Source organism: Rhipicephalus microplus, chromosome 8 (assembly GCF_043290135.1).
Source record: "Rhipicephalus microplus isolate Deutch F79 chromosome 8, USDA_Rmic, whole genome shotgun sequence".
Taxonomy (NCBI): Eukaryota; Metazoa; Arthropoda; class Arachnida; order Ixodida; family Ixodidae; genus Rhipicephalus; species Rhipicephalus microplus.
This window is the reverse complement of record NC_134707.1, coordinates 75,804,819-75,876,907: the sequence shown is the minus strand read 5'-3', so window position 1 is coordinate 75,876,907 and position 72,089 is coordinate 75,804,819. Positions and strand designations below refer to the sequence as shown.

The 72,089-nt window shown below is 44.8% G+C and overlaps 1 protein-coding gene and 1 long non-coding RNA gene across 2 annotated transcripts in view; both read right to left on the bottom strand.

The window, feature by feature from the left end:
- Positions 1–21,397: 21,397 nt before the first annotated feature.
- Positions 21,398–53,286, bottom strand: LOC142768284 (uncharacterized). Its single transcript, XM_075870241.1, has 10 exons — positions 53,261–53,286; positions 50,079–50,161; positions 46,647–46,817; positions 41,576–41,843; positions 39,032–39,188; positions 35,171–35,298; positions 32,418–32,529; positions 29,867–30,028; positions 25,241–25,357; positions 21,398–21,600 (listed from the first exon to the last, which is right to left on the bottom strand). The coding sequence occupies exons 1-10, from the start codon at positions 53,284–53,286 to the stop codon at positions 21,460–21,462; spliced, it is 1,365 nt and encodes a 454-aa protein (XP_075726356.1). The 3' UTR covers positions 21,398–21,459.
- A 12,617-nt stretch (positions 53,287–65,903) lies between these two features.
- LOC142768621 (uncharacterized) overlaps positions 65,904–72,089 on the bottom strand; it is an 8,231-nt gene continuing 2,045 nt past the window's right edge. Inside the window, exons 2-4 of the long non-coding RNA XR_012885364.1 lie at positions 70,614–70,768; positions 67,232–67,252; positions 65,904–65,955 (exon numbers count right to left, since the gene is read on the bottom strand). This is a non-coding gene — a long non-coding RNA (uncharacterized LOC142768621). The remainder of the gene's footprint in view (positions 65,956–67,231; positions 67,253–70,613; positions 70,769–72,089) is intronic.

Sequence of the window (72,089 nt, the reverse complement as noted above, 5' to 3'; positions counted from 1 at the left end):
CAGCAGTAGACGTCGCGTAGGTGGCGCAAGAGCGAACGGAGACGCCCACCGAAGAAACAGGAAATGAAGAAGGGAGGATTTGAGCCTCCAGCCAGGCAAGCCAACGAGCAAGCAGTGTCGAACCGAACTCCTTGGTTGCTTGAGAGCTGCTAAGTGGTATGAATGGTTATATGGTAGACGCAGCGCACGTCTTTCAACACCAGCTTGGTTTAGCGGAGGGTGTGTGATGCTTCGCTCAGTTGGGGTTGCTCGCCAGGCACTGGAGTGTGTGAAATTCGGTGACGGACCGCTGATATTCAGGAGGTGCTCAGGCGGAACAATTTACGTGGCGATGGTGGTCGTGGTGTTACAACACTGTAACCACCACCGCCACCTGATGCACCGAACAAATAACCACTGGTCTTTTGTCATCAAGAAGTAATTTTTTTCCGAAACCAAACCAAACCAAGCTAGTATTAGGCTGTATTTCGACCTGTGAAGGCTACAGTACTTTTCCAGCGAGTGATTTTCAACGTCAAAGTCACGCACGACATGAGACTTACCGAGATGTTCGGGGTTTGGTTTCCGGTAGTTTTTAACCGAGGCGCGCTTGTTTGGTGGGCTCGCTGATGAAGTTAGCACTGGTAACGGAATTGCGAGTGCTGGAACCTACCGAGGGCTGTGAGGTTTTTGACCACGGGTTAAGCCGACACCAGAAAGTTTGAATTGCGCTGATAAACGCTTTATCACAACCCTCTCCTTCCTTCGTAGTTCTAAATTAAACACAAAACAAAGCAAGATAGGCTATAGGTTAAGCCATGTATGTTAATAATGCAAAAATTGCGATGCCTCAGTCATATTGCCCGGGAAACCTGTAATTTTAGCTTCATATTGAGAGGTTTTGTGGAAAAGTAATCTCAGTGGTTTTAGTGCGAAATGATAGCACATTGCGGTGCGCACGAGGGCCGGTTGGCATTGGTGGACGGTGAAGCCTGATTATGCAAGCACAATCGCTCAATAATCTGCGACCATCTGAAGCTTAACCATGAAGCTCATTTTCGTTTGTCGTACAATGCGTAGTGTAGCAGTTCTTGAAAGAAAGGGCCGATAGGATTGATTGATATGCGGCGTTTAACGATCCAAAACCGCCATATGATTATGAGATATGCCGTAGTGGAGGGCTCTGGAAATTTCGACCACCTGGGGTTCTTTAACGTGCACCCAAATCTGAACACATGGGTTTACAACATTTCCGTCTCTATCGAAAATGCTGCCGCCACAGCCGGGATTTGATCCCGCGACCTGCGGGTCAGCAGCCGAGTACCTTAGCCACTAGGCCACCGCGGCAGGGCGGGGTGATAGGATTACCACCCAATTTTGTGTGGCACTCGGCAAGTTCCTAATACAAGGAAGTCCTCTGGTAATATTGATATGTATCCACAAAAGCAACCCCCCCCCCCAAAAAAAAAGAAGATAACAAGAAATCATCATTTAAGTTCAGTTAACTGAGCAAAAGATGTTTGCAACAAAGCTGTAAGGGGCCTACCATAACGCTTCGATACCTTGAAATCTAGCTGAAAGCATTGCATCTACGGCGGAGGAGTTTATTTCAAATATTTTTAATCTGCTTGATTTATCTTATGAATCATTTGTTGTCAATTGACACTCCAACATTGATTTTTTTCACATAACGTGTATCTATAATACGTGTGACGAAGGCGCTTAGTACACATATTTACGCTGTTCGTAGTAAGTATCAAAAACCATAAATTAAACAGAGGAATTATGAAACAGAGGATGTATTTTGTTCAAGATTAGTCGTCTGAGATATTGCAAGTTGAACAATGAGCGAAGAAGACCCGGTGAAGTGGTGATGAGTCTGATACTCACGTGAAAATTGAAGCTTGAGATATGAAAGTTCACATTACGGAAACTCGTAATCAAAGCAATTACATTAGGAGACGCGCGTCACTCCCAGTACTTCATGTAACTGATATTCCCGACTAGCACTGCGAAACAAATATTTGGAGTTTGTTATAACGCCCACCCTGGCGTCACCCAGCCGCTTCACCTATAGGCCATCAGTGGAAAAGCAATAGTCGAAATGCTAAAAGATCTTTGTACTTATCCTAGTCATGTCTGTGATGAAATAGATTGGGATATTGCTAGAATTTGCAATAAATGCTACTTAAAGAAGAATTTCCTGGCAGAGAAGACGTCGTTGATGTGTGAAGCCAACTTTGAGGCTATTCCTGCGGTTAACTGTCGCGGTGTTTCGTTCTACACATAAGCAGAAGGCGTACATTCAAGTAATATGGTCAAAGCTAATATTGTAGCCTTTTTGTGAACGTCTACTTGACTTGTTTCAAGCTGAAAATATGTGTTATTGGTAGAAAGTACTAGTATCACGTATTAATCAGTGTCATTTACTCTGGAGCACGATCACACACTCGAAACTGCCAATATTACTAGACTTTGTAAAAAAAAATGTCTTATTGCGATCGTTTCAAGAGGTAGCCACACGAGATATTTCAACTAAAATCCGCGAATCCTTGTTTTCCAGTTCACCTTGCTTTTCTAGCTATTTTGTATATCTATAAAACAATTTGCCTGTGCTGTTTTTATAATGCATAGGTGATTTTCGAGGTACCTCCCACACAATATTTTTGCCAAAAAAATACGAAATTGCCTGTGAGTTTAAAGCAGCAAATTCGCTAGAATATGTCTATGATAAATTTATTGGCAGAATATAAACACTGGTAAGAACTTTAGGCGTATATTGTGGCTTAGAAGTCACATATATCTCATATAAAGGTCACATACATTTCACATATATAGTCACATAAAAATTGCTACTATGGAACTAGACATTTTTCGATGTTTCTATTTTGTTACGTGGATCACACTTCGTATATAATGTACCATCCTTACATAACGCACTTGTTGAATGAATGAACGCGCCATGATAGTCTGTTGATTATAATATCTCGCTGCTGAAACGAAACTCGTGAGATTGAATCCCGGCCGTGGCTGCCGAGTTTTCCATGGAAGCGAAAATGCTAGAGGCCCCTTCACTTTGGGTTAGGTGCACGTTGAAGAACCACACGGGGCCTAAATTTTGAGACCCCTCCACTACGGCCTCCTTCGTACTCCTACTCTGTTTCAAGGAACGCACAACTCCAACCATAATTATACTATCCATGCGTCGTTGAGCCTCCATTTTCTGGTGTGTTTATATTATACCGGAAGTCTCGCGTGGAACTCGGGCAGTTTTCTGAGGAAAGTTGCATATTTTCGCGATGGCGTAGAGTAACCACTCAATATACAGCGGCTCAACTGGCGCCCCATTTGAAATCGTGCTTGTTCTTGCTGTTTCTCACATTTAGAGCCGGCTTTAATTCACTGGGGCTGTGCCTGTTTGCTTTATTGGAATTGCAGTCATCTTTTTCCAGAGTCAGCCATATAATACAGGAACTATGTGACCCAACCACATTTGTTCCATCTAATTTACTAATACGCCTCGAGGTATTTTCGGCACACACCCAGCTGGCAGTCTATTCAATAGGGAACACTGAATGCGTGAATGTACCCAGAACATAGGCTGTTCGCTTGCAGCTGTTCAGTCCGCATTCAGCCAACTTCTATTTTTGGTTCTCACCAAACAGACCGCTGCACGGAAGCTCGTTTCAGCGGTGAGCACGTATGCAATGATTTCCGCTTTTAGCGGTGTGGGCAATAGACGGAAACTGTCTGCCCAAGAAGAGGTAAGCGTCTCGTATAGGTTTACTGATTCTGAATCGGGAAAACAGTTGAACTTTTTCAGTGGGGTTCCAGGCTCAATTATTTGCATCGCTGACAGCAGCCTCTCATGGTCATTTCAGTGGAGTGAGATTTGAGCACGTCGCGTTGCCAAGTTGCGTATTTAAGGTAGTGGACAATCTAAATCGAAAGTATATATAAATAAATTATTAAATATAAAATAATTATATATATATATATATATATATATATATATATATATATATATATATATATATATATATAGCTTTATACAATCTCAAATAAGAGGGCAAGGAAAGAGAAAAAAAAACAAAAAGAAAAAGGAAAGAAAAAAAAGAAAAAAGAGAAGAAGAGAAAAATAATATACGGTGGACGCCCCTCGGGTGCCCCCCTTCCACTCTTCCTTCCACTTCCCCCTTCATCTGTCTCCCCCATCTCCCCTCCACCTTTCTGATGTCAGCGGTGAAGGGGAGATGGGGAGATGGGGGAGAGAGATGAAGGGGGAAGTGGAAGGAAGAGTGCAAGGGGGGCACCCGAGGGGCGTCCACCGTATATTATTTTTCTCTTCTTCTCCTCTTTTTTCTTTTTTTCTTTCCTTTTTCTTTTTCCTTTTTTTTCTTTTTTTGTTTTTTTCCTCTTTCCTTGCCCTCTGATTTGAGATTGTATAAAGCTGAGCACCAACAAACTGTATCTTTAATCCTGATGAAGACCAGACTCTAGGCCGAAACGTCGAAATAAACCACGTTGTGACCGCTCACGGAGGATCTGCTGGACTATATGCAACGCTACGGCCACTCAACCACCATGCCTGCTTATATATATATATATATATATATATATATATATATATATATATATATATATATATATATATATATATATATATATATATATATATATATATATATATATTTATTTACGCACCTCTACAAAAATTTTACGGGAGGGTACACAGAGAAACGAGGTTACAGATAAGATATATTTCGCCAAGCCTAAGCCGAGATGGCAAGCCAGAGCGTGCCCCGCATCCCAGAATCACGTCGTCTTTCTCACTGTCTGTCTTGATTCTTCAGCGGGATGTAGTCTGGTAACAATATATATATATATATATATATATATATATATATATATATATATGTGTGTGACGCTAGATGCGGGAGACGTGGCCTGGCTCATACGCCATGTTTATTCTGTTCTGCACTTCTTCCTGCTCAGCTTCTACCAACCATCAGTTCATACGTCACATGATTCCTCCTCCCCCTGAAAGAATGCGCGAGCTACAATCTAGAAAGCATGAACAAACGGAGTCTTATAATAAAAAATAATGCCGGAAAATGCAGTAGTTCCATGCCACACGGCGGTTCCATGCACTTGCACAAAATGTTCACAGGAAAGGCAGTCCGGTGATATCTAGGAGACCTCAGGTGGGCGAGGTTGGCTGTTGCGTTCTGGTGAGCATAACCATGCCTTCAGCGTTAAAAATGATGATAGTACAACCTGGTTAGTATTGAGGAAGGAACAAGGCTGGGAGTCCTTGTAGCGTTGGAAGGTCGGATGTCTCATGCGTTGGATTCTGAGACGTGGCTGCGACAGACGCTTTGTTTCTAAAATGCGTGCTTGTTGACGGATTGTGACGGCGTGATGCCTGCGGGCTGGCGGTATGCAAGAAGTGCTTCCGCATGTTTCTTGGCGTTTTCCGCGGTGTTGCGGTCTGTGTAACTCCAGGCGCAGGGAGCGTCTCTGGTGACTTTCCTCTGTGCGAGAAAATTTGACTTCTTGGAATACTTTTTGGGTTACAGATCTTATTTTCCGCTGTTCTTCAATTGGTGAGTGTGCTTCCGTTGAATTTCGCGTTCGTCGATGCCTTAGTTGCAGTCTATTTTGTTGTCGCATGAGGTTGCGCGCTTGGCTATGCTTGCTTTGCTGATGCTGCTCAGGAGATGGCTGTAGTGGCAAGCCTTCCGGAATGGGACATTCATTTACTTTGAGGTTTGACGCGTCCTGTAGACAGCTGATGCTTGGTGAACAGGTTTCTTGATTATCTGGCATGGTTGGTGGTGCGCCATCATTGCTAGCCTGCTCTTCAGAGGCTTCTGTGACGTGGTTGATTACGGACGCTTCTGAAAAACAACTGCGTACGAGGTTTGATGTATGATTTGCTTCTGAGTTGGTTCGAATCTTGGATTGGTGACCACTGCATGAGAGTACCACATGTGACGTCGCATCACCAGGTTTAAAATGCAAATTTTGGCATGTCTGCGGTGCCGTGGAAATGAACTCTTGCGACAAAAAACATTCAGAGTTGACAGATAGTTCATCAGGGGCTTCTTCTTCGCGGCTCACTATGAGTGGTTCTTGCGCCTAGTAGCATGTGACGTTCGATGCGTCTGAGCCTTCTGTGTTTGGAGTTTCTGGTGGCTGCGCACTGGACGGCAACACCGCAACAGGGGTAGTTCGGTAAGGTTTGAGTTGTGAATGGCCCTCTTTCTGTGCAACTAACGATGCGAGCTGTTCTGGCGCATGAATCTGGGTGGTAAGTCCAGGGCTTGGTGTAGCATCGTCCAAGCTCCGCAGCTCTATCCCGACCATTGTGAGCGTGCTAGATGTGAGATGAACATTGGAAGTCACGAAAGAGCCAAGCGATGGAAAACCAGGAGGCGGGCCAAGTCTGCGAGATGGGGAGTAAGCTGCTCCAATGCGTGAAGACTGACTTTCACTCTTTGAGTCATCTTGGCGTTGTTTGGTATTTTCCCCATGTGTCAGCTGGTCTACCATGAACAAGGCGTCCTTATGACACGAATAGTGACTGTTAGGAGCAGAGCTGCGTCGTAGAAAACCAGATGGTGGACCATGTATGCGAGACGAAGCTTGAAAAGCATCAGTAGGGTGAGCGACGTCTCGTGTCGTATGTTGGTGCCACGACTTTGGAAATGCCGACTTTCGTGCACAAGGGAGCTGCGCTTGACGGTTGGGTTTTTCCGAATATACGCATGGCCTTCTGTAAGTAAACGCATGTGCCACTTTGTCTTGAGGCACTTGTCGATTCGCGCTGGACTTTCGAATGCTTGAGGACTGCTTAGGAAATTGACGATAGTGTGCAGTTGTCTCTAGCTGGTTGGCAATGACTAGGTCTTGGTCATAGTCGTTAAAACGGGTAATCATCTCCTCTTTGATTTTTCGCCATGACTCGTCGTTCTCGAATATGTGAATTAGGTAAAATTTAAATGCCTCACCGGTGACGTAGTCGCTGAAGTTCGTAACCATCTCCCGTTCCGACCAAGATGCAGCGGTAGCGCGGAGCTCGAACAGGTTGAACCAGTCCTGCACGGGTCCGTCGTCCACTGATCCGGTGTACTTGGGGATGTCGAGGTCCGCCGATGGTGCTGTCATGATGCTGGTCTTGGTGTAGAGTTAGGATGTACTTTCGTGGTCCACGTTCGGTCACTGCGTCTTGCTGAGACGTTCGAAGATGGTGGCCGGTTGATGAAGTGGCCGCCAGGTCTTCATCCTGCCGACTTGTGTGACGCTAGATGCGGGAGACGTGGCCTGGCTCATACGCCATGTTTATTCTGTTCTGCACTTCTTCCTCCTCAGCTTCTACCAACCATCAGTTCATACGTCACACACACACACACACACACACACACACACACATATATATATATATATATATATATATATATATATATATATATATATATATATATATATATATATATATATATATATATATATATATATATATATATATATATATATATATATATATATATATTGTGAAGAAGAAAACGCATCGTTGGCAAACAACATCGCCACCGCTTGGGTACTGGGTGCTTGGCTTCGCTCGCTCGGCTCGTGCTGATCTTCGCCGGCATCTGCTCGACCGTTGCTCTTGTCCGATCGTGTTTCATCGTAGGACCACCGTCGCAACAGTCGCCAATAAACCCTTTTTCAATTGGTGGAGGGTGCTGACATTCCCCGTCGCCTGAACCTGGGTGCTGCCATTCCCCGTCGCCTCAACCTGGAGCTGCGCAACCGAACGCTACCTACCATCATGGCTACCAACAACGCGCAACCTGGCTCTTCCACTCCATCCCCCAGCAACCCCGGCGTTCTTCGTTTGCGAGAGCCCAAAGTCTTTAGCGGAGCTGATGAGACTGACGTGGAAGACTGGTTCGCTAACTACGAACTGGTAAGCGCAAACAACAAGTGGGATGACGCGGACAAATTGACTTACGTCATCTTTTACCTCACTGACGTAGCCGAAATGTGGTATAACAACCACAAAAACGACATTACGACGTGGTCCATCTTCAAAACGTTGTTCGCTGACGTTTTTGGCCGACCCGCTGTCCGCAAGTCCAGAGCCGAACAACGCTTGCGGACTCGCGCACAAAAACCAACGGAATCTTTCACAAGCTACATTGAAGACATCATTGGACTTTGCAACCGACTGAACACCACCATGCCCGAGTCGGAGAAGATTCAACACATCCTCAAAGGGATAAATGACGGTGCATATCAGCTGCTCCTCGCCCGTAATCCTGCCACCGTTGCGGAACTTGTTACTTTGTGTCAAAGTTTCGACGAGTTGAGCAAGCAGCGCGCCCTGACTCGGCCATTTTCCTCACACGCCGACTCGCTCTCCAGTCTCACTTCCGTTCCCGACCACGCACCAACCCTGCAAGAGATTAAAGACTTCGTGCGTGAAGAAGTAGCTCGGCAACTGTCGTTGATTCCCTTCACGCAGCAGCCGCCATCCTCTCGTCTGCCCTCACCACTCCGCGACGTTATTGCCGAAGAGGTAGCTCAGGCTGTTCCCGTCGCTGCCCACCAGCAGCCTGTGGCCGTGACTGTTCCCCATGCGCCGGCTATGCAGCCCGTGGCCGCGCCTCTTACTTATGCCCAGGTGGTACGCAGCAGACCCCGCCAGCAGCTTTTGCCACCCATGCCTGCAGTTGCTCCCCACTCTACCCCTCTTTCGACACCTTGGGCTGCACCGCGAGTCAGCAATTCCTGGCGCACTGCTGACAATCGACCAATCTGCTACGCCTGCGGTACTCCAGGACACGTGGCACGATATTGTCGTCGTCGTTTCCAATCGCAACACAACGCTACTTGGCCGTTACCGTATGACCCGCCGCCCACGCACCTACCTGCTCCCTATCCTTCACCGCAGTATGGCTACACTAATCTTCCCGGGTCTCAGTCACCCCAGCGCCCAGCTCCGACTCACTCTTCCCGCTCGCCGTCTCCTCGCAGGCGATCTCTGTCCCCAATGCGTCCCCGACCCGCTTCCTCCAACCGGGAAAACTGAACGCCGCAGTTCCAGAGGCAAGAACTGCGCCGCCATCGAAATGCCCAAGTCCTCGCACTTCACCTGCTAACGTCGTCGCCATATCTGTCGATGGTGTTTCTACATTTGCCCTCATCGACACAGGTGCTGCCGTTTCTGTTATAGCCGCCCAGCTCTGCCGCTCCCTACGCAAAGTGACCACGCCGCTCTCTGGACTATCGCTTCGTACGGCTAGCGCACAGCCAGTCAGACCTCTCGGCACCTGTACGGCCCGCATTTTCATCCAAGGCTCTATGTACGTTGTCGAGTTCATCGTCCTTTCGGTGTGCTCGCATGACGTTATCCTCGGGTGGGACTTCCTGTCACAACATCATGCCGTCATCGACTGCGCACGCGCTGAAGTTCAATTTTCGCACCTGTCTGACGAACCTTTGCACGAAACTCTTGAGCGGTCTCCAAAACTCGTCGTACGTGAAGACACTGAAATTCCGCCAGCCTCTCTTGCCGTTGTCCCTGTTTGCTGCGATGACCATAACGACGCTACAGTAATGTTTACACCTTCCGACATTTTCATGAGCCGCAGAGCCGTTTCCTTGCCTTTCGCTACACTCGACGTCACTGCGGGCCGAAGCAATATTTTCGTCCACAACCCCCTTTCTGCACCACTTACGCTACTTGCCGGCGAATGTCTCGGTCGAGTGGAGTACCTCGATTCCTCTTTATTCCTTAACATGCCAGACGAATCGTGCAGTAGCGCCTCGACCGAACTTCATGCCCTTTCCCCACTGGAATGCTCATCGAGTGACACCTTCTCGAGTTCCATCGCCGACACCTTAAGTGCCCATGAACGCGCCGAGCTTCTTAATCTTCTCCAACACTTCGCGAATTCATTCGACGTTTCTCAGCCGCAATTGGGTCGGACTTCCGCAGTGCACCACTACATTGACACCGGTTCGCACCAGCCATTGCGTCAAAGACCGTACCGTGTCTCTGCAGCAGAACGTCACGTCATCAACGACCAGGTCGAAGAGATGCTACGCCGTCGCGTTATTCAACCATCGCACAGTCCTTGGGCATCTCCTGTCGTTCTAGTTCGAAAGAAGGATGGATCGATTCGATTTTGCGTCGACTACCGGCGATTAAACAAGGTGACGCGGAAAGACGTCTATCCATTACCGCGCATTGACGACGCCCTTGACAGCCTCCAAGGAGCCGAATTCTTCTCCTCCTTAGACTTACGATCTGGATACTGGCAGGTTCCTATGGCAGAAGCTGATCGCCAGAAAACTGCGTTCATTACACCAGATGGCTTGTACGAATTTAACGTAATGCCATTTGGGCTTTGTAATGCTCCTGCCACGTTTGAACGACTCATGGACAACACACTGCGTGGACTGAAGTGGTCTGTGTGTCTATGCTACCTCGACGACATTGTCGTTTTCTCTCCCGATTTTCCTACACATCTGCGTCGGCTCCAACTGGTGCTGACGTGTTTAACCAACGCTGGGCTCCAACTGAACCTTAAAAAGTGCCGCTTCGCCGCGCGAGAGCTGTCCATCTTAGGGCACATCGTGTCCAAGGATGGTGTTCGACCCGACCCTGCAAAACTGCGAGCAGTCGCTGAGTTCCCGAAACCTACTACACTGAAAGAATTACGCAGTTTTGTCGGACTATGCTCGTACTTCCGGCGCTTCGTGCGAAATTTTGCTTCGATCATGTCACCACTGACCAACCTCCTACGCGGTGATGCAGACCTTTCATCCTGGTCTTCTGACTGCGACGTCGCGTTTGCCACGCTCCGTAGTCTGCTAACATCTCCTCCAATTCTTCGGCATTTCGACCCAACAGCTGCGACGGAAGTTCACACAGACGCTAGTGGGGTTGGTCTAGGCGCCGTCCTCGCCCAACGCAAGCCGGGCTACTCAGAATACGTCGTCGCTTATGCGAGTCGCACACTTACTAAAGCTGAGGCCAATTACAGCGTCACTGAAAAAGAGTGCTTGGCGCTAGTGTGGGCGCTTCGCAAGTTCCGCCCTTATTTGTACGGTCGCCCATTCGACCTGGTAACGGACCACCATGCACTTTGTTGGCTCGCCACATTGAAAGATCCTTCTGGCCGCCTAGCTCGGTGGGCACTGCAAATCCAGGAGTACGACATTCGTGTCATCTATCGCAGCGGACGCAAGCATTCTGACGCCGACGCCCTGTCGCGTTCGCCTTTACCTCCCGACTCGGCCTGCGAAACCACTGGTACCAACTCCGTCGCATCTCTCGACCTCGACTCTTTTACCGGTGAACAACACAAGGACCCGTGGATCGCTTCCCTTTTTAACTGTCTCTCTGGATCGTCAACCACTGCGGTACCACGATCTCTCCGACGTCAAGCTGCTCATTTCGCGATTCGTGATCGGCTGCTACACCGACGCAACTACGCCCCCGAAGGTCGTAAGTGGCTCTTGGTTGTCCCGCGCAGCTTGCGATCACAAATCTGCGCCTCCTTTCACGACGATCCCCAATGTGGTCATGGCGGAGTTTTCAAAACTTACGAACGCATTCGCCATCGCTTCTACTGGCGCGGAATGTATAATTTCGTTCGAAAATTCGTTATGGGCTGCCCTGACTGTCAACGCCGCAAATCACCGCCTTTCCACTCGTCCGGTGCGCTTCAACCGCTCCCGTGCCCTGCCAAACCTTTCGATCGGATCGGAATTGATCTCTATGGCCCTCTACCGACAACATCAGATGAAAATCGGTGGATCATAGTCGCTGTGGACCATTTAACACGCTACGCTGAGACCGCCGCCCTTCCAAGTGCCACTGCGCGGGACGTAGCATCCTTCATCCTTCATCGCTTCATACTAAGACATGGTGCACCTCGAGAGCTACTAAGCGACCGAGGTCGAGCCTTCCTATCAGAAGTCGTCACGTCTCTGCTTTCTCAATGCCATGTTGTTCATCGCAAGACCACTGCATACCACCCGCAAACTAACGGGCTCACGGAAAGATTTAACCGCACCCTTGGCGATATGCTCGCCATGTATGTGACATCCGATCATACTAACTGGGATCGCATTCTTCCATTCATCACGTTCGCATATAACACCGCGGCACAGTCTACCACTGGATTTTCACCTTTCTTTCTTCTTTATGGACGCGAACCATCCCACACCATCGACACTCTCCTTCCATACCATCCTGACGCATCCGAATGCCCATCTGTGTCCGAAGCTGCCCGTAATGCGGAAGAGTGCCGTGAACTCGCACGCACCTTTACGTCGCAAGAACAACAGCGCCAGAAAGAAAACAACGCCGACTCTTCACAAAGCCCCAGCTATTCCTCGGGATCACTTGTATGGCTGGCTGTTCCTTACCAAAGCCCCGGCATATCCTCAAAACTCGTTCCAAAGTACGAGGGCCCATACCGCGTTTTGGAGCAAACCTCGCCGGTGAATTTTCTCATCGAGCCACTTTCCCCATCTGACGACATGCGCCGGCGTGGACGTGACATCGTCCACATCGCCCGCCTTAAGCCATATCATAGCCCTCTGCCTCCAGACTCTTAGGTCGCCAGGATGGCTCTTTTTCGGCGGGGGCAAATTGTGAAGAAGAAAACGCATCGTTGGCAAACAACATCGCCACCGCTTGGGTACTGGGTGCTTGGCTTCGCTCGCTCGGCTCGTGCTGATCTTCGCCGGCATCTGCTCGACCGTTGCTCTTGTCCGATCGTGTTTCATCGTAGGACCACCGTCGCAACAGTCGCCAATAAACCCTTTTTCAATATATATATATATATATATATATATATATATATATATATATATATATATATATATATATATAAAAGGGAAAGAAGTGTATACCTAAGGGCTCGTTTTTCCGTGTTTTGACACAATAATAATGAGATCTACCAGACAGTAATGCCAAGGAATGTATAGGGGAAGTTATTAGAACCAATGGAATGTAAATAGGAAGAAAGAAAATGGGGTGAAAAAATAACCAGCCGTGAGCAGGAATCGAACCTACGACCTTCGCATAACGCGTTCGATGCAATATATATATATATATATATATATATATATATATATATATATATATATATATATATATATACGTGAAAATTGAAAACCGATGCAAGAAATATGTTATTGTTCAATGAGTAGCATACGAAGAAAGCTGACGCATCATACAACATATGTACGAGCTCCGGCAAATTAAAGTGATCTACAAAAGTTATTGGGAACTGTAGACTACATATTGTTTACAGAATTTTCAACCTGCGCCCTTTTATCTTACGAAACAAATCAGAGAATAAAACTTGTTACACCAAGTGAAGCGTTCCCTGAAACGCCAGAGTGGAAGTACTGCGGGTACCTAGAAGTAAATTGATGTTAATCATAAAAAATGGGTTATCTAAAGTGGTGATTGTATAAAATGTTATTACGACAGCAATTTACATCGATAAACAATAAACTTTTACAGGAATCAGTGTTGAATAGCTGAAGCAGCGCAAGCTTCCGGCGCTGTCCCTTGAACGTCCTGCCTATGCGCTGTATAACGAATTCGGTGCGCACCACTTTCGACCAGAGAGAGAAGTCGAGTTGCAGGCGACACCTATAAAATTGCGAAAATGGTATCGTTGCTGTTCACGTCTATAGTTGAATGAATATTACGGGTATAGCAGAGGAGGACATGGGGGTGCAAAATGTGGTGAAAATTGATGTTCTGCGCGTGAATCTGTTGTGCCACTACAAGAAAACTCTCATTCTCAACAGACACATTGTTCGTACTGTTCCGAATGTGAACCGTGCACAGTATAGCTATCACTTCGTGAAGGTAGCTGTTATTGCAGGGACCTTTCATACACTGCTGTTCTTGTCTCGTTCCTAACTAACCATGCCCGGTTCTGTCTAATCTGCAGTTCGTTCTACATCTCCGTTTTCTAACGCACTTTTGACCCCTCACTTTTTTTATTGATAATACTGTCGTGTACATGATTAGTGATTCGCCTGAAATTTTCTCTAAGGATACCCGCAAGTTGACCAAGCGTGCCCCACTTAACGCTAACGTTCGGAATACGCCCACTGAAATCGTATAGCGCACAAGTCTCATGCATTGCAGTTCCATTGAAATAAGACCACTGCGGCCTTAGCCATTAGACACCCGCCGTGGTGGTCCATAGTGGCTAAGGTACATGGCTGCTGACCCAGAGGTCGCGGGATCGAACCCCGGCTGCGGCGGCTGCATTTTTGATGGAGGCGGAAATGCTCCAGGCCCGTGTGCTCAGATTTAGGTGCACGTTAAAGAACCACAGGTGGTCGAAATTTCGGGAGCCCTCCACTACGGCGTCTCTCATAACTATATTGTGATTTCGGGCAGTTGAACCCCGTGTAGCGAAAAAGGAGGGCGGGACGGCGGCCAACGTTGTCGTGTAGTTCTTTCGCCACTTTAAGATCAAACCTCATAAGCGCGAAAATGCACGCGACAGCGACGAGCGACGCTATGAGCGACAAAACATGCCGTTCGCGCGACGTGTCGCGTGCTCGTTTTCACGCGATCGCTCGGTTCTCCAGATTTGTAAACCGTCGCTCATCGCCCGGAAGTGCTGGGCTCGAGCAGCCAATAGCGAAAAACCGGAAAATACAAAGACTACATAGGTGCACGTGACCCTGTTCGAGTCACGTGTGCGCAACAAGAAATAACGCAATGATTATTACGCATCTGCATATAAAAAGTGCTGCAAGGCAATAATAAACACTTTATGTTCCATTACACAACAATATATCTTATTTTAAAATTGGAAACCGCTCGCTACGCGGTTTTCTTGTTGCGAGTAGACGGCCTCATGCTAGCAAGAGTGGAATTCGCTCGCCGAAGCCGTCGCGTGAATGAGGTTTGCCTGCGCTTGCGACTGATCGCGCGAAGACGATCTACGTCGGATCGCTCGTCGCTGTCGCGTGCATTTTCGCGCTTATGAGGTTTGGGCTTCATTATACAAGACGATTTGCCGGAGCGGCAGCAGCTGCAGCCTTCAAACCGCCAGGTCAGAAGCTCGTTTTGTGCTCGCGCAGCTCATGCGCTACAAAAGTATGCCACACCAGCATATCAATCAATCTAGGACCTTCGTGCCAGCAGCTCAGCACCATAACATCACAACACTGGACCACGCCGATCAAGTTGCAAGTGTTTCAAAGAAGTATAAGACAAGTTAAATCGTACTGGAGCTACATTTACCCGATGATAAAATTGTGCGAGAACTCCTTAGTGGTTGATACAAAGCCTCGCTTGTTATCGGCTACCACTGAGAAAAATGGCTCACCAATTTTCTCTTCCTTCTTTTCCAAGCAACGTTTATTCGATTACGATACATTTCAGTCAGCAGCCCCACGCTATGACCGTCCGGCTTCCGTCATCTTCGCAAAAAAAACTCTCCGCCGATGCAGAAGAGCTACAGCACCCATAATTTTACTGGAAACTGACAGAAAATCCCTTAATAACTTCATAAATAATGAGGTGACAATTTATGACAAAAAAGTATTTTTGAAATCTACAATCTCAAACGTAATTATCCAAATAGGGGCCCGAATTTAAGCAATACTGAAAGTGAGCGCTCTGGGCATGGAGGAAATGCGACAACGCGGTTACGTCAAAGCAGAAAGAACTTTGCGAAAAACATGTGTCGCAAAATTTTCTTGAGGAAAAAAAAACCACCAAGTAGTCCTTGATGCCAAAATGAATTGCTTATCCTTGTATTAGTGTGGACTGCTTATCCGCTACTTTGTTGACCTCAGATTAAATTCAGAAACCTCTTTCGTTTGTCTACAAGAAGTAGCTTCGTATTAGCTGCAGCCTAGTTCTACGCAGTGCCGTAAAACAAAAAGGCGGAAATTGGAGCTATATTTTGGACACAGCGCCCAAAAAAACTGATTAGCACTGTATACTAAAGCGAAAGAACGCGCGGTACACTTGGGTATTTGGAACGACCGGGTCCCTTTTTGTTATTAACAAAGTCAAAACATTTTGTGCTAAACAAAGTCACATGGGCTTTCTGTTTTGATGGCACCCTAATGACGCACTTCCTGCACACCTCCAGTGTTCAGTTTTGGTATGACCAGGATCAGGTATCTCAATTTCGAATATTATTCTTTTAAACTACGTTTTTTTCAAGACTTCAAGTAAGTGACTGCATGATTATTTGTAACGTTCTGCAAACTTTCACTACAAACTGCTCCTAAGTTATTAATGAAAACGTTAATGATTGCATTTTTGTTTAGTACTTAATATGGTGAGGGTCACGGGCCAGAGTTTTTTATTTTTGCTCAGCGCACAGTACATTTTCGAAGGCGACGGAACTCTATCAATCATACCGTTCCAGTAAAAAAAGCTTTACTGTGTGAAAAATTATTAAAAGCTGCCTGTTTACCATTCGCCTTCCGTATATTAAGTATACATGTGGGCATCTCACATGCATATTCACGTGTCGTACGTTACGAATGTTCTACGTACATCCTACCATCGCTAAAATGCAAGTGAACTCGAACAGTTGTCCTCCGTTAAATTGATCAACAAAACCTGGAGGAACGAAATAGAAGACAAGCATCTCTGAATAAACTATAACCTTGTTTCCGCTGCGTAGTCGGAATTCACTGTCGTAATGCCACCTAGCGAGCCAAGCGCAAGTGTACATAAAAGCACCATATGCATGCCTCTGAAACGGCCGCCGCTACAATTTCTATAGGCGTGGTATGCCGCAGTTTCACGGTATTGCAGTGACACCTGTCGAGCCCGGAGCAAGACAAGCTGTGGTTTAACGGGTCCCCAGAGTTATTCATCGATTTAGCGTCTGCGGCCGTATGAAACCATTTAGGCGCATAGCAAACGAGGACAAAAAAGACTGTTGACATGTCGTGCAGTGGCAAACTCGCGATGTCCCAATTAAACTTGTGTTCTCGTGAAGAGAATAACTTTTCGTGTGTAAAGCAACAAAAAGCAATACTATTTCGATCAGCCTGGCTGAATTCCAACCTTTTGATATACGTTAGCGTATTTAGCGCGGACCGTGCGGTGTCGATATGCCACTCGCGACACTAAGCCAGCATTTCAACTATTTATAGATAAAAGCTGTACGCTGAGTTTTCTCGTGCTGCAAATGTAGCCTTGTCATTCCTTTTTTTAAACTCTTCCTAGAACGTTTTTTTCCTCTTCAAACATGGAAGCCTCGCGTGTCGGCTTCCATACGGCGCATATTTTAAAGCTTTTGGCAATCTGACAGTGATGACGCTATTTGCTTGGGATTCAATGAGACATGCGACGTTTGCTTCCTTCCAGCTGCCGTCGTCTTCAAGGCACGCTATGCGGTGGACCCGAGATAGTTTTCATGGATATAAAAGTACCTTGTGTTCGAATTACGTTGATAGTACAGGTGATCATGTTTCTATAAGTAGCTAACGCTAAGGACTATATACGGAAATGAAGAGGTGTAATTTCACCGAAAGTGACCAGTAGACCATTTATGCGTGGTGGTAACCGCAGGTGACCATTTTTTATTTGTGAAAAAAAATTCAATTTTTTTCTCTTTTACTGGAAATTAATTTTCCGCAACAAACTTCACCATTTTTTTCAATAGATCTCTTTTGCGCCAAACATTGAGTTCTGTGCATGAAGAAGTTGAACCAACACAGCGTTCTTCGGTATCTTAAAGGGTGTGGTAAGGTGGGCACACGTTCGTATAGGGTGAAGGCGTCGTTTCAGTTTCAGCTTTATATTTCCGAAACGCTTTGTCACTGTTCGCTTTAAAAGTTTTTGTGTTGACGAAGAAATCGTTGGGACCTCACTGCTTGTAACTTTTACTTCAGAGCCTTTTTTACTTCGTCTTATTTCAGTGCCAAGTTTAAACTGCCGTGAAAGATCCAATACCCCTCGTCTGAGGGACAAAAAAAAAACAAATATGAAAAAGAAGAACTTGGCATTGTAATTCTAGATAATATTGATTTTAATGTAAAGTTATAGAAGGAAACATTTTGCCCACTTACCTTTCACCCCCCAAAAAATTCTAAATAATATTCCTTTGTTCGTACATCCCACACAATTTCTCAATTTTAAAGTTCAGACTATTAGGAATGCACTTGAGCAATGATTTGCTATCATTTGATATGTGGTGTTTAACGTCCCAAAACCACCATATGACTATGAGAGACGCCTTAGTGGAGGGCTTCGGAAATTTCGACCACCTGGGTTTCTTGAACGTGCACCCAAATCTGAGCACACGGTCCTACAGCATTTTTACCTCCATCGGAAATGCAGCCACCGTGGCCAGGATTCGATCCCGTGACCTGTGGGTCAGCAGCCGAGTTGATTGATTTGTGAGGTTTAACGTCCCAAAACCACCATATGATTATGAGAGACGCCGTAGTGGAGGACTCCGGAAATTTTGACCACCTGGGGTTCTTTAACGTGCACCCAAATCTGAGTACACGGGCCTACAACATTCAGCAGCCGAGTACCTTAGCCACTAGACCACCGCGGCGGGGCAGCAGGGCGAAATTCCCGGAGGGTTCACGGTTTCTCGATGTATCTCCGGAACTTCGCCTGCTCATCAACATTCACTCCGTGGATATAGTGTGATATCTTTGTTTTGATTGCCTGGCCTTGGTGCCCATGTGATTTCTGAGAGAGTGTAAAAAAGAAGGGCCACAAGTATAACGGCGCAACTGTTGCTATTTGTCGCTGTTCATGCCATCACGTGATTGCTGATGGAGTGCTCAGAAGCACACCGAAGGCACTTGTGAACGAGACTGTAATCAAAGGACGTGATCACCGCTACCTGATGAACATGGGTTCCCGCACAAATAGGTATATCAACTTTAAATGATTCTTCAAAAATTAAAAAAAAATTGTGAGATCTACCAACTTTCATTTTTGAAAATATGCGCACAACGTGCTCACAACGTAATGGGATAAGCTCGCTAAAAATAATTCTCATAGAATAAGTTTGCTATTGAAAGGTGTAAAAATAGTATAAAATATATTTACCTCATCTAGTGTTATTTGCTATGTGAAAGAAGATATTCAAACAGAAACAATGTTGGAAAGCAACATGTGATATCCCTCAGATGGCGCCGCACTAGCCACTATTTTTACAAGCCTTGAATACTGCTATACTCACGCGAATGCGTGCTTTTACTTCACGGTGTGCATTATCTTGTACTAATGAAATAAAAAAATCACTTTTATTGTGGCCCTGATCTAGCATACATTCTGCAATGTTTTTTTTTCACCCAGTACTTGTTATGCATTTCGTTTCAAACGTACCAGTTCGTTTTGAGTAGTATTGTAGAAACACATAACAGTAAGACAACACAACCCCCGACCACCAGCATGGTTATATATTTCTTGTGAAAAATTAAGTTACCGCGCTTATGCTGCGAAAATATTCCGTAGTCCTTATTTTGCTCATCAAACTACTCAATTCGTGAAAAAAATAACTTGTGCCGTTTCACAAGGGGAAGCGGTACATTATAACTGATTCCTGCACACTTCATGCACCGACAACCCGAAGCGCGTTTCGTAAATGCCACGCAGACTACTGCTCATCTAGTTTCGTACACAAGTATGCTCTAAATTAGAACTATACGTAGACCATTTACTACTGATGTATTTTGTTACCTAAACATAGTATAAATTAGTACTAAAAATGCAGTCTTCTGTATATTATTCTGGCCACCGAGGAATGCGGTAAGATCCATACGAAACTGCGAGATAACTACTTTCAGCGCACATTCTCATCCTCGCGTTCAGTGTATAGTTGACGCTCTCATAATTTCCAAATAAACTGGTTTATTTATTTCAATACTCCTTGACGGGTTTATAAAGACTGAAGACTGGCTTACTGACTGACCTAGAGATTGATTGATTGATCGATTGACTGATAAAGCCGAGATTACTGCTGATGCTGTGATCTTTAATCGCATAGAATTGTTAAGGGCGCGTATGACATTGCTGCCATTTACCAGCTTATACGAGCGCTGTAATTGCACCATTCTCACCTGTTGCTGAAGGTTCGCGCAGAGTAAGTGCGCGTGGCCTGCAATCTCTGGTATGTAGCTTCGGGTGATGTAAAACCATTTTTATTTCCCTAAAAATACCAGCAAGAAGGCTTCATTATGTTACGGGCACTGGGTACGTTTCGATTTCTCGTTGATTTTCGGGCACCATAGGCACCTTTTTTGGCCGTGAATGTGCTACGTGGTAACTTTCTAATAGGAAAGTTTATAATGCCCTTACTATGTCTCCCTTGCAAAGGAAAGACGATGAAGTTTAGGGACTCGTTTTTCATGGATAGAGGGGTAGCAAGCTCAGTTGGTGGAGCATCCGAAGCATTGTCCGTAGGTCGCAGGTTCGGTCGCTGCCCACGACAATTTCTCTTTTAGTCAAACTTTATTTCATCACAATACATTACGATTACTTCTGATAACATACCCTATACTTTCGTTCGCATGATTGTCAGGCAGTTTTCAATAAATTACTGTTCCTTGTAAATTACATTTTATCAAGTGAAGACTGTGTGTTACTGTGTCCTTGCAAGCCATCTTCTCTCTACTCCTAAGCCCGATGGCAGTGCTGTCGTCAGGTGCTGCGGTAGACTTTGCAGAGACTCCTGATGGGCACGCACACCGCCTGACCTTTCATGCTAAACTGGCGTCCACTCTTATACTCATGCACGGAGTGCTTAATGGCCTCCCAGGTCGCGCAGCTTCACATAGTGAAATCACTCCTCAAGTTTACCCTGGGAAATATCTTAACATCTCAAATTTGGTAGTCAATCAGGGCATCTTTCAGAATACGAAGTATCGCGTTTTCTTAAATAAGTACGTTATCGTTGAAAAGAAGGACACAACACAGGCGCCACCGCATATTACGCCGTACTCATGTTTAAAAGACGGGGCGAGCAAGCAAGGACGCAAGAGATAAGTGAAATCACTATAAACGCCGAAACTGCTATTTGGGGCATTGTAGTGTCTTGACCACTCTGTTGTACCCGCGTTTGCACGTACTTTCTCATTAACTTGCATATTAACTACGTATCTAAACTCTACGTTATTCCAAGCTTCTCGACAACGTAAGGGGAGCTCCTGCTAGGGAAAAAAAGTTGCAAATGGGGATCTTTCCAAGAACCTCTTCTTTGCGACGATTCTCGTCTTTTACTTGGGAGCCCACTTCTGTACAACACACGATTATTTCTTCAATACGGCATGAAACTACCTTCCGTAGCACAAGGCTGCCGAAAAGTCCTACACAGGAAAGAGCAAAAAAAAAAAAAACAAACAAAAAAACTAAAAGGCCTGGTACCCACAAGGGCAAGTTTTAGTATAAAAGCACGGGTAAAAAAATGCAAATCCTCTGATCTTTCACAAGTTCATGAAGCGGGTAATTTGCAGCAGCCGGTGGAATGGTGGAGTTCCGCACGTGGTGTTATACTGGTCGTACTCAACGTCGAAGATGGCCACACCGTGCTTTGGGCGGTTGTACGTCTTGAACACATGCTGAAGCTGCAATCACAAGTTAAAAAAAAAACATAGCGCCTACTTAAAGGTGGACGTTCGAAGGATACCACTAAATTATACCCAAAGACTAAATGAAATAGCTACGGTGGTGGGAATGTTTGAGTTAACTGACTCAGAAAAAAAGAGCGTCCTTTGCTTGACTTCAGCTGAGGCATGGGTCTTATATAAATTGGCCTGCCAGTAAAGAAACAGCCCGGCAAATGTTGAGGCTGAGTGAAACTGGTTGAACGCCAACTACCTACGAAGAAGTAACTAAGGCTATGGGGAGGGGGGGATGGTTCTGTGAAGGTAAACGAGCAGCCAATGTAACGAAAAATTCAACGTTCACACCAAACGGCACCGGAACACACGTAAGTGGTAACGTAATACTTGACATGACCACGTCACCAGGTTAAACCTCATCAAACACGGCATAATAACTTTACCCCGGATAAAGTTACGTTTAGCAGTGACATCATCGCCAAGGTATTGTGTCACCTCGTTACATGCTACAATGACTTTTAACGATGCGGCAAAATGAGTGCTGCCAATATCCTTGCAGCACCTTCGGGATCGACAAAGTTTTCGCCTTCACGGAGACTTCGTGAGAGAAAGACCCTGACCAACTTGAGTCTAGTAGCTTCGGCGCAAATTGAAGTTCTACGGAAGGTTTCTAAAGAAAATGTTCTTACAGGATTGTTGAAACTGCCAAGTCCTCAGAGTGCGGAATTATTCCTGTAATACTCGCTTCCGCATATAAGTTCACTATAAGGAGCCCTTAGTTTATTCTAGTGAGTAAAAATCAAATACCACGCTAAAGTGTCGCCCCAGACACGACGAACAAGCTCTGATAAGTCTGGAGCAGAGGTCCTAATGAAAACGAGCACACAACGAGGAAAATTGCGTGAAGTAGCTTTGAGGTCTCGCATGCTTCGGAACGTCAAGGTGCTCAAAACTGTGGCATTGCGCGGGCAGATTGCTAAGCAGACAAAGCAAACCTCTGATGCCTTACATCCCCCGCAACAGAAGAAATTGGCTGCTCTCGTTGTAATATCTCTATGTGAACACCACGTCTATGTGCAGTGAAGGCACCATATAATCACCGGCTGCTGCCAGCCAGCCACCCTGCTGTAGTGCCTAAACGAATACATACATCTTAAGAGTGTCACTGACCAAAGCACTGCGGGGAGTGCGGAGAACATCCTTTACCTTAACATCTGCCACTTCGTTTATTCGTTTCATTCTTTAAGCCCCTAAGACGGAAAGATTTCAGAGGGCTTTGGCATTAAACGTTAACGGAACGCAAGTAAACATAAAAAAAACAGAGAACCATGATGTGAGCCAACTAGTTAAGGGAGAAAACAATGATGACTGTTAATGTGTGCAACGAAAAGTGGAAGGTGTTGAAAGCCTTTTAGGCTATGAGAAAAGATGTGTTGTGAAAAGCGGAAGTCCCACAAGAAAGAATGGCAGCATTCAGCAGGTGACGAATGCGTGATGCTGAGTAATGACGGTGCGACAGGAAGGTAACGTGTAATGAACAGTCAAGTAATTTGTGGTGAAAAAGAAACAAACGTTAATTTCTCGGACGGAACGATCATGTATATAGTGTTCTAAGCGGAGCGGCCAAGAGCCGACAGAGTGAGGTCAGAGTGAGGATCGATTCCAGGTCACCTGCGTGGCAGGCAGGTGCTGTACTACAGAGCGATGACACTGCTTAAAACTGCCTGAGAAGAAACTGGGAGGACGGTTGAGTTTCCCTTTGAAGAGCAGAATGCGACAGCGTAATCGGACTTTGCGGTCATCACGTCAGCCTGCTTCACTTCTCATTGCATGCCTGAACCGTGCCGTAAGAAAATGAGCCACTGTGTGCGCAACTTAAGCCGTTTCAAAGTATCATTGAATGCCCACTGCAAGGACAGTGGCTAAGTGCCCGCTAAACCAAAGCTAATCCTTTAGGGAATCAGCGAAAAGCCCTCTACGCGTCCTTGAGGCAACACGGGAACCTGTGCACTGCTGTTAATTTCACTTACACTTCTGCTGCTCCTAATGAACAAACACCCACTCATTGCGCTAGTCATATATTTTGGCACCTGCAGTGGCTCCACACTTCTGCTATGGAATATTACGTGTGTTATGGAGACTCCATCAGCTACATGACGTTCACACTTTGATTTTAACGCGGTAGCGTGGAACACTTCGTTTTGCAGGAATTTCGGTTGAGTCGTCGGTTACGGCGTCGTTGGTTGTGTAGAAAGTATTGTGGGTTAATATGTAGGGCGTTCAGCAAGAATACATTGTACGATAGTTCGCAACGGTGATGTTGCGGGCATAACCATTCGCTTTCATACAGCTCGACTGAGGCACGCAGCGAGAAACAACGCCTGGCCAGCTATCGAGAAGGTGATGCGGGTGGGGTTCGATTACGTCATCGCGATCTGGTCTCGCAAGCAAAGATCAAGCGCGCTTCTTGTCTTTGTTCGCAATCGCTGCCTCTAATGACACAGCTTCCCTTCACTAGAAGCTTTTCAAGTTCCTTCGCAGTATGGGCGAGCCGACACGTTTGCTCTCTCTTTAAGGTGCTGCCGCCTGCATTGCAGTCCGCGCACAGACCAAATGACGCGCGAGGTGGTGTTACCACTTTGCACTTCAGACGGAACCTGAAGGTGCTTGCGAAAGAAGAAACGCGCCTCGATTGTACTTGTGATCACTTTCCCAATGAAAGTGACTTGGGGTGAACGCTGCGGGGTGAGGACATTCGACCAAATTCACTAGCGATGAGCGAAACTGTCACCGTACAATGAGGCTGTCGCCTTGGTTGTCGACAATGAAGCTCTTTAATGTACTCCCATGGCCCTCTGCCGTTTTGGTAAGGTTTCAGTGAAGCCCGAAAGATCCGGTATTGCCAGTAGGGAAGCCTCCAAATCAAAGGGGCGTTTTGAGACTTTTCCGCTAGGGGAACGACATAAACGTGGCTAAAAAGGTGGATTATTCCAGTATTAGTAGGTTTGCCGTGGTCATCAGCCTTTGTGCACCATGCATGCTACACACTACTCGGTGCAGGCAGAGTACAGAGAAAGCTAAGTACATGGAAAGACTCCCCTGGCTCCTTTTCGGGAAAATGTCAGCTGGACTCGGTTTCGGTTTCGCTATCAAAACTGGTCCAAATTCATCACGCTCCAAGTTTGCCAGTAATCACATTTTCGGAATCTCTAACTGGCAATGAAGTATTTGCATCTCGAACTGCAATAATTGCAGTTGAATCAACTGCAAGTGTTGGCTAGTCGAAAAGTTTATTGTTTTTTTTATTTATAACAAAACTGTCTCCAGTCATCCTATGTATCACTTAATATTTGTTCCTATCTCATTAAACGTACCTAATGAAAATTTTCACTTTGATGCTAATGATGCGATATAAGAAGAAGTGATTAACTTACCATTCAGGGTACTATCAAAACTCTTTCACATGATGCGAAAGTTTGAAACATTCTGTACGTTGTCAGCCTAATGGGATACTTCTGCGTTTAGCAGCAAAATACGCACAGTTCATTTCCTAACCATGAAAAAATTTGCCTGAAGGCTTTCATGTGAATGTAACGGAGCTGCCGCTACGGCAGAGTGAGTACTTTCATTGATGACGTCGTACCTTGTAGATGAAAGTGTCCACAGTGTCGTACATGAGTAGCAGCTGTTGGTCCTTGTTGGCAATGTAGGCGTATTCTTTCCCGGACTGCTCCACCATTTTGTCTTTCATATCGCAAGCCTGATGACAGAAGGAAGCGACAGAGAAATGGGAGTACGTGAAGTGCATTAAATGATGCAAATGCACTCCGGATGACTGCCGGGTGCAGAAAGATGCATTGATGCAAGATCCTTGTAAAAATAATGATTGACTGCGTATCTGTGTGCTGCAGTGCAAATATTCTCGAAAGACGATAATCTTCAGCCCGCCGCCTTTTTTGTTCACAGCTTTGCACTTTCAGCATTGTGTAACAAAACACTAGACTCTTTGGAATTACGATCGTTTGTATTTTCTAGTAAAGCAACGCGACATAGTATACTTAAGTATTGGTGTTTTGCCTCAGGTGTGCCTAATATTTGCTTTTCGATCGACAATTTTTACATGTACGACCGCAGCCACCATATCAATATGCGTAGGCATTCAGCAAGATATAAAGTTATTAGCTCACCAGACAGACCAATATGTCTGCGTTGTTTTTTGCTTATGTTTCCCCATGGTTTGTGAGCTGGTCCTCATTGAAACTGGGAAAGCCTAAATGCCTCCTTGTAAGGGTATCATGGACTCCGAATCCACAAACATTTGTTCTAAACACAAAAGCATTCGTTATCATACCGAGACAGCTGAAAGCTCTCTCATAGTAGAGTACATTGTACCCTAAAATGTAGAACACTTGTTCTAAATACAAATTTTCCCTCCTAGAAGTATTTCATGAAAGACCATTGTCTTTAAAAGAAAAAAAGTCGCTCCTTTGCAGCAAAGGCGAACCAATGAACGCGATAACCACGAATTGGCAGGTAACGCGAAGAAGGGCATGCACATGGAAACCTGCCCCTCCTTTACTACGCACAAGTGACGCACGAAATGTGCTGACAGGTACAGATGAACGCGAATAAGCGTATCGGTTGTTATTTCACTCTGCCTAAAAAGGAAGCCATATTCGCAAACGGAGACTGCGCAGCGAGTGCAGTGATCTTTGTGCAGCTGGTGACTGCAACAGAATATTTGCGGTGAAAGCCCAAGGCGTACTATTATCCCCATGGCGAGATGAGTGCGCGCACGCGCGAGCGTCCACCCTGCGTCCCTCTCAGCGGGGCAAAGTAGGTCGAACTGCATGGTGGGACTTAACACGAAGAAAGAAGCAAGACAAACAGTTCTTAGTCTCGGCTTGTTTGTCTTACATTTTTCTTTGAGTCTCGTCCCGCCACACAGTTCATTAGGGAGTTTTAGAATGGCGCACCGCGAGCCCTTGCAGTGCGGTCGCTGCCACTGCGCATGCGTCGTAACGCGAGTAGGCGTTCGCGTTCGTGGACCGCACGCAAAAAATCCGAAATTGCGTGCGGTGATGGCGGACCGCGTGTGGCCCGCAAGCGCTGGTTTCGAGGCTACGTTGTCGCTGCGATCGTGAGTTGCGGATCGCAGTAGGGCAAACGCTATTCTAAAACTCACATGGTGCCCGCTACACCCACAACGCCCACAGCGCTTGCAAACGGTATTCTAAAACTCCCTATTGTCAATGGCCCTTTCAAAAAACTTACGGTGAAGCGCCGCTGAGTGAGTCTGTCAACTCTGCCAAAAGTTGTCTTGAAATTCGACCAAAATGCATTTACTCAGCCGAACAGATTACCCGGCAAACAATCATAAGCTCAGGCTGGCCTTAATCGCCACGTCTGTGGATACGCAACCACGTAAATTACAGGACGAATCGTGTTGACAAGCGAAATATGTAGCCAATGACTGAACACAAAACGCAATGACGACGGGACGAGCGCTAACTTTCAAACTTTCTTGAAACTCAGCCCTTGTCCGGTCACTGTCTTGTTTTTGTTCAGTTCTGCGGAATGTCTTCAGCTTTGCGCAAATACCTACCAACAAGTCAAAATCTTATCTCTTCGGTAATGATAACGTTTCTATGCAGAAAAATGCCGTGGTGGCGGACGACGTGGTGCGGTATTAAGCATTGCTGCACATGGTCGTCCTCTTGTTTAAAAATTTAGACATGATGGTTAAACTTCGATGGCGTCGCTTCGAGAACAAGATGGCAAAGGGGGACTCGGAAGTCACGGAAGATCTATATTAAGGCCCGTAGAGCTAATGAACACGTCATAATAGGAGTGAAAAATCGGCAGGTGCATTTACACGCGGCTAATTGCAGCCATGTACTGCATGACTAGAGCTAAATCCAGTTATTATGGTTTTGAATAACGGTATAGGGGGAGGGGGGAGCGTAGGTTGGCTCCGCCGGTCCTCAGCTATACCCGAACGGATCTGCTCTTAAAAATGAATATTGGCGCTTATGTCCCAGGAGTGCTTACGCGTTGTTTGCAAGCCAGCATCGTTTCTTTTTCCTCTGCTAGAGGTCAAGACATCTGCAGAAGGCTGCTAATAACAGATCTACACCTAAACAAGTGATACCTCTTCACCTAAATTACTGAATCCTACAGATGATGGTGCTGCATTGGACAGAGTGTGGAACAAAGCAAGGCCTGAAATACTCAGAATTCCTTTTGCGTCCACCTCAGTCAAACCTAAACCCAAAATCCTGCGTTTTATTTTTGTTCTAAGTTGAAGTACCGAGCTACCCGCACTCTCTGAAAGTTTTCTGCAACTAACGTAGCTTTTGAATGTATCAAAGATCGGAAGCTCAGTAAACTATCAGCATCTCAACCTGTTTGACGCTGCCTCCTGATCGGCCTTTCTTTGACCCAGCATTGACGTAGCATGTTGACGCACCCTTGTGACGTCACAGTGACGTAATAATGGCATCGAAAATTTTGTTTGGCTATGACGCAGTCACAATGTCTAATGGATACGTGATGCCAACTTTTTAAATCCCCCGTGTTGACAACAACGATGAGCGACGCCGAACGCTTCTGGATTTTCACGTCTGTTCATCTATCCAAGGCTTCTGGCTTGAAAGTAGAAGTTTTCTTGGTTTCCTAGCAACAAAATTTCACACTACCGAAGCGTTCGGCTTTACAAATGCTTTATTTGGTGTTTTACAGTGTTGCTAATAGCACACAAATAACGCGCGAAATTATTGGGGATGTAAATAGGCAAGGTCAACGTGCGCATTTTTGAAGTAATTACAAATACGTGAAGTAAGGCCTGAAGCTTTCTGTGCTACTACATATTAGCGTACAGATCTTTTGGGGGTGAAGCTCCCTATAAGCCATGGGTCGTGCGTCCGCGATGTATGTAGTCGTTGTCGTAGCAGTAGGTAGCCACCTTTACGGCCAGACTGGAAAAGCGATTTTCGCGCACCCTTTTAATTGCGGAGGATGGCCGCGAACGTTTATCATAAATAAAAATATAGTGCAATGAAGAAGATCAGCGCTGTTCTGAAAGGCAGAAGGGACCACTCTCAGGCAGAAAGACGATGACGTTCGTGGTCGGTGCATTGATATGCTTGTACCTATACTCGGCTGTTGGCTCCCGACCTTCTGCGACAAACCATACGGTTCACTGAAGACGTGCTGTGCCAAAACGCCTTGTTTCAATTGGTGGAGGTCGAGCAAGTACAAGCAGGCACATCCGAACAGGTACAAGCGTCTCGATGCACCAACCACGAACATCGTCGTCTTTCTGTCTGAGAGCGCTCCCTTCTACCTTTCAGAACAGCACTGATGTTCTTCATTACATTTATATAATTGTTTTTGTTGAAATAACCTACAGAGACAAGGATCGGTGACATAATCTCCAAAATAAAGTTTGCCTTGCAGTTGATGCTTGCTAAAAAGAAACTAGTATCGGAAGGACGCACTTTGAGCACTATCTGACCAGAAAGGGTTGCGACCAAGACAGAAAGCACACCATAACTGCAGAAAGTACACGACACAGACGCAGACACCTAACTGCAGGATGTTTTGCGTACTTTCTCGTACTTCGTGTCTTGTGAGCCGAGTTCTTCATGAGGTATTGTTGCCTAGCCTCTTAGAAGACTGAATGCACGCTTGAAGAAGCGAGCAGTGGACTTAAGCTTGCGGTTTAATTTTTTTAGTTTCATGATGTCGTCGCTGCAACGAGAGCGTTCGGTTGTTATTAAATATACTCCTCCGTAGGTTAACCGTGGCAAAATCATTATTGATTTGATTGATGTGTGTGCTTCACGTTCCGAAAAGCACCATATGATTATGAGAGACGCCGTAGTGGAGGGCTCTGGAAATTTCAACCACCTGGTGTTCTTATCGTGCACCCAAACCTGACCACACGGGCCTACATTTCCGCCTTCATCGGAAATGAAGCCGCCGCAGCCGGGATTCAATTCCGCGACCTGCGGGTCAGCAGCCGAGTACCTTAGCCACTAGACTACCAGAGCGAGGCCCGCAGCAAACTAGTGCGTGGAAAACAAAGACTGCAGAGATGCGGTCCTTTCTGTGTAGCTACTCTCAGGTGATTCGGCCATTTACTAATTTCGTCACAATCGTTCCGGACCGTATTTGGCTTTCTGAAAAGAGTCTCACAACTGGTAGCAATGAGCCACTATGCCTATCGCTTCAGCAAGAACGAAAAGAAATAAGTGTGCGCTCTTACGTCGTAGTACTGGATGGGAGCGAACGACTCGTACGTTCCGGTAGCAGCGTCTCCTTTCCAGTCAGAGGTCATCCGGTACTTGTAGATTGCCAGTGAGAAAGATATGAGTAGTGTGACGTTCGTCTTAACACCGCCCGATGTCAGGTTGGCGCTGATTCCTTGCTGCAACAAGTTTCATCGGATCAAAGCGAAAATCTGCATCGTTGCATTTTCTTTTGTATCCCGTAACCTTTACACATGCTTTGAACAACATAAAACCAGGAGGTGTGGAACGTACCTCGGACCTGAAACAGCTACCGGCCTTGAATTTTTAACTCACAATACTTCAACCATACTTCACCGGTACATACAGCCACAATAAATAAAGGAAACATCTGCGTGATTACTTTTTTTATATTTCTGACCTAAAACAAGGTATTATGTTGCATTGATGTGTGAAGTGGCAATGTTAAATTTTATGTATGCACGCATACGATATATGCTGATTGTCCCGTATAACCCTCTCAAAGTGTATGTTTCAAATTTATTGCGAATACTACGGGAAAATCACTTTGTGACATGCATAGTGTACGTACAAGCTATAATAAAGTACGCGGACCCTGGACCTTCGTCAAGCTGCTGTGGCAGATATCTGCCCATGCGTCCCTCCAGATGATTGTTTTTCTGGTGAATAAAGCGGAAGTGAGCTAAAGTGAAATGAATTTGTGAAACACAAATGCTCACCAATGACGATTATACTAAGTTTCGTTTTCGCGTGAAGACTGCTAAGCTCTGTTGAGTGGGGGAAAATGACGCACAGTGGAACGTACGACTCCCTGAAGAGCGGCATTCTTTCAAGTCAAGAACGTACAAACTACGCAGAGCAGGGTGCACGCCCCTTGCTACGGGTGCACGTGTATGCATGTGAGAATTGTGCGTGCGTAATGAGCGTACACGTGTAACTAACGAAACATTGTTGGGCAAGCATGCGTATTGGCTGCACGTATCAATAAGTTGCCACACCACACTAAGTAGAAACGCTCGTGTTTCAGTATGCGTGCATGCGATTTATTTTTGAAGTTAGAAGTTCATCCTGGTGAAATTAAGAAGGAAGCGAAAATGTCAGAAGTACATTTCCAGAGTATAAAATCACCTGGGTGGCGTGTTGTCACGCTGCCTAGCAGCGTACTCCTAAAAGGTGGTTTTCAAATAATGTTAGGGATCACTTTAACAACTGGAAACATCGTTTCTTGTGAAGCAGTGCGCCCTACTAATGTTCACTCGACGCTCCTTAAAACATCTCGTTGATGGCCAGTTTGGTGGTGCGATGGCGCGTAATGTGTTAACTCAGCCCTATTGATAGAAACGCGTGTAATAGACAAGCCGAGCACGCGAAACGACTACATTTTCTCTCCGGCTGACGTAATTGGTTGGGAGGATACGCAGAACAGGGACGTGTAGTTTCGGATTATCAAAAGCATCTGGTGTGTCTTGATTGATTCAACGGGATCTCAGCAACACCGCAGCGATAGAATAGTACATTTTACCACAATAAGGCGGCCGTAAACCGAGTCAGACGACATCGCGCCTCTCACCAGTGTTCCACTAACATTGAACGCCGCCGAATAGGTAATAACACTGAAATAAGATTCCCCTGGGTAATAAACACGATTAATTTAGACAGTAACGGCAGCCTTATTCAGAACACGCTATTATCGCACATCAATGAAAACAGGGGAAACAGATATTCACGCAGACACAAGCAATTCAGAAATAAGTGTGCCACTTGTACACTTGACAAAATATGTTGCATTGAGTGGTGCCATACGCCAGCGGTGCTTCCTCGGTGTGTAACTAACTCCTTCACAGACTAACTATACTCCTGAGCCGAAAACAAGATTGCGCAGAAATATGGCCTCAAAGTCAGCCTTCCCATGCTCGTACAAGTTTCAGGACTACCTATTGTTGAAATGGCTTTAAGGCCTTGATGACCTTGTCGGTACTGCTTCTAGACGTCAGAATGTGTCTCACTGGGTGATCAGGTACGACATCATCATGAAAGCTAGCTAACACAACCCGGTCACATTGTGGTACACTGTACGAGAGCTTCTCATTCGTGTACGTGTTGTTTGATCAGTCTTAAATGACGACGGCAGTGGAGTCGCAAGCACAGCCATGTATACTGCTGGTCACGAGCATAAGGGTGACACATATATTATAGTTCTTACGAAAACCACTAGTCTTTGGCACGTATTTTAAATACGCGATAACTAAAACGCCAAATACACCACATGTTTACACCTGGGGAATCGAGCTTTTCTTTCAAACTGATTGACCAGAAAGTTCAATCAGCTTTGAACTGCGAGACTATGGGAGTGTGCAACAATGGTCGATACGGTATCTTTAGTTTCAGTCATTAGACATTTTGAGAACGTGTCTTACAAAAGAACAGCCGACTTTTAAAGCGCAAGTTTGGTCGTCATAATGTCTATAGTCGAATGCAGTTTGGAGTGCACAAACGGTATAAGAAACGTTTCGTGCAAGATTGAAAGAGACGTACTGTGGGACTCACCAATTTTGGGGGCCGTCCGGAACCTGTAAGCCTGGTTGGTGGTCGTGGCGAGGGGACACCTTCGAGCAAGAAATGGTGCGTGAGGAGAATTATGATTGATATCCGGTAACGTCTGAAATAAGAATGGTAATGAATTAGTTTGCAAGCACAGCACATGCCCTCTATATTTGTAAATAAGAACGGAGACGTCACATGTCTTCAATGTCGTCATGTATATACCAAGAACATCGCTTGTTTATTGAAAGGTATTCACATTTAAACGCTAGTGACATCAAACGGCAAGTATTGAACGCACAGTTGAAAAAGAAAGAACCTTGAACGGGGCTCGAGGTGCAGTACTAGAGAAAATGAAGACGGCAAGTGGTTTGATGTATCATTAACGGTTCATTTGGATTCACTTTCTTCGGATTCGATAAGAATTACCAATTCAGGAATGGATCAGCTTGAGCATAGAGCACGCCCTCTGCAATATCTATAAATAAAGACAAAGACAGCACAGGTATTTGATACCTCCTTCACGTATATAGCACAAGCAAGGTTTCTTTATTGAAAGGAATTAATATTTTACACGCTACTGACACCATACCTCTGCAGTAGGCATAGTCAGTCGGATGGTGATGACGGTGGTGATGCCGTAACACAAGAAACATAAAGAAACAGACACAGTTTGTGCTGTTAGTATTTCCGAGGTTTTCGTGGCACCCCACCACTGCCAACACTGTTAGGAATGCGGGTATTTCCCAGTGTCCAACCGCAATGGCAACATGACCATCGTTGGTCGAAGTCAGACTTTTTGTCCCGGAACAAAACAAGAGGCAAATATTTTGTAAAACAAAACAGGTAGAAACGTTTATAGCAGATAAATAGCAGTTTTTATTTACTTTCTTTATTTTTATGATACCTCAAAGGCCCCCAAAGGAAACAGTGATATCTTATTGTAGTGACAGAGCCAGCCAGCACGACAAAGTCGGCTAGGGCAAATCCCTCAAACACGTGGCCGGCGCGGCCTTTGTTTTAGTCTTTTCTCCGAGACCAGATCCTGGTGCTTGGCGGGGTAAGCGAAGAGTTCCCCGGAACTGTGAGCAGGGTGGCTCCATTTCGTGCCTCCGTTTTCGTCGAAAGTGCCGCTGGAAAGGGCAAGACTTCACAGGAACTGTGCCTCTGTTTCCGAGGGAAGAAGTGCTCCCGCACGAGGACCGTGCCTCTGGCACAACAGTTGCATACCGCCGCACAAAGTTCATAACGACTGCTTCAGGCACAGCTTCTTCTTTTAAGGGAGATTCAACAGTGAAGTTAGTTGCCAGATTTGGTCGTGGAAGCTAAATCCCTTACTCAGTGTTTGAAAGTCATGAACTCAATTGTTTACTTTGATTGTATGCCTTAAAATTGTGATGCCTTTTGTTGAATTGGTGTCTTGTGTTAAGAATGATATTTATTATATTGTTTGATAAGGTGCTATAGTATGTGCTTCGGCAGTGATGTTCTCTTTCGCCTTTTCGCTGATGAACTTGCAATTATAATCTATTTGTAATATGTATTTTTCTGTGATGCGAATTGTGTTTCAGCGGGAAGAGTCATTTTTTATGTTTCTGTTATGTACATCTCTGTTTAAAAATCACTTCATTGCGGTATTAATTTTAAATGATGGCCGACAGTAGTAATAAATTAAATGAAATGAATAAGTGATAATTATTATGATGATGATGACTAATCCAGGTGGGAAGCTCACAGGGTCTGTAGTGCTTTAGCCTAAGACTTCTGCAAGGCCAGGACTGTCTTTTATTTCTCCTCAGCTGATGTATAAAGAAACAGGGCGCATGAGCCATGGTTTGAGGAGCCACCGCCAAATTCCGTCTTTGTTTTCTTCCCTAGAGGTCATGAGCACGCTGTTCATTATCCAAAGAAGTGTGCCACAACGGCATCATATGACGCTAAGTAAGATGACATCGCATCAGAATCAGATGCCATGTTGACGCCACAATCTTTTGTTATGTATGATGTTCTAAAGAGGTCATGTCGGGAAGCCATCACGCGATGATGATTTTTTTTTTTTGCACGACATATTCTTAACGGTGTCTCAGTTTCTTTTTATTTACGCTAAACGGAGAACAAACGTCATCAGGGTATTTGCTTCTTTCATACCTCCATGTGGCGTTCGCGTGAGTGAGATCAGCTATTCACAGCGTGGCACATCTTCAAGACGTTAGCATTTGAGGACGCATGCTCTTGGCTGCCTTGGCACCATGTGTCTGCGTTGTAGTTATCTTCGCAAATGCCTGGATGGAGAGGAATCAGGAACTCCGAACCATCGCCTGATTGTGCAGTGCAGTTCCCTCTCCGATGCCATTCCCTCTTTGATACTAGGCTATTTCAAGGCAGCCCTGGTTGACCTCCGAGATCTCTTTATTTCAACGCACTGCCGATGAACAACTCATCCAGCCAGCAGCGTTCACATTAAATGGTCAGCGCGATGTGAGTGAAGGCAACCAAACATACAGAATCGTTCGTATCTTGTGCGAACGCAAGATTACTATTCGAGACATCAAAGAAGATGATGTTCTGTAGGTAATACAAAAAAGAGACAGCCTCGCGCTCATCGATGCATTGGTTAAAAGTAAAATAACGAAAATGTCATTCGCGTAATAGAACCAACGCTTTAGTTGTAGCGTTTGAATACTAATGAGGTCTTAAATGTACATATTATTGACCTTGTACGTTACCATGCTACTTCTGAATGAAGCTTTGTGGCTCACTTTGATATGATTGCTAATGACTCCATCGGGTTGCTTGCGCCGTCTCCGTACTCAGTGTTGAGAACACCCGCAAAAGTGTCATAAGTGTCGCTTTCTTTCTGTAAGTTTCTCTGCAGGGTTTGCAATGTCTGCAAATCAAAAGGAACACATGAAAGAAAAGCTTAGTGAAACAAAAGAATGCATCATTCATGGAAAACATTTAAAAGAAAACACAATTATTACTGCCCTCTGTCAACACACTTTCGATGAAGATAAAATACTACGGACCTGTGGCCCTGGTTTTTGATGCACGTTCTGAAACCATCAATAATGTTATTGCACACAGTGTACCTTTCGATGTATCTATCTTTTCTTCCTCTTCCCGCGTCACTAGATGCATGACAATGCGGAATTTTAATCTTCCACCTTCTAAAAACGTGTATGGTGAACGCTTACTACAGCTCATAGGAGCTAAAGTCTGAAATAACATACTACTTCAGATAAAAGATTCTAGGGCTTTCTAGAGTGCACTCAAACAATATTTGCTACATGTAGATCAATAGTAATGACCATGTACTAAGCCTTAGACATATTATGATGTTTTGTCTGTACTTGATTATTTCATTATTTATGAACAAAGTGCAACAATGTGTATCTTCTTGTATCTTTTGTTAATTTTTTGAAAAATCAACGTTTTTTGATGTTCCGATTTTTTTATATACAAATTGTATTCTGCTTGTATACTTTCTCCCGTTAGACCCCCTGCTAGCCTATGGCTATGAGTTTAATCAGCGTTGTGCGTTTCTTGAAATGTAGTCATAACAACCTCAATAAAATGAAAAAAAACCACGCTTGGTCAAAATGTCTGCGGCCATCTCTTATGGTCTCTCTTATTAACATGCGGTAATTTCGGTACGTAAAAAAAGTTTTACAATAGGCTTCCCAACTTAGCAATACGACAAACCTGCTGTCGACTAGCGGTTGCGTGAGGTTAGCCCTGTTTTACTATTTTAAAAAAGAAATGCATTGCTTGCGCGACTATATCACACAGACTACCACATACAACGAACTTATAAATGTTGCCATGTTACGGGGCTTGCACAGGCCGTCTCTTTGGTTTCCGTAGTTGCGCACATTTTGAAGTTGTCAGTAGATGTTCCCATATTTCCGATTCCTCTCTGGTGTCTGTGTCTGCAGGGCTGTCGTCTTTTAGCATGAATCACGACCAACTGTTTCCGCTTTCTGTCATTCTGATATTTCATAACATGCGAATAAATGTCTAACTTCGGGCTGTACTTATTCTCAACCCGGCAATGTGTTAGTGGAACCCTATTGTAAGTACAAAGGTAATGGAAGCTCAGAGTATCAAATGTTAGTGTGCCGGATGATTTATGTATATTTATATATCTGCACGTCGTTTATATTAGGATTGTGCGAATTTTTTATAGCTATTGTTATGGGAACACCTCAATGTACTGAAAAGCTGCCATACGCTTCTTGAAGTGCTTGCAGGTGCTGATCGAATTATATTTTTTTTACCAATGCAGTACGTGTAATGTCTTATTCCGCGAAATCACATTGCGACTATAGGTGGCACGACGTGGCTAGGGGCTGCAAAATAGTTTTTTCCGCTTGGGGTTTCTTTGTGCACCTAGATATCTAAATCTACACCAAAAGTCTGTGTCTGCAAATCGCACAATCATCCTTGGAGTGTGCAGTTCAATACTTCCTTCGTTAAGCTAACGTGGCGCTTGCCTTTACAATACCATAATCTCACCTATATGTGATTTGTCAACAAGGGGGTAAATGCACTCCAGTGAATAGATATTTGAGATCTGTCTGCTTTTAAGAAGAGCCAAACAACGGGGCAGCAAAATAGTCATAAATAGCGACGAGATGCATCACACAGTGAAGAAAAGATCCTAAAGCTGGAGGAAGTTGTTCACTCGTAGCTTGAAACAAAATGCCTACGTTGGGGTGCTTGCATACAGCGGTACCGTGTGATTCCTGGAGTCAATATCTGCAACCTGCCTGCCGACCGCGTGAGCGCTTGAGTGTTACTGACCAACACAGGACGGGGTGGTTGCTCATGACCGTTAAGGGCCTGCCGCTTACGAATTGGCGACGCTTTCGGGCCCCGAAGATTTATTTATTTATTTATTTATTTATTTATTTATTTCGACATACTGCCAATCCTATCAGGGATTTTAGCAGGAAGGGCGTGAACATAAAAATTAGAATAAGTACACAATAAAGACATACATCGCGATAAAGTACAGAATGAAACTATAGAATCGGATCATTTAACAATTTCAGATCAAAGAAGGCATAAAACATTAGTGTAAAGAAAAGTTGTCAGAAGAAAATAAATGCAGCGACTTGGTTGACACATTGGTTTACATATTGGCATATGCATCAAGAAACACAACAAGAAATTACAGCAATAAGAAACTACCCTACAATATGGCAAAGTATTTCAAGGAAGAGCAAATTTATACACACTGAAAAACAGAAATATGTTCAAGAATCAACAGAGCGATTTCTCTTCACCTGGATTCAGTATTAAAAATTGCTTAAAGAAAAAATATGATGACATGATACTTCGCTCGTACAATGTTCACACGAACACTCATATTAAAATCAACCAGGCGATTCCGTTTGCATAATACAAAGTTCATTTTCGACAAGAGTTAGAAATGACAGAAAGACGGCCTCTTTCTCTAGAAGAAATAGTCATGCGATCCCAAATGCATTCGCCTCATACGACTAGAAGGCAAAAGCCATCTTCTGCACCACAGTCAATTATACGATTTAATCCCACCCCCTAGCGAATGCTTTACTAACAAACTGTGACTTTGCAGTTCCTACAGCGAGCAGTTCCTCCAGGTCACGTGGTCTGCTGCAAATCCACCAGCTCACGTGGTCTTCTAGCACTGCCTCCGAGATTAGCCAAGATCGACCAGGACACAGACATTCACCGAGTGACCATGTCGTGTAATGACGACCTCACATAACGCCACGTTACAACATAACGTCCTGTATTGTTGCTAAATGTTACGTAAAAGGAGCATATTTTTTTTCATCACTTTGAGGTTAAGCCTCTTAGCTGGTTCGTTGTCATGCTAGACGTTTTGTCGCCAAAAGTTTGAAACCAGTAGGGCAATAGCATTTATTTTTTGCAGCTTCTAGTAGCAATGTTCATTTCTGCAGTTAAGTAATCTAAAATACAACTTTAATGAATATTTTCAAGTGTGTCGCCAATTCGCACCATGCTCCAGAAGTGAGGATCTCACAGCAAAAGCGTACTTCGGAACTGCGTAGCATGCCATGCGCCACCACTTCAGTGCGTACACACAAACAAGTATCTATACGAGACTGAATTCACGTTACTCTGGCCAGAAAGAATGAATTGAGAACAAGTCGCACGTACACATTCCGTGGTGATGGCAATCGGTTACACAGCACTTAGTTCCAGCATGGATTATCTTATTCGAGACGGTGCCGGATGTTTCATGATGAAAGGCGTTCCCCGTTTATGCGTGACTGCCGCACATAAAGGAATTCACACTTTGTGACTTCCTTGCTTATAGTTTTTTGGTAGGTCATGAATTCGTGACACTCTGAAGTGAAGGTTTATTGGATCATCTAATACTTGCGCACTGAATGCTGGTTCAGTGACCAGGCAGCATTGGGAGTGATTATGAGCTGCCTACCAACGACGCCATGTACACTTCATGCTTGCATACACAAAGTGTGTACCCCCCATGACATAGACTGTGAGCCATGTGCGCGCCTGAAATTGAATTTCACAATTGAAACGAAAAAAAATGCTTGAAACTTCAGGCGGGAGAATCATCACATTATCTTTTGAAGTGCACTTACATTCAGCAGCGACAGTTTCAAATTATTGCGGCACTGCAGAGCGCCAGTTCTGTCGTACGCATAGAGAACACCGAAGTCATGAATATTGGAGTTCCAAATATCCAAGAAGAATGTTTTTGACATACCGCTGATAAATATTGAGGCGTCATCAGCATACCTGCATTAGCAATGAAAAAGCACTCAATTTATAGGGGTTATCATGCCTCGGCACGTCCACACGCACATCATCAACGCCACCCTGTTCTAGTTACAAACGAACAAGAATTTTGTCACTAGTCGGAAAGGAAATTCTTAATGTCACTAGAAAAAAATACAGGTGATGAACGACTTTTGAAACGGTGAAAAATTGTCGAAGAGGTATTGTCACCAGAGCCAACGTTCAGAAAAGCAAACTTGTCTTTGTTAAGAAAGAGGCGAAAACAAGTCCACACGTCAAACGAAGCATGCGCTGGCATCACAAATGTGCAGCCTGATTGGCGTTTATGACGGAAAAGGCATCTTTCGACGGAATGGAGCCCCCTTTTTTATTTTTTTTTCTCTTGGTCGTGGTAAAATCACTTCCCTTCAGGCTCACTTCATAATCTGACAGTGGTGGTGGTGGGGGTTAGAAGAACGAGATGCCTAATTTCTGCAGCCCTTCAGAGAGCATGGCGCAGCGTTGCTCTCTGAAGCTCTTGCTATACTATGCTACGCATGGTCATGCTATACATTAACCTACCTGTATTCTTTCCTTCTCACACCTTGCCCCATCAACTTCTTTTTTAATTGCGAGGCATTTCTCAGCCAATTTCGACAAACTTGAGCGTATCAACTATCCCTCCCTCCCTCCCTCCCTCCCTCCCTCCCTCCCTCCCTCCCTCCCTCCCATGCATCCATCCATCCATCCGTCCATCCGTCCATCCGTCCGTCCGTCCATCCATCCATCCATCCATCCATCCATCCGTCCGTCCGTCCGTCCGTCCGTCCGTCCATCCATCCATCCATCCATCCATCCATCCATCCATCCATCTATCTATCTATCTATCTATCTATCTATCTATCTATCTATCTATCTATCTATCTATCTATCTATCTATCTATCTATCTATCTATCTATCTATCTATCTATCTATCTATCTATCTATCTATCTATCTATCTATCTATCTATCTATCTATCTATCTATCTATCTATCTATCTATCTATCTATCTATCTATCTATCTATCTATCTATCTATCTATCTATCTATCTATCTATCTATCTATCTATCTAGCCGCTTACGACTTTTAGCTCTCCTGGACATTTCGATATTTTTATCAATACCGAAATTGGTATGGCATAACGTGACTGTATGACGAGCATAAGTGATCAGCCATAACATGAAAATCATGACATGTATGTGATTTGTGTCATGACTACACGCCACAAACATAGTGCGCTCGCGGCCTTTTCGTTAGCTTCAAATATACAAAATTTAGTATTACGTGACATCAATAGACAACGAAGATAAATGACGCAACAGACATGATAATCGTGACATGCGTCTTATGTAAATTATGACTACATGCTATGCTCATTGCGCACTCGGGGATGTTTCTCTAGCAGCACATATACCAAATTTGGTATCACGTACCAATAGACGACGAAGGTAAATGACACGTCTAAACATGATACTGATGACATGGAAGTCATGTGCGAATATACGGCATAACTTACGTCCGTCTCGTAACATTGTGCTGATTTTAGAGTGATATATCAAGCTTCCTAATTCGTACTTAGCATGTTATCCTTGCCACTGTACGTGGGATCTACTAATTTTATTCTCACACCTTGCTATAATTTACTCGCCTCTACTATGCCTTACCCTCCCTGTGCTTAATTTTCTCTTCCTCGCACTGTCATCAGCCCTTACCCTCACTTCTGCTTTTCCGCCACTTTGTTATAATTCACCAAGACAATACTATGAAAGATCTTGCGTGCCGAGTGACGACATCAGGTGACAGCAGATGACAGACTACAGAGATGACATTAGACAGCCTATCACAGCCGGGACTCTAGTGTGCTGCACATAAAAATAGAAAGCGCACTGTCACCAAGTGTGGTTTTCTATTATAAAGAAAAAGAAAACGTCCTATATGGTTTTTAGCTAACGCATCGGGAACAGATCGTAAGCTGATTTGCGTGTGTGAGTATGAATCTTATAAATAGAGGCTTAATCATTTTTTTTTGCCGTGGTGTCCTTTGTGCCGCAGTGCTCGTTGTGTACTAATAGTTACAATCTCTATTTGACCGAAATTATCAAAACCAATACGAAAGCCCAAGTTGGTGGTGTAACGATTGTGTCCGTATGTGTTCCGGACGGGTTTGCAGTATGCCACGTGCAGTGGCCAGCGTCGCAGTGGCCAGCGTTGCACTTTTTTCAAAAGCACTGGGCCGCTTCACCGAGTTTTCCCAAGATGACATAGCGAGCTTAAGGAAAAGCTCCATATCTCCGCCACCTTTCGCTTGCAGGTACAGAGTGTATACTTAGAAGTTGCTAAATTAAAGTCGCGAGAGATGACTCACTCGTAACTGAACGATAAACCGTGCCGAGTCTTTCGCGCCTGCTTTGAGTGGTCCATGAAGGCGTTCAGGCTTCCTCCGTTCGTGTCGTACAGGCTGATTATCTTCTGGTCTCGGATGACCACTTCCTCATAAACGATATGCGTGCACACTCCGTCTGGTGGTAGTTGCAAGGCGGACAACGCCCTGAAGCTCACAGTGCACATGATGACGTCATTGGTGGAGGTCACACGCGGCTTGCGTGGTGGAGGCTTCGGTGGATGCGTTGTTTCTGCAGTTGGAAATTTTGAGCAGGTCCTCGGTTAAACATACTTCAGGTATGGGACAAAGCCTAAATAGTGCATTGCCACGTCAATACCAAACAACTCGGCACTTACGGCCGATGCTTGCACAGCTTTGAGCACTTAACGACCAGTTGTACGTCTGCAATGCTACAGGCTAATCACTTTTTAAAACTATATTTCCCAAGCCCCAGTAAAACTCAACCTTCTACCTTCTCCCTCTGTTTCTTCGAGCAGAGCTCTTTCAGCTGTGTATCAGCTGTTGCTATAGAAGGGAGTGAATGGTAAGTTGCGTGGTGTCCATCTTGTCTTGTCGTGGCTGCTGCTGCTTGTAAAGGATGCAGACCAGTGCATTTAGATGCGTCGCAACAATTCGACTATATGTAAAGGAACTTATGTACACATTTAGAAGACTCTTCACCGTTGGAACTGTCGGACGTTGCCTCGGCAGAGCCGATAGTGCAAAGCACTCATTGCTGCGACCAGAACGACTGCGAGGAGTTGGGAGCCATGTTTTAAGCGCTTCGTTGCCCCTCCCGATTCTCCTCACGGCCAACCAAAACAATTCAGTCCGTTTATTGGACAGACTCAAACACATGTCGCCGTCCTCTCCTCTCGCTCTCTTATTCAAGCACTCGACTTTTCGGTCCGAGAGAGAGAGACGAAAAGGACCGCCCTCCACAGGATGTTCAGCGAACTGCGCGAACGCACACGATGGTGGCGCCGTTTCGGCTGCGGCTCATACCACTACTGCGAGATGATTACTCTGTCCAGCGTGACAGCCGTACCGCGGACATTAATCCAGATGGATGAATGTCGATACACCGGATGCCCTCACGTGACCCACTGGCACTCCTCTGGTTGGGGACCACCTAGCTGGTTGGTAAAAGCGGGACCGACCGCGGTCTTCTTATCAGAATGGCCACCCTTACTCCAAGAGTATCCTCTCCCGAGAATCGGCTTTTTGGGAAGCGCACCCTTATGCGAGAAAGAAGACTCACCTCCCTGGCCTGCGACGCCAGACCTTACAGCTCCTATACGCGAAATGTCATCTTTCGTTTTCTCTGACCCGCGAGTCATTCCTTAATAAGTGTACCTCACGTGACGCTGGTACATGCAGATTTGGCTGAAAAAGTTTAAACATTTCACCTATACTCCATGCAGTTTCGTGGCATGCACAACATTTTAAGTGAAAACAAAAAGTGAAAACTGTGGTGCTCCTTGAAAGTTAACTAGCTTTTGTTCGACTAACGATACTTTAAAAGAAAAAGGTTTTTTCTTCCTGTGTCTTGAGCTTGCGCTACTGAAGAGGTTAAAATAATTTGGGATGAAATAGACTGTGAATTTTTCTCAAAAATGGGAAATCAGGGAAAGTCGGTGAATCGTCACTTATTTACCGCAGTGTTTGCGCTGATGCGGTTCAAGTAAAAATCGTCATATACAGGCGTTCAATAAAACACTTTATTGTTAATTGTAATCAATGAAGAACCTTTAAGTGTGACAGACAAATACGTGGAAGAAAAAAAAAACCGCCAGGCCTGCGCGAACTGCGTAGCACGGTTAGAGTAAAAGCCGGAAGAATGGACCTTGAGAGCCTTTCAGGCCTTCCAGCACCCTCGCAGGCCACCTGCTGTGCCTTAGCTCGTCACAATTTTTGTGTAGAACGGAGGCATTCACTTGGCCAATATTCTTTATTTTTTTCGAAGAAGCCTGGTAGTCGTAATACCATTAAAAGGACTTTTGTGCAACTTTTTTAATGTTGTGGCTCACGACGATTAGGAATTGTGCCTGGAGCTTTTGTAATGCGTCGGAGCATTCGACAACGAGCCTTTTTACGCAACTTTACGCTTTTTTACGCCTCGCTGTTTCTTTTCTGTACTCAAATGCTTTATTACTCATATTATTATGATTCCTATCCCCACATCAAGCCCGGCTGCCTAAGGCTAGTTTGCAAGAAAGTTTGAAGAACCAGCGTGGCAATGTGGTGAGATTCTATGCTGGCACGTAGGAGACGCGTTTACAGATCCCATTATGTCCTGGGTGTTTTTTTTGTTAGCGTCGTTTTTTTTCCTCAATTAGCACGATAGCGGTTATGGGCACCAGTAGCGGCGGCCGCGGACCATTACGGTGCCCACGACCCTTGTGATCTAGTGACAGGTTACACTGTAAAAAGTGCAGAGCGTGTACGTTTTTTTTCCACGTTCTCGTTCGTGGCACTTACTCGCTCTTCACATGATGCTCACTCAATCAACAAGCACACCAACGCGTTTTAGGTGATTGGTGAAAATATTCAGGAAAGAAAATCATTGTTGAGTTTTGCCTCCCGAAAGTGCCCTGCATTATTTTCTGTTACCAGTTTCTCGTTTCTCCTCAGGAGGTGCAAAGATGTGAAATGTAGTCGTCGGCTATAGTGAGCGGTCCAAAGTGGGGCGTTTCGACGTCTGGCATAAGAGTGATGAATTTGGTTTTAGAGTGTGAGCTTTCTTGGAAAGACCAATGAGACGTACGAACGTCGGAGAGCAGCGTCTAGTATTGCTGCACACTTTGCTACAGGGAGTCGGCAATAAATAATAATAATAATAATAATAATAATAATAATAATAATAATAATAATAATAATAATAATAATAATAATAATAATAATAATAATAATAATAATAATAATAATAATAATAATAATAATAATAATAATAATAATAATATCATGCGATAGGAAATCCTATATAGTGGAGGGCTCCACAAATTTCAACCATCTGGGTTGGTGTACAATGTGCACGGGCCTCAAAACATTTTTGCCTCCATCGAAAACGCAGCCGCCGCTGCCGGCATTACGATCCCGCGACCTTCAGATGCACAGGCAAAACATATATTTCCACGTTGAGACGAATGAGTGAAAGAGTTTATTCGCCGACGGCAATGCCACCCCCGGAAACTCACATGTAAGCGTCGTAGTCCGACACTGGCCGGAGGAGATTCCTAGCGACGCGCAGAGTAACAGACAGGACGCTTTAGGGCAATACTGGAGTCTGTGTCCGGGGTGCTTATTACATCGAGGGGATGTGAGCGGGGATTGGCTGATGCAGGGGCGTGACTCGAGCACACGTCGTACAGACGGAATCACACTCGTCTGGTGTGCCCAGCTCCCCCTAAGAATCAGGGGCTATTTTTTGTAGAAGTGTGCAAACAATCACACGGCAGTGATGAGGAACATAGTCGTATTTCATCCCAGGGCATAGCCCTGTAATTCAACCACAAACAGAAAGTTTAGCTTCTTGCTAACTTGAGGTACATTTGGGCAACACCAGACGACCATTCCAGACAAGTGTGATTCCACGTGCTCGTGGCCCACCAGCTTGGTCACAGTAATTCAAATAAGGCCTTCAATGGTGCACACTTGGCTCCATCCTGCGGCGTTGACGGGTAACACAAACAAAGTAGTGTACTTACACCGCCCCTGAGGATAATATCATAGCACAATTTTCATTTTTTAAATGTCCTTGTTTTTACTGTAGATTTAAATTTACGTTCTCAGCAAATGACAAAACTGTTAGCGTTTTTTTTTGTTTTTTTCGAACTTGTATCTGGACTCTGTATGGGATTATCCAGATTTCATCATTGCGCACCCTGCCAGTACAATCGTTTTAACTCATAGCTTTGCCATCGTTTGCAGTCTTATCATCAGTGCTGTTAGTACTAATATTGATGTACTGAATGTCTATTGTTTGGCATGCCACAAAAGCTTAGATGGTGCTTTTTTGCAACACGTACGCCGTCGCGGCTTTTATCTCCTTGTGAGATCGGCAGCATTGCAAAAAAAAAAAATATTGCATACGCGGAAACAACTCAGGTAGGCTACAGAGCAGGTAAGTACAGCAAGGAGCAGACAAATTCAAGAACGCAGGCGAGACATGCGGTGCTGATGTCACCCTACAAGCTGCATGCGAAGAAAAGTCACATGAAAAAAGTCGCGCAGGAAATAGTGATAATCGGTGCTACGGCCCACAAATAGCGCTCTAAAAGAAAGAGACACAGAACACTACTCCGCTCAGTCAGCGTGGGTGACCAGAGGATTGGATGGGTGCGAAATATTCTTTAGTAATTGTCTAAGGTTTGATGCCTTGAGCCTAAATGCAATCTTTAAAAAAAATTTGAAGGCAGTGTCTTCGGGAGGCATGAACTATGAGCGTTTCAGTAGTTTATTTAATGTGATTTTTTTTAGCCCCACCATGGTGGTCTAGTGGCTAAGTGGCTACTGACCCGCAGGTCGCAGGATCAAATCCCGGCTGTGGCGGCTGCATTTCCGATGGAGGCGGAAATGTTGTAGGCCCGTGTACTCAGATTTGGGTGCCTGTTAAAGAACCCCAGGTGGTCAAAATTTCCGGAGCCCTCCACTACGGCGTCTCTCATAATCAAATAGCGGTTTTGGGACGTTAAACCCCACAAATCAATCAATCAATAAAGTGAATTCGTAATACCACATCATATTTAGAGTAGTACAAAACTGGTTATTAACAGCCAATTTATTCTTACGGCAAACAACGGCAGTTGTTTGGTTGTCGCTAGAACGTTGAGAATAATTTCGAAAAGCTTGATGTTGTGAATGACGTAGCAAGATTAAAGCGAGGCCCAATGCTTCGGGCTGAAAACGTAAGACGTCTGACGATTGTGTAGTCCAACCATGCGGCGTGATTAACCTTTGCGGATAGCGTAGTACGTTTCTCGCTCTAAAGCGCTGCCACGAGACACTAGCCAATTTACAGTATAAATTTCCTTTTCAGATGTGATAAGCTCACCGTTGAAGGTGTCCGGTGTGGGTGACGTAGTGATCACTTGAGCTGTTGTCACGCGGGGAGATGGCTTTGTCGTAGGTGTTCTTGGGGTGGTGCTATCATCAACATAAATTCCTTTGTCATCACTACTAGCACCACCATCGTCGATCTCGCCGGAGGCTTCCGAGCTGTATGCTGTAACGTCAAGTATAACATTTCGCGTAACGAACCGGGAACTAGAAAACGCGGCCTTTCATGTAAGGCTGTATGTTACCCCTCTATAAAAGGAGCTACAGACGTATGTTGATCACCCGTCTGTAAACTACCACTTCTCTTTTCTACTCGGCTTTTATTTTTTTGTTTTCTCAATTATACGCCGAACGCAAGTGACTCCAACATGGCGGTCACGTAAAGTGATCGCCCCGCTGAGGTAAAGTCCGGCGAACCACCCAGTGTACGCTCACCTTGGCCGAACATTGACCCTGAGCCTGCATGGACCACCGGTATTTAGGTTGGAGGGCCTCGTTATCGAGATGTGCGGCGCTCAACATACAAATGGAGAAGGCCAAAAGGGTAGGACTGTAGGACACGTCGACTGATGAAAACCTTTACGCGTTGTTTATGTGTAAATATTGATTCTTTTTAATTGACCTATTTTGACGTGATTGTTAATGAACCCTTTGGGTAAAGCATATTGTAGGCGCAAGACTAACTTACGCGTGCGTGTGATTCATTCACTTGTTTGTTAGACGAAAGCTTTAGGCACGAAAATATGCCATTGGCGTCAGCACCATCACTGTCTACAAGAGCGACGCAAATGGTGCCCTCGAAAATGACATCCCAGGAAGTAAAAATTGCCACTATTCATGGCGTCACATGACACAACCTTCCATGGTAACGTCGCCACATAATCCCATCGCTTCGTTAGAGATGGGGCAATCATGAAATCAATTAGGATAAGGCGACGTGCAAAGTGGTCTTGAGATGCCTTCAATAATGGACGTAGTGCCGTAATGCTGTTAGCTGCAAAAAGCTTTAGGAAATATCAAAGCATGAACTGCGAAAAAAAAGATGGTTTCAACCTTCGAGTCACCTTAGACAAACCGGTAAAGACCAATGTGAGCGTTTTTGTGTTTGGTCCTTGTCTTTCTTTGGCCATCATTAGACTATACTATGTTCACTGTAGGATGAAAGCTTCTCTCGATGATCTTCAACACACTCTGGACAATATGAGCTCATTCCATTTTATGCCTTCCATTTTATTTTTTAGCCGCTCCAACTACAGCCCTTGCCGTCCTCCGTGATGCTTTCTATCTCTTAGCACTCAATTCGATGTGAAGGTGCTGGTCTTTCGCTTTCGACCACGGATTGACAAACGTCGGCGAAGGGTAACTGATCCATCTTTTCACACGCTAACAATTTGGTAGGTCGTGGGAAGTCGACTCAACTGGATAGACCTGGGATGCAAGCAGGCAATCATGGATTATGCCAAGCGACCCACTTGAACTACTGGCACCTCCTAGTAGCAGCCCCTCACACAACAGCCTTTTTGGATAAAGGGTTCTTCCCCCCTTCATTAGCCCTGCGTTCCTAAGGGGCGCAGAATACTTTGACGTTTTTCGTAGTGAGCATGTACACATCACTTTTCAACGTTTATTTGTGCTGCTTCTGTTCCCACTGATTGTTTTAATTATAGCTTCTCCTCAAGAGATATCGGACAATGAAATATTGTGTGAAAAAAAGCCGTTTCATTGTCATCTAGAAACTTAATAATTAAACACGTAGCTCATCTTTTCATTTTTAATGGAAGAAATTCATTTGTCGGCATATGGTGGGATGCAGTGAATTCTCTTTCGATATGTCTCTTGGTGCAATGAATATTGTATTTTATCTCTTAGTTCTGAAAACACAAGACAATTGTGTTGTTTCTAGATTGATTGTTACGTATTTCTTTTCCACTGCTGTGATAACCGCGTAAGGTCCGTCAATACTTGTAAATAAATAAATAAATAAATAAATAAATAAATAAATAAATAAATAAATAAATAAATAAATAAATAAAACAAATAACTAAATAGTGACTTCCTAAGTATCTGATGCCCGTCCTTCTCATGACATCAGCATCCCACATAATTTTTTCTTGTTGATACTTTCTAGGACTGCATATAACCCTACTTGTAATCTGATGATCTTTGTGATCTTCCAATATTTTAAAGGCTCGCGAATATTTTTTTAGATGCTTTGCGGGCTAATTTACCCCTTTAAATTGAACTCGTGCATGCTCAGCTTTAGAGAGAGGATTTATTGATGAGAACGCCAGAACAAGTAACAGAAGCCAAGGGAACCGGCAAAATAAGAGACGGCAAATAGAAGCTCCTGATAGTGCTGTGCCAACTCCGAAAAAAGAATGTATTGTGCCAATGAACACAATTATATATATATATATAGTAAGAGAAAAAACACAACTTAGCGGCTGTCTTAATTATATTACCAACGGTTTCGACCAGTCCACCGGTCGAAACTGTTGGTAATAAAATTAGGACAACCGCTAAGTGGTGTTTTTTTCTTCCCAAGTACGTTTGTCCCAATGAAAAAATTTCTTATATATATATACATATATATACACTGTGTATATGACAGTACCTTGCAATTGCAACGGCCTCACACGCCACTGTTCTATTGCGAAGCCCCTTTAACATTAAACATCAAGGAAGGAAAATCGACAAAAATCGCGAGAATTTCCTTGCCTCGCAGCCCTACCAGCTGAAAAGGAAACGGCGAGTCCCATCAGTCACAGACCGACTTATTTTTTATTTATTTTTTGCTGGTGTTGTCATGGCGACAGCCACGGGTGCCTTTCCGCTTCACTTCAAGATGCCGTTTGATGACGCTAACATGTAGGCGTAAATTAGCTGATGAAATACGGTGGCCAAAAAGCAAGCGGTTATTAAAACAGCGTAGTCATAAACTATTACACGCTTTGCGAAAGAAACTCACCACCATTAGCAACACGCGTTCCTAAGAAGCGCGTGGTTAGGTTAAAATTCGCGGTTGAGGCGGATGAGATCATGAGACAGGAAGTGGCTGATGGTGCACAGACACCATGTGGGTAAACGTGATATGTACAGGTTTATGTGCAAAGCCATGATATAATTACAAGGCCTGTTATAGTGAAACGCCACGTGATATTTCGCCACCTGGGGTCCTTGAATAGTGGCCTTATCCGATGTATACATGCAGACCTCTGAAATTTTAGCACTGTCTCAATTGGAGTCACCCAAAATATGTTGTTTCTGCGAAGCCTGTCTCTTGTCACCATCAGAAGCGTGTCTGATCGCGCAACATCTGTTAGTCCTTCTCTGGAATTCAACGCATTGACAAAGTAAAAATACTTGTCTTTTTATGTCGTACAGGTTTGAGAATTGATGAGGAAATTAAGCTTTGACCAGAACTTACATCGGCTCAGAAGAACGTAGATGATGGCACACAAGAGCAGTAGTATGAGGATGCAGCCGATGACGTAGAACCTCTTGCTTTCACTAAGAGCAAAGCAAACAAAATTATCAATTTCTGAAGAGAAGCAACAACAAACCGACAGAAGCAAACTTCACACGCACAACAGCAGTGTGCTAGTAGGTACAAAGCTATGAAGGGTAATATAGATTTAAATGAATCCATGAACCCTGCTGTCTTTTTTTAAATCAAAATTGTGTTCATAGTGGCACTGCACGTGTTTTACAATAGATTTTGCAAAACTTATCACAAATTGATGTCGCTTCCGCTCTCGCTTATTCACGCTCGTATTGAGGCCATAGTTTATATTGTGACCGACTCGGTGTCTAATCTCAACCTTAGGGACAGCGCCAAACAGCTTGTCATGACTTTCGGTCAACGGAGCATATAGAAAAACAAATAAACTATAACCTGTGGGCCAGCACCATAAAAGTATAATTTTTTTCGACATCTTTAAAAAGAAGCGATTGCAGAACGTTACTTCAGGAAGTATTCTATGCGTGCAGAACGACCATGAAAGAATGAGCTTCAGCTTGCCTGGAAAATTTGAGTGCGGGCAAGATGAAGCACAAGACAAGGAGGACACAATAGTAGGACACTGTCGAACAACTGAAGTTTGTTTAGTAAATGGAACAGAAAGTAACACCATGCTTGTGTAAGAAATACCAGTGACGCAAAAAAAAAAAGACTGCACCTGGGTGCCTCGCAGCCTAGCAAACAGACATATGTTTGCATTTCGCGGACTGGCCAATGTGCACCTTTCCATAGGAGAGGGTTCATAAGACTACATCTAGGAAGCTGGAAAAAGCGAGATCACGATGCTTCAATGATAGTCATAGATCTGCCGTTTATATATTATTTGTTTTCACAATTACTTTAAGGATTAACGAGAAGTTGATGTGGACGCCAAACTTTCAGCAATTCTGCAAAGCAGATGTGACAGATGCCACACAATGTCACAGCCTGTTTTTTTAACACTAAAGTGTTTTATGCCGATGTACACCACTGCTCCGCTGACTCATTTCCTTCATAGAAATGACACTGTAACAAAACTACTAAAAGATTGCATAGAAAAAAAAACTAAAGAGATACTATTGCGGGGCGTCGAAACACATACCTCGCGATCTCCAGCGCACGACGCTAACCACTCAGTCACAAAGCGAACTTTGCTAGAACACGTATCAGCAGGTTATTTACACGCTTCATACGCCGTTTGGTGTTTCTCAGAGCTTCGAAACTTCGGCGCGTTTTCATCAGTAGCGGGGTGGCGCGACGGTTTCGCGTTTGGCGCAGCCCACGAACGTCACTTCTCACATTTCTATAAGATCCACCTCTGTGAAGCGGGCTCGCTCCTGAGCGGGTGCTTATCAAAGCCTTGATTCGGGAGAACACCAAGGTCATTTCGCTCACTGCCGCGGCCGTCCTCACGAGAAGAGCCCACTACTCACACACGAAGTAAAAGTCGTGACAATTGTACACGCTCGTACTGTGTATACTTGTGCATTCGTTTCGTACGCCTTTGTATCTGTTTGGACGGCCGCTTTAAGTGTCGAGGTTTGACAAATAAGTAAGTTCACATCCTGGTTATGCTCATGCCAACGCGTGCTCACAGGTGTGCGCTGCAAGTTTAGAGCTTGTTGTCGTTCCTGCGTGACTTTGTAATCTGTTGCTGTAGCATTCATAGCTTGACCTTTGTGACGAAACAATGCACAGTAACGACCAACACTTCGTAGACAAGTTTCAAGTTTGTGTTAGAGTGGTTAGTTGAAAAAGAAATCTGCAACTTTTTTTGTAATAAGACAGGCATTATGTTGACGCACACAGACAAAAACCAATGTGACAGGTAGTAGACAATGTAACAGAAGCTTTTTTCAGACAGAAAGTCATCATGCTGACGCTCACAGACGAAAACCGATGCCACAGGTGAGAAAAAATGTTACAGTCAGATTTGTTTTATTAAGACAGTAATTACGCTGACGCGCAGAAACAAAAAGGCTTCTAACCCTGTAGAAGCGTCTTCTATAAAAATGTAGAGAAATGCTTGCAAACAGTAACTGTGTATTTCTTTGCTAGATTGGGGGTAAATACGCTTAACCATTTTTTAGAATGTCACCTGAAATCCCTACGCACACATGATGTTGACTTTCATTGCATTTGTTTTCTAGTTTCAGTACACGTCAGTTGTTAGACAGCTTTTGCAGTATGTAAATCTTGTCCTGTTCTCCGTCCTGTTCCCACTGACTTTAGAAACATCATGTGTCCAACTCTCCTACCTCACTACCTTACTGAAAGTAATTTTATTACGCTTGTTTTACCACTGTTTAGGGGGCTTCGGCGGTGCCTTCAACTTTGACACTTGCACTCTATACTAAGAGTATTAAACTGACGAATGCCTGGGGCGCTATCTAGAAAGCGGAGAGGTCCACTGATGCGGAAAAATCAACTGGTGCAGCAAGGTTGATGCATTAAATGTGACTGGAAATATTCGTACGTTACACGCACTTCAGCAGCTAAGTTCATTTCGATCGAATCTGGTGCAACTATTAAAACGTTCACATGATGCAATGAGGCTGATTCAGGGAATGAAGGTGTTTTCGGGGCTGCTTGTCGCTTCACGACGAAGTTAGCAGTCAGAGCGTGGCCCATACATGAGTAAGAGCCAAGTACTGCTTTCACCCCAGGGTCAAGAAGGTGCGTAATCTTGCCATAATTCAGAGTTGCTGGTGGAGCGATGCAGCGCCCTAGACAACTTATCCCACTACTTTAGCAGACGCAGACAACTGGTGCATTTCATCTCTGCTTTTGCCGCTCCTTTTACAACAATCAAAAGTTTTTGCTCACATTGAGCTAAAGACGCGTGAAGCAGTGCTTTTATCTATTTTATGCGGAACATGACGGCGACGAAATAAAGATGTTCTGAGCGTCCATGTAGCTGATATATTTCAATGATGCATTCAATAAGATATCATTCATTGATATGATTCAATGAGTGACCTAATGAATGTCACGAATGGCAAGTACAGGTAAGCTAGGCATTGCGAGAACGCCAGAGGAGCAGCATGCTTTCAATGATTGGCAACGAAGCAGAGAAAAGAGTTCGCCCGTGAGCTCTCTTGGTCACTGACCTCCACACAGTATAATGGTTGGACATTTTGTTCAGCTTTCTTTACATTTGAGAATCCAGTCGACAAGTTTTTACTCGAAGATAGACTTAAAGGGGTGGTGCCATTATGTTTGTTGCTTGCGCGTTCTTTGTTACAAGCACTTCTTACAGCTTCAGGAAGTACAATACATGCATCAAGATTTTTTTATTTTAGCCAAATAATTGAATATTATCTTTTTTACGCGGACAGTTTCTGGTTTTTGTTTCTGGGCACCGAATTTGGCTCTGACGTAGCAGTGTAGATGATTTGGTGATGTGAACACGCAAGGATGGGACGCACATTGTGCTGAAATCGTCTGCTCTCACACATAAGTGCCGCACAAGCACCTGCAAGGCAAACCTGTAGCAGCCGCTACGATTTGCTGGTACGTACGTGAAGAAGGTTTCCGTAGGTGACTCACCTCACTAAAATAGCGTGTGCAAGGGAGGAGGGGGTAAAGAGGCGGCCACTTTCGTAGTTGCCAACGAGGGAGGGGGGGTGCAAACACAGCTCCACACATCGACATAATAGGAGGGGGCACTGCGATTCAGAGGGAAGGGGCAAAGTAAGCTCTTTACTTTGACATAATCGATGCTAAGAACGTTTGTCTGCCCTGAAAAGAAACCTGCGCACGTCTACGCTCACTTTGATTGCCCTTCCAACACAGCTATGACAGTTCTGGACGTACTTACGATGGGCTTCAGTTGAGAGAATGAGTATTTAGGTAGACTTTGGAGGTGAAATAAATATAAATATTGAAGGTTTGTTGTGCCCAACGATTTGTGTGGAGTGTCACACAGAGTACAACCTGCACTGGACATACAGACTACATACAGAGTACATCATACAGAGCAACTCACAAAAGGCATTGTTTAGCCTAAAAATTATATAGCAGCACCCCTTGAATCGCCAACAATTCACAGTTACATCAGTAAGAAAGCAAACTTTGCACAAGTCGCGTGAGAGCAGTGCGGTATTAGCGTAAACGCGAAAAACATGTGGTCCGTTCAAACTGAGAGAAGCAGCTTTTACACCAAAATGATAAAGCAAATGAGTGCCCACTTACCCTTCGCCTGAAAAAAAACAGCACAAATCAATATTATTGTGAAAGAACTTGTCGCATCAAAAAGAAGCAAAACGAAATTGTCATTATTTTCTTATCACAAGGCGTATTACTAGTGTATATTTGGGAATGAGACCAATGTGCCGTTGCTTGTAAATCAAATTAACTCATTTGAGCAGTAAGTTCTATTGCCACAATTCAAAAAAGTGCACACGCGGTGAGCATTACACAATAGTATTCATGTAAACAGGACAAATTGATTCGCTCAATTAACCATGAATTGTGCAGTGGGCCTTTTCCTAGTCCAAACAGCACCCCAAATGGAGATCACCGAAATCAAAACTAGTAGCTCTTGGACTCCGAAATCGCCCTCGGCATGCCGGTAGGCACTCTCTGAGGCCTGCATTCGCGTCTCTCTTTGGGGGAAACTTTTGCAGGTTTGCGGCACCAGATGTCGCTTTGCCCACATGAGGTATCTAAGCCTGCAGAGGTAAAACGGGGGCTTAGGCAGGGGTGTCCCCTGTCACCCTTATTACTCATGATGTACCTACAACGATAAGAGGCCAAATTAGAGGGAAGTGGACTGGGCTTCAACCTCTCTTTAGTCAAACAAGGAAAACTTATTGATCAGGCACTACCAGCATTAATGTACGCAGATGATATAGTGCTAATGGCCAACAACAAGGAAGATTTGCAGAGATTAATGGGCATCTGCGGTAATAAGGGAGATAGGTTAGATTTTAGATTCAGTAAGAAAAAATCCGCAGTCATGATTTTCAATGACAACGAAGGTAGTGAGCTTAGAATACAGGAGGTCACGCTAGAGATAATAGATAAATACAAATATCTGGGCGTATGGATAAGCAATGGGAACTAGTACCTGAGAGAACACGAAGTATACGTGACGACTCAAGGTAACAGGAATGCAGCAGTGATGAAAAATAGGGCACTGTGGAATTACAATACGTATGATGTTGTGAGAGGAGTATGGAAAGTGGTCATGGTTCCTGGACTGACGTCCGGCAATGCGGTCTTGTGCATGGGATCAGAAGTTCAAGCAAGCTTAGAAATTAAGCAACGTGGAATAGGTAGGCTTGCTTTAGGAGCTCACGGGAATATACCGAATCAGGGAGTACAAGGTGATATGGGGTGGACATAATTCAAGGGCAGGGAAGATGGCAGCAAGATAAAATTTGAGAAGCGATTTAGAGAAATGGGGGAGGAGCGTTGGGTTAGGATGGTATTCAGTTACTTGTACATGAAGAATTCCGATGCAAAATGGCGGAAGCGAACCAAAAAATTGACTGGTAAATACTTGGAAAACAGCAGGGGGCCAAACCGAAAAGAATTAGTGGTTAAAAAGAAGGTGAAGGAAGCTGAGACCAATATGTGGAGGATTGCATGATTAAGAATTCCGCCCTAGATATCTATCGAACTTTTAAGCAGGAAATTGCAAAGGAAAGCATCTATGATAATACTCGGGGTAGTTCTCTACTGTTTGAGGCCAGGACGGGAGTATCGCGAACCAAGACATATCGGGCCAAATACGAAGGGGTAGACACGGTATGCAGTGCATGTGAAGAGGAAGGAGAAATTGCCGAACACTTGATAATGTTCTGTAAAGGGCTTCACCCTATAGTTCAGGATGATGGCGCAGAGTTATTCAAAGCACTGGGGTTTAGGGATAGGTTGGGCATAATAGACTTTAAGCGGGTAGAATTAACAAGAAGGAGGTTATCTGATTGTTGGCTAAAGTCAAGGCACGAGTGAAAATTAAACCCTTCAAGGCAAAGTACGAATCATCAACCTCACTATTTAAGGAAAAAAAAATCTAGTTTTTGGTTTATTAAGTATTGCGGCTTGGTGGCGCTAGCCACCGTCCTATCTAAAGGGTGCAACCATATCCATCCATCCATCCATCCATCCATCCATCCATCCATCCATCCATCCATCCATCCATCCATCCATCCATCCATCCATCCATCCATCCATCCATCCATCCATCCATCCATCCATCCATCCATCCATCCATCCATCCATCCATCCCATCCCATCCATCCCATTCCATCCCATTCCATTCCATCCATCCATCCATCCATCCATCCATCCATCCATCCATCCATCCATCCATCCATCCATCCATCCATATATCCATCCCTCCATCCATCCATCCATCCGTCCATCCCATCCATCCCATTCCATCCCATTCCATTCCATTCCATCCATCTATCCATCCATCCATCCATCCATCCATCCATCCATCCATCCATCCATCCATCCATCCATCCATCCATCCATCCATCCATCCATCCATCCATCCATCCATCCATCCATCAATCCATCCATCCATCCATCCATCCATCCATCCATCCATCCATCCATCCATCCATCCATCCATCCATCCATCCATCCATCCATCTATCCATCCATCCATTCATCCATTCCATCCATTCCATCCATTCCATCCATCCATTCATCCGTCCATCCGCCCATCCATCCATCCATCCATCCATCCATCCATCCATCCATCCATCCATCCATCCATCCATCCATCCATCCATCCATCCATCCATCCATCCATCCATTCATCCATCTATTCCATCCATCCATTCCATCCATCCATTCCATCCATCCATCCATCCATCCATCCATCCATCCATCCATCCATCCATCCATTCCATCCATTCCATCCATTCCATCCATTCCATCCATCCATCCATCCATCCATCCATCCATCCATCCATCCATCCATCCATCCATCCGTCGATCCGTCCATCCGTCCATCCATCCATCCATCCATCCATCCGTCCATCCATCCATCCATCCATCCATCCATCCATCCATCCATCCATCCATCCATCCATCCATCCATCCATCGTCACATTTTTGCCCCAAAAAGTCATGGCACGTGCCGTGCGCGTGCCTCCTAGAGGCCGGCGCGCATGCACAGAATACCTAACCGAAAAAGGCCCATCACTCGGTGCATTGGCAGGACATTATTTGTGAGTTGCAACACCTTCGGGGAACTCGGTCCCTATACATGGTGCCCCAGCTAACTTCAGCCATATTTTCAAAATACGTTCACGCACTCTATGAAGCATGGACCAAATTCACGTCGTTGGCCATTCCATTGAGTGCGTCATGCCATATTTATTTAAGCTCCTCCTTCCACGCCGTTTTTTGCAGTACTCCATACGTTCCGCCTTCAAACAACAATAGTATATGAATACGTGTGCTACGGTTTAAATGACGAGAAGACAGCAAAGACGAAGATGCGAAAGACGAAGACGGTGAGATGACAAAGTTGTTGCTCACGGCCCCACAAATCAGTGGCCATTACGAATCAGTCGATGTAAAGTTCGAGGCTATATGCCACGCGCTAGCATTCTGGAGCTCATATTGCACACGATAGTACCTTCAACTTCCATTGTGCACTCTTTGATGATATTGGTAAGATTATTCTTCATTTTGTCAACGCTAACGTCGTTTACCTTGCTTAGAGACGCAAATCTGTGAAAGTCTGAATTCCTGTATTTTCCCTCTCACCACTAGCTGATAAATTCACGTATTGGGTATCAGTTCATGTCTTCGCTTTTTATATGTAGGTAAATACGAGCTCTTACGAATCTATGGTCAATGCGTTGCGATCTTGCGGAACCCCTCTACATCCTGTCAACTACTTCTTCATTTTTAGTTTCACCATTAGGACTTCGCCCCGTCCACTTACAGTTAGCTCGTTTTCTGAAGAAGGTATTCAAGATGCGCAAATTATTACGTTCTAAAAACTCTGCTAACAACTACTTTCTGGAGTTTCTAGAGCCGATGGCGTATTTCTCTAGTGCATGGTCTCCAGCCTGCTTCTTGCCTACTTTGGTATCAAAGTCACCTACCAGTATAGTGCACTGTGTTTTTATTATTAGCTGATTTTCCGTATTCATAAAACCATTCAACCAAATAGCATCAATAAAACTGACAATGTCATTCTGTTAGCTGGCATAGTACATACGTATTTCTCTTACCTTTTATAAAAATTATTTTTCACAATATTTTGCTTCGCACTTTCTTAGCAGCTTCAGCGCGGAATTCCACAGGTTAACTTCTGATAGGCTTTGCCCCGCGATAATTTGTTCTCGTTTCGGCAGGCACAGTTTTATTTATACCCCTGCCCTACGTAGCCTTTTCAAGGTACTCTGAGTGACTACGCCTCGCCACGACTGTATTTTGCGGGCTGTCACACGAATGTTTAGTGTTTTCCTTGACAAAAGCTTGAATACCTGCAGAGTGAAAGCTGTTTAAAGTGATTCCACTTCTTAAAAAGCAGGAAAAAGGATTCGCCTTAGACAATGTAAGGCCGATATCACCCACGCCAGATCTGGTTAAGCTAATTGAAAGTGTTTTGAATGCCCGGATAATGAAATATATTGATAATATTGCAATATTAAACCCCTGTCAAATTGGTTTGAGATCCGGTTGCTCAATGGGTGCGCACATGTTGATTTAGAGAGCCGAATACAACTGGCTCGGCGTCGGTGCCAATACTGTGCATTAGTTACTCTAGATTTGGCTAAAGCGCACGATAGGGTTGAGCATTCAATTTTATTAAATCATATGGTATATTACCATTTTTTTAACTACATCACTGTGTGGGTGTCAGAGTTTTCAAGAGAAAGAGAATATTACTGCTTTAAAGATGGGTTCTCGTCGAATAGATATAATCACACACGTGACGTACCACATGGGGATGTCGTGTCGCCAGTTTAATTCAACATGTTCTTAAGCTCCATTCCATCAACTAAGGATATTCAGTTATATGTGTACGCGAATGTTATTACTTTCTTTGCAAGTAATACCGAGTCAATCCCTATACCAGAGTCTACAAAATCATCTCAATATGATAGAAAGATGGCTTAAAAATATTCATATGACCCTGAACGTAAAGAAAAGTGCGCTTCTTGCATTCTCTTTTCTGCAGCCTATCAACATCTCGTTAATGTACAGTAATGAGCTCATTCCGCAGGTGAATTTCCTTAAACGTTTGGACATCCTATATAATGACGCATTAAATTGGAGAAGTCACATTGATGATGTGTACTCCAAAGCAACATGGGCCATGGGGTGGCTACGGAAGCTCGCAAACCGTAAAGCGGGTTTAAGAAGAGATGCGCTAATAATGATATATAAACTTTATGTGCGGCCAATCATGGAATTCGGATGTGTATTATTTTCTTGCAGTGCAGCTTATAAAATGAGACCCCTAATACTGCTGGGACGAGAAGCGCTGCGTTTGTGTCTGGGTCTACCAAAATTTGTTGCAAATAACGTGTTGTATATGGAAGCTCGCCTACCTTCTCTGCTAAATAGGTTTAAAATTCTTATTGTGCAACCATTCTTAAAGATATGCACTTCACACCAAAGACTCTCATATTACCCCTCTGTAATGCCCTACGGGCCCTGAGGGTATTCTAATAAATAAATAAATAAATAAATTACGCTTTCATTCAAGAACCGGCTTTATTTTTCGAAACACATTGGTCGCGACTACACACCCCACAAATAATATTTGCACAAGCACTACTACAGCAATTGAATGCAAAAATTAAACATACACTCTAAAAAAAAGAGTGAGTAAAAAGGAATATTTGCACAAGCACTACTACAGCAACTGAATGTAAAAATAAACATACACTCTAAAAAAAGAGCGAGTAAAAAGGGTGCCTTTTTGTCCTACAACAATATTCGTCATCTATATTGCGTTCCATCCTTGCGCTATCACCCCGCGCCCGGTACATTCCGGTGACTATCGACATGCCCATTGCATTGGTTATATTGCATTCTCGATAGGAAAGTGACCAGCCTCAAGTTTTCAAGAAAGGAAGCGCACGCAAGCCTGATGAAGATTATTGTTGTGGGACAAAAAGACACCCTTTTTACTCGATATTTTTTTAGAGTGTATTGCTCCAATACACAACCTAAAGCCAATGCCTAGCATACAATTTGATTATATATTTCCTCAAAACGCGAAACAATTGGCACATAGTTACTTAAATGACCAGTTAGCAGATTATCTAGTTCACCTAGAGATAAGCAATATCACTGCGACTGATGCATCTGTGTCAAAAGAAAAGGCTGGGGTTGGCATGTACTCTCCTTCTTTGGACTGTTTCTTTTATATTCGACTCCCAGATTATACCCCTGTATTCATTGCAGAATTATTGGCTATTGTTCTTGCCCTACGCAAACTGCCCTCAAGCGAATCATTAGCTGTTATCATTACAGATTCGTGTTCGGTATGTAATGTACTTTCTGTGGCAGTAAATGCAGGGCTGATGAATAAGTTTCGGCATTTAGTACCGAAAACGTAAAAAAAAAACTGCATTTGCTATGGGTACCGGGCCACCACGGATTATATTTGAAAGAAATGGCGGACTCTTTAGCAGCAGTATCCCTGAGTGGGATACTGCTGCTACCATGCCAGTTTTTCCAGATACGGCTTATGTGACAGCGCTAAGGTTCCGAAATGCTTGTCTGCAATGAGGAAAAGGTAATTTGGTTAAATTCAAAGATTTCGAGCATTTAAGGTATTGCTGGAATAAGCACTTGTGTGTATCTCGTCAGCTAGAGGTCACTTATACCAGATTGCGCTGTGCAGTTCCACAACTAAACTATTACCTTATCAAAGCTCAACTCAAGGCATCACCGCTATGCATTTGGTGCAACAAAATTGAAACAATATAACATTTCTTTTTATTCTATCATCATTATTCTTATCACAGAAAAATATCTTTAGTAACCCCGTCACAAAAGCAAGGAATACAAGTAAATCTACCAGTAATTTTATCACTTGGCAGAACTTCATTTGGTTACTGCCGCAGCAATATGTGCTTCACTGTGTTTGATTACATCAACGCCACTAAAAGATTACCGTGCTAGCGAACCCTAACCTTTTCAGATCTTCAGTTTATAATTCGCAGCTATGTCTGTCAAAAACTAGAGATGGTTTGGGCGCTTGCTCAGCAAACATTTTTGTTTATTGGTAGTATTATTTCTAAACTACTTTTCAGATTAGCTTTATTTTCATTTTAGTTTTATTTAAGTATCCAGCCGCCCGGTTCTTGGCCCATCCCCCTCTGTGGGTGAGCGCCATCAATCAGAGGTCATCATCATCATCATCATCATCATCATCATCATCATCATCATCATCATCATCATCATCATCATCAGCAGAGCGTCTTTGAAAGGTGCGTAGGGCTTTCAGGGCCAGCGTCTCGCGAAATACTACGCTCCAGACAGGACTACTGCGGGATTCTGTTACCGAAGCACGCCAAATGAGCAGGCAAGTCACCGTTTTGATCACTAGAGAAGCTCAGCTCCACCAGTTGGACAAGCACATCCTCGACGTAAGCGAAGACGAGGCAGTTGACCAGGAATTCGAGGATGCTGCACGCTAGCGTGAGAAGATCATGTGTGCAATCGCTGAGGGCCAGTATTTCCTGAGGATAATACTTTCACCTACATGGCACGCATTATCCGCCTCTTGATAATGCGTGCCTCTTGATAATAACCTCGTTTCTCCAGAAACACCGATGCCTGTACCAGCATCTTCGAAGACAACGGAAAAGGCACGAGATGTTCTGCGGGCTCAGATTTGAACCATGAAAGCAGTCTGTCCGCAGGTCAAGCATTATATGAAAACAGTTTGATTAAAGTTGAAAGCAATAACACAGCATTGGCATTGACGACGTGTGAGAGTGTAGAACCGTCTCCGCAGAATTCGATGCTTCTGGCTACTTTTGATAATGATCAAGTGGCGTTGACGGCCGTGAAATATACTCTTGAGGAAACGCTTCACGCTGTGTTTCGCTTCAAAAAGAAACTGCCAGTGCAGTGTTCTGTCAGCATTTCAAAGTCGGAAGAAGGAAGAAGAGCAGAAAATCAAAGCACTGTCAGTCTTGAACAGGCCGAAGGAAAGAAAGAAAACGGTGGAAATTGTGACATGTTTGACAAGAATGAAAGTACTGAGCAGGTTTCTGTCAATAACGAACTGATAAAGCGAGACAAAAAAGCGCCTTCTGACAGCTTTTTTCAGCAGCAAAGATGGCTCCTTCTACCTTCTCGGCGGTAAAGCTAGAAATACTTGTTTCCCAGGGTGTCTTCACCATTGGATGCAAAGCCTGGGCCTCCGGAATCGGTTCCGCTCTGCTTCGGAGAACTGGTAGATGCTATGACTAAGCGACGTGGTGGTCGCCTAAAAATAGCTGGAAACCCTACTTATGGCCCTGAAAGTGAAGCGGAGGGTCCTGGAAACGAAGCCACTGCAGAACCACTACGCGAACCAACCACGTAAGTATGTTGAAAAAGGAGAGGTGGCGATTGGCCCGTGCCGAGATCCCAGATTTTATTCGGGATGCAGGTGTAGGCGGAGTCGCCGCTGCAGCGTCAAGCTAGGCCAGGAGCTCAGCCGTTCTCTAAGTCGTTGCTCGCGCTTCCCGAGCCACGTGGCACACTTCTTTTTCTGCGCGGCCAGCTGGCCAAAACTGGCGTGGTGCTACATAGGGCCCCCGTCTAGCGCTTTGCGTGTACAAAAAGAAAAACAAAAGAGACGGATACTATGTATCTGAGCGAAAGTCCGTAGAGGGTGAGGGTTGCGAGGGACGGAGACTGCTGGAAGCAAGGGTGGTCGTCCGTATGGGTGGGTGACGCAAGTCACGTGGCGCGTTGTGGGGCATCCATGCTGAAGGCATGCGATTTCAGGCCGACATTTGCTGCAATGTTGCGTAGTAATGTTCTAACGACGCCTACCGTAGGCGGTGGGCTGCCCCACAAATAGCGAGGTGATGCTGGAAATGCGACGTTCATGCTGCTGGTAGTGTGCACGACGATATCGGCGCAATGTCGACTGCTGATGTGTGCACCCCTGAAACCAGCCTTCTTGCGCATTTATTGACGTGTTAGAGGGTGGCTTCACCATAATTGCGCCTCCTTGTGGTGAATGCCTGCACCCTGGGGTACCATGGAAGAGCGGGTGGAAAGCTGCCTGAGCGTTTGGCTCTAGGTCGCGGTGTTTGAGTCACAACATCGCCGTGTTTGAGTCACAACTGGGCGATGTGCGAAATCGTGGTCGGTTTGGCGCATTAGGAGCCGGGGCGCTTGCATTTCCTGGGCCTGGCCACTGGCATTTCTGGGCCTCGTTCAGGAGGATGTCGTGCAGAGGAGGTGCAGACCCCGCAGTAAGATTGGACTTTGAACAGGTGGTTGTGGTCCCTTGAGAGTCCGGTGACGAGCGGCACGCGGGCAGGGAGCCTGCTCATTGACTGTTTGAATGTCTGTTTATGCGCGGGTGGTTCCAAGCCTGGCCGGCCCGGTTGTTGTACGTTTTCGTCACAGTCTTAGTGGGAGGTTCGGCAGTTGGGCCCGAAAAGTCATCAGGTGGAGCACCTGGCCCATTTGTCATCGGTGATTCGGGAGTTGGTGCAGCAAGAAAATAATGTGCAAAGAATCCGACGGAATGCGAAGCTGTAACCGGCGTCGAATCTGCCAAGAAGAGAAGTGGAAGTAGCCCTGGTGGCAGAACCAACACTTCGGAGACAGGAAACGGAGACACCAGCATAGCGGGCCTTTCGAACGAAGGGCTGCTTGAAGTGGCAGGGTTATTTCCGCCACCTCTGTAGCGGGTGGTTATTGTAAGGACGATAGTCCGGAGTGGCCACGGTGTGGAAGGCGTAGTCTACGCCATGATGTCACTTTTGGGAACTGCGAATTGCAATAAAGGCTGGATCGGGGTTGATGGAGAAGCGCCTTCCGTTCAATCAGTACATTGTCGGAGGTGCTGTTCAGCACCGCAAAAGTGCACGACCGCGTCCCGTATTCCGTCATACGGGCAGGAGCTCTAAAAGAAATAGGTGAGGCTCCGTTTAAGGCCAGGTGGAAGAACATACTCCAGGACTTCAAAGATAAATTATTGGAGCCCGATGTTGTTGAGCTCCAAGACAGCCTCGAACTCCTGGAACCATGACTCGATGTTGGAGGTGCAGAATGGTGGTAGAGGCGGGTCAAAGTATGGCGGCAAGGCTTGAGCTGGCTGGAGCATGGTCGCGAAGCTCAGTGGCCGTGGTGCAGCGCCTGTCGATTGTCCGTTGGTCCGCGGTCACCATATGTTGAGGAAGGAGAGAGCGATTATCCTGTGCGAGGTCACAGCTTTCATTCAGGACGCAGGCATAAGCGGAGTCGCCGCTGAAGCGTCCAACAAGGCCAGGAGCTCAGCCGTTTTTTTATTTCGTTGCTCGCGCTTTCCGAGCAACATGGCTCACTTTTTTTTGAGTGGCCCTCTGGCCAAGTTTGGCGTGGTGCATCAAGCATATTTCTACGGAAAAGCAGGAGAGCAAAGCGCAGGGTTGCGGTCACAGCAAGAAATATCACTGCAGAAACCCAATCACCCCATGGAGAAGGCCCCAAGAACGCTTCAGTGAACAGTATAATTAAAAACCTGAGCGCGCAGTACATCCACAACGCAGCATCGAGATGGAAACGACGGAGAGGGAAGCGCTCGCATCGTTTAGGTGTCGTATCAGCAGGCTTATCCCACAGCGGTGTCATCGACGTGGTGACTGTACAAGAACACCCCTCCGAGTGGCGTTGCTCCATCAGGAACGAGACGAAGTGGCCAGAGACTGCTTAGTGCCTTTGGCAACTGACCACGGGGTGGACTGGCGGTAGAAATGTTGTACATGTCGGTAGCGACAGCATGAATTGTGTCACTCGTTGCCTCCCCCTCGGAGGATGTTAAAAATAATGAAGTGAGGTATTGGCTTGGAGGGAGGTGCGACAGACTGAGAGAAAGAGGAGGGTGAAGTAGAATGGCGGAAGCAGCTTTGATGGAGTAAACATCGTCGTCCAGAGCTATAAACACGGGTCTTTGTTCTTAATAGCCATCGCAGCAGTGGCGTGTACAGAAATATGCTGTCGCCTAAAGCAGTGCTCCTACTATTTTTAAACAACGGTTTTCGTTATATTAAAGAAAGTCATAATACAACAACAAACCTCGATTCTGTCAACCTCAGACACTTTGCGGCCACGTCGGCTAGGGGGGAATTTGACCCACATGATGTGCGATGGCTGTGTCATTAACGCTGTTTACTTCCAGTCCCATGCAATTGGACATGTGTAGGTGCGCCTCTAATTTCCCTATTCTTCTGTGATCGCGAGTACCACAGGTGCTACCTACACTATTACGACGTGGTATCACGATGAGAGAAGGTCACGAAAATAATGATTATATGTTACTCTACAAATCCGCTAACTGCAGCTGCCAGTTTCCAAAGTACAGTTTGCTTTCTCGTGTAGCGTGGAACCGCCAAAATGACACTTTGTGAGCGTAAGTACATTCGCTGAAAGTGCACTTGACTTGCCACGTGTGACAGCGGTATTCCTTCTCTAGGCAAGGAAGCAACGTTATGCAATAGCACGCAAGCCTAGATTTTGAGTGAACAGGCTGTTAAGACTCGTAATTTAATAACTACATAAGATAGTACGAGTAAGGCACCTGCTCTATGCATGGTACACTTACCTTCGGCTGGTGGCGCTTGCTCGACGGGATAAGACTCGGAATAAGACACTTCTGGAGATAATTGAATGAATCAGAATAAAGAGAAGATATCAGTCTTTCTACAAGGAGCCTTCTATTACGTGAACCTAGAATATTGCTGCTTTACCATACAACGCATTGTATTTGTACAAAACAGTGGTGTAAAAACACAGCTGCTGCCACAAGCGAAGTGATTTCGATGCTTTTTAGTGGCTTCAACGCAAACGTAGTGATAAAGGCCGAACCCGTACGAAGACATGAGCTGTCTGCTGATCCCTTTTCAAAGTTGCGTAATGGCAGCATATCCACTCCGTGGATATGCTGCAAATTTTTTTTTCATCTCGATTTAAGCAATCACCATTCGGCCAAACTTGCATGTACGAATACATGCACACACGAAGACGTGTGCACACTTGCACACACGAAGACATCACTCTTGAAGAGACGTCACCAATGTGGTGACGTCACTCCACGGGACATGATGGCTACGGCGAAACTGTGCGTGTATTATCCGTGCTAGTGCAAAAATACATAACCAGCGACATTTCCATGCATTCATCTAGACATCAATATACCACGCATATCAAACACATGCAGAAAATGTTTTGCTGATATCTTTAATGGAGAACTTGTGTACGAAGGGGTGTATTGAACGCAGACTGATCCAGTGCTATACAAGTCCATTGCTTTACTGCGTTGCCACAAAAGCTCGTATGCCCATATTGAGCCAACCATAGACAAAAGATAGCTACTGCTGAAACATGCAAGTAATATGTAGCAAGATTTACACCACTCGATTGTTATTCAATATTAGGCCATGCGCATATTTAGTTTCGTTTGTTAGTGCTTATTTTGAGTCTTAGTGCTGGGAAACAATAAATAAAATCGGCTTCGCAAGGCGATTACACTTCAGTGAGCAAATATGCTTCGTACGTCTGTTTATATTGTTCTAGTATGGAATAATGTTAAATGCCGTTGCGATAAGCAAAGAAAAAGGTGCTGCTTGCGATCAGCTGTGGATTCGGGGGAACAGCGTGCAAATGTACGTGCGCAAGATGGTCTTCCCCAAACACCGTTGCCAAGATTGTGGGTAATTGTCTCGCACATACTCGCAAAACCTAGTATATAGATTTCAGTAGCTGTTCCGCCACGGATTCTTTCAGACTACGCATCACAACCATAACTGCTGAAGTGCTCACAAAATGGTCTTCATGACTGAACAATAAACAAATGATTAAGTGACTTTGAATATGATGGTAGTTTTAATTGTAAAGTAAGCTATCTATTGCTTCGAAAAGCAGATGCTTACCCGATACGGACGACGTCTCAGCTGAAAACATGAAGTCAAGCCACGTATTTCAAATAAGTAGCCAATAATTACATGAACATTCTTTCAGCAGCAATAAGGACTACTTATAACAAACGCACCACCTACATATCTATAATATTTTCTCCTCTCTGTCGATTACAACTTGCTCAACGGTCTAGCACGAGCAACACTGCTGCCCCGCCGTGGTGGTCTAGTAGCTAAGATACTCGGATGCTGACCCGCAGGTCGCGGGTTCGAATCCCGGCTGCGGCGGCTGCATTTCCGATGGAGGCGGAAATGTAGGCCCGTGTACTCAGATTTGGGTGCTCGTTAAAGAATCCCACGTGGTCAAAATTTCCGGAGCCCTCCACTATGGCGTCTCTCATAATCATATGGTGGTTTTGGGACGTTAAACCCCACAAATCAATCAACGAGCAACACTGCTGACGCTGTTGTCCTGTAGTTGGCATTGGTCAACATGCAAATATGCATGCATGCACAGCTATACTCATAGGTTGCGAAAGTTACCAGATAGCCTCACTTTCTACAGTTTTCGAAACTGAGTGTTCTAAATTTGTACAACAGTTAAGTGAACTCTTTAGATTGTAAACCCTCCGTTGTATTCGCACAGTGAACGATGGTTGAGAGCGAAGCAATACTACAGAATCCCAGTTTAAAACATTCATGACTCTTCGAAAGAATGCTGAGACACTATCAGTGATTCATGTATTTACTTAGGATATACAGTATTTAAAACCACGGAAACTTGGCATTTCGGCAAGCCTAAAATAAAAGTAGCTATATTGAGAGAACCTGTTTAGCACTTAGGGCTGTCGCGCCACTTCTACACTCAATATTTTACCTTAGAAACTATTATTTCGACGTTTGTGGTCTAAATATATAGTGAAAATGAATATTTACCCTAACTTAACACTGATTTCCTCAAGGCTCGAGCAAAACGCTATGCGTCGCCCTCTCGAAATTGAAAAGCACCATCACTAAACACGGTGCGCATATTACCTGCAATACTCTGTGTATCTATATGCTGTCTCAGCTCAAACCCAGCTTTATTTTTTAGCTTTGTTTACACTATTATTCGAACTTTTCTTTCCTTCCATCACGCTCGATTTTGGATTCATGCGATCAATGGCGGTTTTCGGTGGGATTCGCCAAGTTCAATGTGTCGTTCCCTGCGCCTTCAGCACTGTTGGTTTTCTTCTTGGGGCTTCGGGTGCCTGGACGTACAGGTGCGAAAAACTAGCTCGCGTGAGCAGAGCCTTTTTTGTGGGTCGTCATGGTGCGGTGGATCAAAGTTACAAACGGCTTAGGAGTAAGCAGATGCCCACGAGGCACGCTCAGCTGGGCCCATGGTCTGCAAAGCAATTCCTCCTTGAGAACGTCACCGCACGGGGATGCACCGACGATTCACGGTTATTTCTTTTTCTTGAGCGTGTGTGTATATATATATATGTGTGTGTGTGTGGGGGGGGGGGGGCTTATATCCTTCGCGCGTGCCTCCTCGATTTCTAGTGGGAACGCCAATTTTCAGAACCTTGATTGATTGATTGATTGATTGATTGATATGTGGGATTTTCCGTCCGGAAAATGATTACGAGAGGCGCCCGTAGTGAATGGCTCCGGAAATTTTGACCATTTGGGGTTCCATAACGTGCACCCAAGTCTGAGCACACGGGCCTACAGCGCTTTCACCTGCATAGAAAATGCCACCTTCGGAACCTTAAATACGTGTAAAAAGTCAGAGCTTTGCCCCAAATGCGACGCAATGAACGCAATAACAACAAATTGGAAGGTCGCGCACAGAATGGCAACCAGATTGAAACGTGCCCCGGGTTTCTCACGCACTAATTACGCACATAACCTATTAACAGCTACAGACGAACGCTAATAAGCGTCTCAATTGTTACTTCGCTGGGTCTGAAAAGCGTGCCCTTTACGCAAACTTAGGCTGTGCAGCGGTTGCAGTGACCTTTGTGCGCCCCGTAACTACAACACAATCGTTCCAGTGCAAGCCCAACACCAGAAAAGACGTATGACCTTCCCCACCGGGAGATAAGGGGGTGCGAGAGATCGTGTACTACCTTCCTCTCCGCGGGCCAAAGAACGCGTGAGAGATGAGAGCCGCCACGCGCACATTGCGTCATCTTGCTGATGATGCTGAAAATACAATAGTCCCCCCCCCCCCTCCTCGAGATTCCCGCCAACAGCGGTAGGTGGTAGATATAAATAGCTTGCCGTTTGAAGATTGAAGGAGATGCCCTTCAGCGGCTCTGTGGTTAACGACTCGCATTCACGACGCGGAGTTCCCACTACAGATTCTGCACGCCGGAGTTTTTTTCTTGATTTTTTTCTTGATATATATATATATATATATATATATATATATATATATATATATATATATATATATATATATATATATATATATATATATATATATATATATATATATATATATATATATATATACGTATGAATAGACGGTGCATGACATCCACGCCTACTAGTGGCGAAATCCGGATGAGAGCGTTCATATATCAGCAGAATAAACCGCTTCTTCTATGAAAAATGCCTACTCGTCTGAAACAAGCTATATGGGAGCCTTCCTTGAAGAGCCCTTAAAGGGCCCCTAAACAACCCCTCATAACACAAACGAGCACGGTATTCTGTCCTGGCATCTCACGTCTTTACGGCCCAATTCGTGACGCCAGCTGTTGGTTCCCGTGACCTCAGGATGCAATAAGCTCTCTATTGGTCGATGTCAGAGTAATAACTGTTGTGCATTGTCCTCTTCCCTGTTTTGCTATGCAGTCGCGCACGCGTTCTGTTTTTTCTAACATAGCCACCATGCGCGTTTTACTGTTTTCACTTTGTTTTCTGCATTTGTGACTGCGCAAGGTGAGAAGCAGCATCGAGTCGAAAAGCACAAAATCACGACGGGCTCAACGCTTATATACTGCCGTTCTAAGTGTTATATGAAAAAAAAAAGAGGTGGCGCGGAGAACATGGTGCCTGCAGGATGGGTAGTGAAGGCGAAAATGAAATCACTGCCTTGCTTCTGAAATTGGTGTGGTTTATGGGTCCTCTAAAAGATGGGCCCAGCTTAGTTTTTTTTTCTTTCTTTCAGAGCATGGGCTTATTCTCCCCCTGTTTCAACCTTGGAGCAAAAGTACTGCGCTAACAGGCAGAAAAGGCACCTCTCATGCAAAGTAAGATATTTCGACAACGGCACACGATTTTTAGGGCATTTCGTGGCTGACAATGTCAGACCCCTGTCTGGAGGCGTGTGCGTTACATAAGCCAACAAGTAGCTTTTGACATCAAGACGATAGTTTTATGAAGTTACGACGTGAGTTTGGCTTACTCATGGTTCTGTTTGTAGGTTGGGTCTTGGGCTCAGTGAAGAAAAGAGTGCAAGTCTTGGCGCCTACGCGATTCTGCTGGAAATTCAGAGGCGAGATCTGCTGCTGGTGAAACTGCGCTTACAGGACCGCCGACAAGACCACCAGGATCTTCACTCTGTATTGAGGAAGAAGTCATAAAAATAAAGCAATTAAAACACTTCAGGATACTCAAGCAAGAGGTGAAATTTTTCCGGAAATGCTGAAAATGTATTCTGAGTGCGCGATTGTTCAATAAATGTGTTTTCACTAAGGGCCATTTTCAGCACGTGGTCATGTATTCCGTGTTTTCGTGAGCGGGCGTTAAGACACTAGGTAAACACAGCTGGCAGCCGTGGCGACGTGACTCCCTCCATCGACAGCTGGCCATACGGCCCAGGCAGGCCGCCGTGTTTCAAAGCGCGTACACTGTCACACAGCTGCCAAGTATGCATTCATGTCGCGGTGTCCCTACCAGTTATAAATACACCTCCGATGACGAAGACCAATTTAACTTCCCAACAAATGTCGGCTAGGAGCCCCTTGTGCCAAATGACGATGAAAAGCTTCAAGTCGTGGACTTCTCAGTCAGACAGTCCGGTTTAACCGCATTTTCCAACGTTCAGCAGCACCAGTGTTACGAAGGTAGTGTTACGGAGGATGTAAAATGTTATCTGCTGCACTGAGACGGAAAGCCAGTTATGACGGCTGAATAAAGGAATCGTAGTTCTTGGCATTGTCGTTACTTACATATGGTTGGTGTCTCGATGCCACGTTGTTTGTCTTTTGTGCGACGAGTCCTTGTGCGTGGTATTTGTCAGCCTTTTCATAGCTCCGTGCATGCGGAAGCTACTGTCACGTCAACTTTTGCACATGCCATTTACTGGCAGAATAAATCGATACTGGTTGACATCATTACGAAAGGAAACACGAAAAAATTAAAGACGAGCTTGGTTTGCGTTCATCATAGATAGATGGCACCAACATCTCGTGCTACTGTAGTTTTCTTTTTTCTGACAGCTTGAAGAAGCGATGAAGATTTCCTAGCTAGAAAATACACTCAACTGTTAAATGTGTCTAGGTATATTGTGGGTGGCTAAGAAGCACATATGGAATGCTTCCACCGTCTTTGAGCTGTAGAAAACTCATGAGAGCGTATGTCGCTACCCGCGATCCTGTTATGACAGCCTTTGGCGCAGAAGTAGCTAGGTATATGCTTCTGTTATGACGAACACTTCAAAACCAAACAATGACAGCAGGAAAGCGCGTTTCAACGGCAAGACGAAATTCCCTGGCTTTTCAGACACCACAGTCGCAAGCCAGTGGTGCCAGAAGCAAACGTGCTTTGCCGGCATACCAAGTTATTGACCAAAAGGGTGAGCCATAGCTTGGCTAGGGCAATTTATGAAAGCGAGTGCTCATTCTAGTTGGTTATGCTTGTTTACCTTTGCAGCCGAAGC

Excerpts from the sequence above, each read along its gene's own strand:
- LOC142768284 (XM_075870241.1), bottom strand. The coding sequence starts at position 53,286 with ATGTCCAACCATTATACTGTGTGGAG. Across the intron at positions 35,299-39,031 it reads TGAAACTGTCGCTGCTGAAT|ACATTGCAAACCCTGCAGAG; the intron begins GTAAGTGCACTT and ends TTTGATTTGCAG. Across the intron at positions 32,530-35,170 it reads TCATTAGCAATCATATCAAA|ACGTTACCGGATATCAATCA; the intron begins GTGAGCCACAAA and ends TTCTTATTTCAG.